Source organism: Wolffia australiana, chromosome 18 (genome assembly GCF_029677425.1).
Source record: "Wolffia australiana isolate 7733 chromosome 18, ASM2967742v1".
Classification (NCBI taxonomy): domain Eukaryota; kingdom Viridiplantae; phylum Streptophyta; class Magnoliopsida; order Alismatales; family Araceae; genus Wolffia; species Wolffia australiana.
Genome location: NC_135852.1, coordinates 1,648,090 through 1,717,551, shown reverse-complemented (window position 1 = coordinate 1,717,551; position 69,462 = coordinate 1,648,090). Strand labels below are relative to the sequence as shown.

The following is a 69,462-nucleotide window of genomic DNA, read 5'->3' as shown; positions in this document are numbered from 1 at the left end:
TCTGTAATGGAATATATTTCTCTCAGGCAGATTATTGGTAGTGTCAATGAGTTTCTTAGAAGGAATCTAAGACTCATTTATAAAATATAAATTATTTTATGTTTTGTAGTTGTGGCAGGACATCAATATTGTATCCTATGGCGTACTAAATAATGTTGTCTTAGATGATCATGTGTGTGAGATAGCTATTTGAAAACCTATGACTCTGCACATGAGATAAAAATAAATGTAAATCATATTTACCATTTCAAAAGGTAAATAATCGCTTCAACCAAACTCAGAAGAAATAGCTACGAAGTAAACAAAAAAATTCAGACCTTCTTATAATATTCTTATCTAACTTTATTTTAGCTTGATGCACCTTTTGATCAAGTAATGCAATGCTATTTCTTATTCTAACACTAAGATTATTCTTCATTTGTCTCTCTAAAAATGGTTCAAATCTTATATATATAGTCTAGTTTAAAATCTATGATTATTCAAATTATCTCTTCATCCATCCTAAGTTATGATGTACTAGGTATTGTTTTCTGTAATGGAATATATTTCTCTCAGGCAGATTATTGGTAGTATGAACATTTTTGAAAATCTAAGACTATAGACTACAGTGAGAAATCTCGATCCAAAAGCTGAACCACTCGTTGAAACTGGGTCAATAAATTGGGTCTGGTATCGGGCCACATAAATCCCACTACTTTTGCTTCCTCTTCTCTGAGTAGCCAATGAAAAATTGTGGACAAGACGTGATAGACAGATGGATGATGGTGATCGATGAAATTATGAAGTATAGCTCATCATGTCTCTTGTCCCATCACACATTCCTTTGGTTTTGAGAAAATCTGTAACGCTTGCAGCACACGTCATTGGCCCTCATGTCTCATCCTCGTGCTGCCACCGAACGACATCCCGTGATGGCGCACGCCATCGGGAACCGCCGAAGATGTCATCCGGGTCATCGTCTCCGTCGTCGACAGCCCGGGTGAAGCATGCTCATTTATCACATTTTGATTTCCATCGTCTTCCTTAGTCGTATTTGGTGTTTCTCGCACTCGTCAATTTGTTTTCGTCGCATCACGATGCACTAGTTGTCTGTTACACGAAATCTAAGGTTATACAAATAAATTGTTTTCTATGGCCCCTTGGTGTGTCTCTCTCCCTCTTTGCATCTCTTTTTCTCGATGGGGAACAAAAAACAACATCTATCACAACATTTTTTGGTGATGGAGATCCTACAGATGAAATGATGGCAACGGAAGATATGGCAAAAAAAATGGTGACAAGTGATGTGATGGTGACAGAGGGTATCAGATAGGTGGCGTGGTTGAACGGCTATCACAAATGCCGATTGTGATGGATTTATAAAGGCGAGAGAAAAAGATATCGTGTGCGAGAGAGAGATTGAGAGATTGAGAAAGAGGGACTGCTTTAGAGAATATGGAGAAAGGGAAAGAGGGATTGATAGAGAGACTGAGAGAGAGAAGAGGGAGAGATAGAGGCTGAGAGAGAGAGGGGAGAGACTGAGAGAGAGAAGAGGGAGAGATAGAGGCTGAGAGAGAGAGGGGAGAGACTGAGAGAGAGAAGAGGGAGAGATAGAGGCTGAGAGAGAGAGGGGAGAGACTGAAAGAGAGAAGAGGGAGAGATAGAGGCTGAGTGAGAGAGGGGAGAGACTGAGAGAGAGAAGAGGGAGAAATAGATACCGAGAGATAGAGGAGAGAAGGACAGAGAAGAGGGAGAGATAGGAGGGAAAGTGAAACCGAGAGAGAGAAGAGGGAGAGAAAGATTAGGAGAGAGGATATAAAGAGAAACCAAGAGAGAGAAGAGAGAGGGAGAGAGATAAGAGGGAGAGCGAGTGATAGAGAAAGTGGGGAGAAAGAGAGATAGAGAGGGAGAGAGAAGAGGGGGAGAGAGAGAGTGATAAGCCTAAATTTGGTGTGATTAAATGCAAGTTTAAATGTGTCGTTTAAATTTAAGCTTATGCAATAAATTTATAAAATTTCCTTTTTCAAAATATAGAAATTATATGATGAGAAAGGGGTTGAACCACAGGGAGGAACTTCTCAAGAATTTTTGTACTATTTTTTATGAATTAATTCAAGAATGAATTGATTTTTGTACTTAATGGGCCTTAGTTATGTTTAATTTTGTTTTGTGATTACTCAAAAGTACAATATTTATAGTGATCTTAATATTTTCGGTCGGAACACTATGGAGAGGATAATTTTCATTCTTTTCTCAAAGTAATTCGGATTACCAAGATTCAAATCAAGATGATTTGTCAAAACAATTTTTTACGTATTAAAATTGGGAATTAATGAGCAAGAAAGGGATTTTGAAATTGGGTTTGAAGATGGACGAATTTTTGGATGAAATTTTGGATTTAGGTATTTTAAATGTGGAATTGAATTTTCCAACAATGAATTTTAGATCTAGAGAGAGAAAGTAGGCGAGCTAACCTAGAGAGAGAAAGTGGAAAGAATTGGGGAGAAATGAATTATAGACAAAATATGACTTTAATCTAGGGATCTAAGATGCAATATGAGATGAGAACCAATGTATAACTAAGAATTTAAATTCAGATCTTGAATCAAATTCAAATTTCAATGTTAATCACCATTAAAATCATCTCCAAGGGCGTGTACATTTTGCCCATGCCTTGACGTTTTGAAATCGTTCAAAAAGAAGTTCAAATAGTGAAGAAGAAACTTACAACATTGATTCTTGAAGCAAGATCTGTCGACTTCAGAAGAAAATCATGTGTCCTTCCTGGCCAAACAACTTGGGGAAGAGCTTCCTTGATGGTTTCCCCTTCTTCCTGACCTTTGATTTATCATCCAACGATATAGATCGTAGAGGGTGAAAAGACAAACCTACCCTCAAAATTTGGGCGCAATCGGACGGTTAAATCTGAAGATATCACCATTTTACTAATGATTAATCCCAGCCGTTAGATCATTTCTCTCTCCTCCACGTAGGTAAAAAAATGATGTTTTCTGATTTGTCACCTTGTTTTCTCCGCACTTGGATCGCGCGCTGCCACATTTTGCGCACTTCCACAGGGCTCAATCATTTGTTGTTTGTGATGCTTTTTGAGTGGCTAGGAGGGCGCCACATCGCCTATTCACATTCCCATAAAAAAGTAAAAAAAAGTTCTCTTTTTCATTTTTTTAAACAAATGCACGTGGAATTGATTCGCCGTGTGCATTTATTGCACATGGATATCAATTCCCCGCATGTATTTATTACATGAAATATTCCAAAAGGACAAAAAGACAAGTTTACCTTTTCTCCTAGTCGTCCGCGCCAAGTATCATAGAGGTAATGATTTGCTCATTATGGTATCGTGCATTGCGATGCCATAATGAGCTAATAAAATGCTTATTTGGCGCATCCAATCATTCGTCCGAATTTCGGACGAATGATGTGGATGCCACGTGATTTAATTGAAAATTCCCTTTTTAAAATGCCAAATAAATTGTAAAATATATTCTTTAAATTCTAAAAATTATTTCTTGGCTATATAATGGTCAGAAAATTAAAAAAATATAGGGAAAAAGTCCATAAAAATTAGTAAAAGCATTAAAGACCTCTAGCCCAGTATTTTATGCCCTTCAAAAAAAAATTTCAATGCACTGAAGTCAAATATCATGTAAAAAATATTAAAAATTTTTAAAAATCACAAAACTATAGTACAAGACATTTATGTCCATTTAATTATGATAACATGCAAATTTGGCCACTAGAACACATATATGTATGTAATATTCATCAATTTTAGATTATAAATTGCAAGTTATCAGAGAATGAGAGATAAATCGAGAGATAGAGGAATAGAAAGCGAGGCCGAGAGTGATTGAGAGAGAGGAGGGAGCGAGATGAACCGAGAGAGGGAGAGACAATACAGAGATTGAGAGAGAGAGACTGAGAAATAGAGATATATATATAAGAGAGAGATTGAGAGATCGAGAGAGACAGAGAGAGAGAGAGGTAGAGAGAGAGAGAAAGAGATACACACAAAGAGACAAAGAGAGAGAGAGAGATGTGGGAAACGAAAATGAAATTCATGAAATTGATAAATTAAAACCAAAATAATATAGATTAAGTATTCCTTGAGGGTGATCCGAATTTGGTTTAATCCTATAGAACGGGACTAAGTCGATGGTGCATGGATTTAACAATGACACGTATGGAAATACTTATGGAAGTAGGAGAATCAAAATGATCAATCAAAGTTTAGAGCAAATCAACAATTATCATGAACCAACAATTATCTCAAAGTTAAGGTGTCACAAGGTACCTCAGATACGGGAGCCAATAGCTTGATTGTTCGGATGTTGAATGTCCTTGATTGAAGTTGATCTGTAGCTCCACGAGTGGGTGTGAATAAAGAGAGGAGAATGTGTGGGAAGCAGATAAAGTGGGAGTGTAAGATTTGGTCAGCATGAGAAGATGTTGATGTGCAATGTGAGAAGGGTGGATATGAAGTGAGGAAAATGAATTTACACAGTGGATGGGATAAGGCATGAGAATTGATGAAAAAAAAAGGGAGACAATGAGTAACAAGATGGAGATGATGGGGGTGAGAGGAAGGGGCGTGTTCAATAAGGTCAATGGTAAGATGATAAGAAATTGATGAAGATGATAAGGAACCCAAGATGAGTTGATCAATGTTGAAGAATAAAAGCCGATATAGGCATTCCATAGATGTTCTATTAACGCTCCATTGCCATTATCACCAAAAAATCTCTAGAGAATCACTCTTTTCACACAAACAACTTCACATTAATTCTCAAGCAAAAGTGTCCATACAAACAGGCTCATAGCCCTTTTAAAGGAAAAGAAACATAATGTTACAAAGAAAATAAACTATGGTCAAAGAAAAGTCAATTATAAGGGAAAGGTGAGGGAGAGAGGTTATGAGAAAAGTCAATTTGGAAGGTATAGGGAATAGAGAAATTAAGACAATTAGAGAGTGAAGAGAATGGTGGAATAGTCAATTATAGTGGGTCGTCAAGAGGATGAGAGAGCAGATAGAAAGAAAGATAACAAGTGGAGAAGAAAAGTCAAAGAAAGGGGCCGAGTGAGGAGAGAGAGAAAAAGAACATGAGGGAGAGAGGAGAAAAGACAAAGAAGGGGCTGAGTGAGGAGAGAGAGAAAAAGAACATGAGAGAGAGAGGAGAAAAGACAAAGAAGGGACTGAGTGAGGAGAGAGAGAAAAAGAACATGAGAGAGAGAGGAGAAAAGACAAAGAAGGGGCTGAGTGAGGAGAGAGAGGAGAAAAGTAGAAGAAATGGGCTGAGTGAGGAGGGAGAAAAAGACAATGAGACAAAGAGAGAGAGCTAAGCATTTTCCATAAAAGAGGGAGACATAGAGAGAGACAAAGAGAGAGAGAGAGGGAGAGAGAGACACAGAGAGAGCAACAAAGAGAAAGACACAGAGAGACGGAGAGAGAGAGAGACAAAGAGATAGAGACAGACAGAGAGACGGAGAGAGAGAGAGACAAAGAGAGGGAGACAAAGAGAGAGAGACAAATAGAGGGAGACAAAGAGAGAGAGACAAATAGAGGGAGACAAAGAGAGAGAGACAGAGAGAGAGAGAGACAAAGAGAGAGAGACAAAGAGAGAGAGACAAAGAGAGGAAGACAAAGAGAGAGAGAGAGACAGAGAGAGAAAGAGAGATGGAGAGAGAGAGACAGAGAGAGAAAAAGAGATGGAGAGAGAGAGACAGAGAGAGAAAAAGAGATGGAGAGAGAGAGACAGAGAGAGAAAGAGAGATGGAGAGAGAGATAGAGAGAGAGAGACAGAGAGAGAGAGACAAAGAGAGAGAGACAGAGAGAGAAAGAGAGACAGAGAGAGCGAGACAAAGAGAGAGATAGAGAGACAGAGAGAGAAAGAGACAAAGAGAGAGAGACAGACAAAGAGAGAGATAGAGAGAGAAAGATACAAAGAGAGAGACAGAGAGAGAAAGAGAGACAGAGAGAGAGAGACAAAGAGAGAGAGGGAGAGAGACAGAGACTGAGAGAGAAAGAGAGACGGAGAGCGAGAGATAGAGAGAGAGAGAGACAAAGAGAGAGAGGGGGAGAGAGAGAGAGACAGAGACAGAGAGAGAAAGAGAGACGGAGAGAGAGAGAGAGAGAGAGAGAGAGACAAAGAGAGAGAGAGAGAGAGAGAGAGACAAAGAGAGAGAAAGAGAGAGAGACAAAGAGAGAGCGAGAGAGAGAGAGAGAGAGAGAGAGAGAGAGAGAGAAAGAGAGAGAGAGACAGAGAGAGAAAGATAGAGAGAGAGAGAGAGAGAGACGCAGAGAGAGATACAAAGAGAGAGAGACGCAGAGAGAGAGAGATACAAAGAGAGAGAGAGAGAGAGAGAGAGAGAGAGAGAGAGAGAGAGAGAGAGAGAGAGAGAGAGAGAGAGAGACGGAGAGAGAGAGAGAGGCAAAGAGAGACAGAGACAGAGAGAGAAAGATAGAGAGAGAGAGAGACGCAGAGAGAGATACAAAGAGAGAGAGACGCAGAGAGAGAGAGAGATACAAAGAGAGAGAGAGAGAGAGAGAGAGAGAGAGAGAGAGAGAGAGAGAGAGAGAGAGAGAGAGAAAGAGAGAGAGGGATGGAGAGCGAGAGAGAGACACAAAGAGAGAGACAGAAAAAAGACACCTCATTGTAAAATAAAATTGTTCAAATGTCCTTTCATTTCTTGTGATGGGAATGCTGTCTGGTGATAATGACAAGGTTTATCAAAAACCTGGGTGTGTGAGGGGACGAAAAAACATGACTAACTTGATGTAACTCTCTCATCTGTCACCACCCATCATCTGTCCCTTCATATCCAAGACGTTCCATTCGGGGATGTTACGTTCCCTTTTATCTAGTTATCTCTCTCTTTGCCTCTCTCTCAGAGTCTCTCTTTCTCTCTCTGGGCCTCTTGTTCTCTCTCTATATCCGTCATCCTTCACCCATCTTCCATCATCCGTCATCCATCTTCCGTCATACATCATCCATCATTCGTCATCCCTTATCCATCATCTGTCATCCGTCATCCGTCATCCATCATCAGTCTTCCTTAGGGATGGTCCTTTGGTGCGACAGGTGCGATTTTAGGCCGATGTGCGGTCCTGTTTGAATTTTCAGAGCGCACATCAGACAGTGTTATATTAAATCACACTGCACATCGCCCAAGGTTCTGTGCCGTGCGATTGTGCGGTTTTGGTCCAGTTTTTTCTAAGGTTTTAAACAAGAGATTAAGGGTCTGCGAGGCTGCGAGCTGCGGCGGCCGTCGGGCACTCTGCCAGTCGGGCTGAAGTCGGGTTGAACGTGTCAGGATTAACGCGTATATGCTGGAATTTTGTTCGTTTGCTCACCAGGTTCTTTTGTTCTTGAATTTTGTTCGTTTGCTCTTGAATTTTGTTTGCTTGCTTTGAAAAATTTGAAAATTCTGGTTTTTTCCCCGGCAAAACAAAAGTTCCAACGGTAAAGTTCCGTCGGTAAATCTTTGTAAAAAAACACAGTTGCTCTCAATCTGGTTCTCTCAAGTACACCCTATTCTCTCTTATTATGTTTCTCTCAATTACACCCTCTCTCTCTCTCTTTCTCTCAATTACACCCACTCTCTCATTTTGTTTCTCTCAATTATTCTCTAATCTTTCTGACTCTATTTCTCTCAATTACTCTCTAATCTCTCTGACTCTATTTCTCTCAATTACTCTCTAATCTCTCTGACTTTATTTCTCTCAATTACACCCGCCCTATCGCTCTCTTTCTCCCAATTACACCCACTCTCTCATTTTGCTTCTCTCAATTACTCTCTACTCTCTCTAGCTTTATTTCTCTCAATTACACCCTCTCTCTCAATCTATCTCTCTCACTTACAGTGTCTCTCTCAATATGTTTCTCTCAATTACACCCTCTCTCTCTCTCTTTCTCTCAATTACACCCACTCTCTCATTTTGTTTCTCTCAATTATTCTCTAATCTTTCTGACTCTATTTCTCTCAATTACTCTCTAATCTCTCTGACTCTATTTCTCTCAATTACTCTCTAATCTCTCTGACTTTATTTCTCTCAATTACACCCGCCCTATCGCTCTCTTTCTCCCAATTACACCCACTCTCTCATTTTGCTTCTCTCAATTACTCTCTACTCTCTCTAGCTTTATTTCTCTCAATTACACCCTCTCTCTCAATCTATCTCTCTCACTTACAGTGTCTCTCTCAATATGTTTCTCTCAATTACACCCTCTCTCCCAATCTATCTCTCTCAGTTACACTGTCTCTCTCAAACTGTTTCTCTCAATTACACCCACTCTTTCATTCTGTTTCTCCCAATTACACCCACTCTTTCATTATGTTTCTCCCAATTACTCTCTACTCTCTTTGACTCTATTTCTCTCAATTACACCCGCTCTCTCGCTTTCTTTTTCTTAGTTACACCCACTCTCTCATTTTGTTTCTCTCAATTACTCTCTACTCTCTCTGGCTTTATTTCTCTCAATTACACCCTCTCTCTCAATGTGTCTCTCTCAGTTACACTGCCTCTCTCAATTAGTGTCCGCCCGTCTTGATACCGGTACCGGATGCCGGTATCGGGACGGATGCTGTATCGGATACCGGAAAGGGAATTTCTGGTATTTGTTTTTTTGATATCTGGATACCGGATATTGTTATCTGATAGCGGTTGCTACAGTGCTGATATCAAATACCGATATCCGTCTCGATGTCTTCATCTGCCTCCGTCTCAGGGGGGAGGATGACGACATCGGATATCGGGTGTGGATATCGGATTTTGATATCCACATCGAAAGGATACTTAAAAATATTATTAACTGATAAATGTTCAGCGATTAGAATGGATTTACGTGGGCATGAGTGTAGTAGGAGAACTTTCTGATTGATTACACATCTCGTTTAATACATACAGCCGAATATTTTCAATTTCTTCCATATGGGATAACAGGATTCGGGTTTGGTGTTAAACTCAGGATCCCTTTATTCTATATGGGAGAAAATAGAACTTTTCATTTCTATTTATTGGACGATGTGTTATTATGTTAAATGATAAACATATATAAGGGCCTTTAAATATAGCGAGTATAGATTAAAATATTATTTTACCATTCAATATATAGTCAGACTGATTTAATATATGCAGAGAAAATTTTCTAATATCTTCCATGTGGGATAACGGGATTCTGAGTTTACATTAAACTTCGAATCCTGTTATCCCATATGGAAGAAAATAAAAATTTTGCACTCTATATATTGACTGAGGTTAATAATATATCAAAAACTTACGACGCTAATGTACATAAGTCATTGAATGTTATGTAAAGCTTATTTTTTTATATCGATACCGGATATCGATATTCGGATACTGGTTCCGATATCCGGATATCGAAATCCAATATCCGGTATCCGATACCCGTTTCGTCCTCACCCCCCAATATCCGGTATCGATATCCATCTACACCTAAAGGACGGATATCGACCGATATCCGATATCAAACACTGTCCCGGTTTTCTCCTGGATATCAGATATCGGTTGTCCGATATCGGATATCAGACAGATATCAGTTGGGCGAACCCTACTCTCAATCTGTTTCTCCCAATTACACCCACTCTCTCATTCTATTTCTCCCAATTACTCTCTACTCTCTCCCTGACTCTATTTCTCTCAATTACACTCTCCCTCTCACTCTCTTTCTCTCAATGACACCCACTCTCTCATTATGTTTCTATCAATTACTCTCTAATCTCTTTGACTCTATTTCTCTCAATTACACCCTCTCTCTCAATCTGTCTCTCTCAGTTACACCGTCTCTCTCGATCTCTTTCTCTCAATTACACCTACTCTCTCATTCTGTTTCTCTCAATTACTCTCTACTCTCTCTGGCTCTATTTTCCTCAATTACACCCCCTCTCTCTCAATTTGTCTCTCTCAGTTACACCCTTTCTCTCAATCTCTTTCTCTCAATTACACCCACTCTCTCATTCTGTGTCTCCCAATTACTCTCTACTCTCTCTGTATATTTCTCTCAATTACACCCTCTCTCTCGCTCTCTTTCTCTCAACTACACCCTATTCTGTCTCAATCTGTTTCACTCAATTACACCCCCTCTCTGAATCTGGTTCTCTCAATTACAGCCTATTCTCTCTTACTCTGTTTTTCTAAATTACACCCGCCCTCTCTCTCACTCTATTTCTCACAATTACACCCTCTCTCTTAATCTCTTTCTCTCAATTACACCCACTCTCTCATTCTATTTCTCCCAATTACTCTCTAGACTCTCTGTATATTTCTCTCAATTACACCCTCTCTCTCGCTCTCTTTCTCTCAACTACACCCTATTCTGTCTCAATCTGTTTCACTCAATTACACCCTCTCTCTAAATCTGGTTCTCTCAATTAAAGCCTATTCTCTCTTACTCTGTTTTTCTAAATTACACCCCCTCTCTCTCACTCTATTTCTCACAATTACACCCTCTCTCTCAATCTCTTTCTCTCAATTACTCCCTCTTCTCTCTTACTCTGTTTCTCTCAATTACACCCTCTTGACAGTTTTTTATCCATGTCACCTTCCTTTTAAATATTAGTATGGAATATTGTGAATCATCACCCCCCTATAGTACACAGTTATGTCTGGGGAGGATGAGTCTTCAGACAATGGCGCAAATTGAGAACAGAAGAAGCCTTGCATTAATGGATACGATGCGTTGAGGTACTTCACATCTCAGGGACGACAAAAGTTTAGATGCAACATATGTAACGTAGTTGTGGATAGCATCAAATATCTGAGCAGCACTCCTATGTGGAGACATCTGGAAAAAATTCATCGAAAGGTTTTTGCATCATTGAAGGGCAAGGGGAACAATGTCGGAAGGGAGAGGTCGGTGGCTGAATATTTTGGCATAAGCGGTAGTAAGAAGCAATATTACATTGGTCGTACAATAGAGAATACGAAGGAAGAACTGGTGTGGTTCATATGTCTATCTGATTCACCGTGGGGGATCATTAGGAAGAAGTACTTCATAAGACTTCTCCGTTACATCGCACAAGAAGAGATATCTATCCCATTTGTACAGGCTATCAAAGCCAAAGCACAAGCTCTTTACAAAGATATGAAAAAAAATATACGACATAAACTGGCTAATGTTGCTCGTGTATCACTAACACTAGATGTGTGGACTTCTGAAAACAACATTGCATTTTTAGGGGTGACTGTGCATTGGGTGGACAAGGAGTGGAAACTGTGTGAGTGTGTGCTTGGGATACGCCAAATGAAAGGATCACACACTAGGGAAAACCTTAGCGCAACTGTCCTCCAACTATTGGTGGAGTTTGACTTAAAGTCAAAGGTATGCATATGAATGTAATCAATAATAGTTTATTCAACGACATTCTCACATTCCTGATGTATTTTTACGCAGGTGTGCGTTGTGACCACAGACAATGCATCAAATAACCAGAAGATGATGGCTATTTTAGAAGATGATTTGAAGCAAGAGAACCATCATTTCACTGCAAGTAGGCACGCATTATGTGTAGCACACGTAATCAACCTTGTAGTCCATGCCGGGCTCAGCTCGCTACGTGTTACAAAGGCACCATCTGAGCAAGTCATTCGGGATGATAGTTATATTATTGGCGCCAATGACAGTGACAAGTCAATGATGAATTCAGTTCATCCACTCTGGGTGACGGAGTGCTCTGATTGAGGGAAATTGTGACTGCAATAGGTGGGTCAACATAGCCCACCGAGCGCTATGTATCACTATGCAAGCAGTTTGGATTATCGAACCATAAGAAGATCCCCTTAGACTACACTATAAAGTGGAATTCAACATATGAGATGCTTGTCGCAAGCGTCGAAAAGAGGGATATTCCTGATGTAATGGCGGTAAATGTCTTGAAGAAGCATGTGCTAGTTGATGAAGAGTGGCAGATGATCAAAGATTTCGCAGGGATATTGTAGCCCCTTGTGATGGCCACGTCCTTCGTTTGTAAATCCAAGTCATCAACTACAAATGAAGCAATTGTCATCCTCAAAGCGATGAGAAAACATCTTGATAGTGTCATGAGAGGAATCCGAGAATCAACCTTGTTTCAAGTGAATAGTATTATATCATCACGGCAACAGACTTCCGTCTATAATGCTTGTCATGCCATGACTACCAATCTGAAAAAATATTCAACCCTCCTCAGTCGTAACCAGTCCTTCACCGTTGCTACGCTTATTGATCCATCCATGAAGGGACGGTTAATCGATCGTGACTATGGAGACGAAGTCATCAATTATGTAAGGAATTTATTAGCTACACCTGACGTCAGAAATGATCAAACTATGTCTGATTCAGCTCCCTCTGGGTGTTTTTGTCCCCCTTGGACAACAACCGCTTTTTTCAGTGAAGCACTTGATGAGTTGTTGCCAGATAATGATCACACTACAACTTATGATACACTGCACGAGCTAGATGCGTACATTACTTCACCTCCCAACAAGGGGACAGAACTGTTACACTGGTGGAAGGTCATAGGTGAGCACTCGTATCCTTGTTTAGCGGTAATTGCGAAGGAGTTCTTATCAGTCTCGGCGATAAGTGCACCCTTGGAGAAATTTTTCTCTGTCGGTCGTGCCGTCATCAACTACAAGCGGACAAGGTTGATAGCGGAAAGCATCGAGCTAGTCATGACACTGAAGTGATGGCAATGCCCTCAAGTTATCTAGGTTTTTTTTTAGGTTTAGTTAAAATTTCATGTTTTAGTCAGGGTTTCCCTTGTTTCTCATGGCAGCTAGGTTAAGAAGTGCCGCATAGGGCAGCTGCCCGCTGCCTGGGGCCGACGCCCGCCGCACGAGGCAGCCGCCAGACGGGCCGCGTCCGCGCGAGAGCGCCGCCCGTCGCACGGGGCAACTGCCGTCGCATAGGGCAGCCGCCCCTCGCACGGGGCCGCTGCCATCGCACGAGGCCTCCTCCGCTGCCCTCGACGACCGCCTCCAGCGGCCTCCAGCAACCCTCGATGGCCACCTCCGCTGCCCTCGACGGCCGCCTCCAGCGGCCTCCAGCCGCCCTCGACGACCACCTCCAGCCGCCCTCGACAGCCGCCTCCCGCCCTCGACAGCCGCCTCCCGCCGCCCTCAACGGCCGCCTCTAGCCGCCCTTGATGGCCGCCTCCGCCGTCATCGACGGCCGTCTTCAGCCGCCCTCGACGGCCGCCTCTAGCCGCCCTCGACGCCCGCCTCTCGCCGCCCTCGACGGCCGCCTCCAGCCGCCCTCGACAGCCACCTCCAGCCGCCCTCGACGGCCGCCTCTAGCCGCTCTAGACGACCGCCTCCCGCCGCCCTCGATGTCCGCCTCCAGCCGCCCTCGAAGGCCGCCTCCGCCACCCTCGACGGCTGCCTCCAGCCGCCCTTGACGGCCACCTCCCGGCCCCCGCAACAACAGCTTCCCGCCATCCTCGACGGTTGCCTCCAGCAGCCTTGGTACCGTGACGCCTGCCTCAGCCACGCGCCTGCCGCTATCGCCGGACGCGCCGACGCCGCCGCTTTGGCTGCCGCCGCGCCGCTTTAGTTGTCGCACGATGCCGCCCTCAGTCGCCGCACGCCGCTGCCCTCGGTCGCCGCACGACACCGCACCCTGTCACCGTATGCCGCTGCACAGTTCGCCGCCCTCCCATCGTCGGGGCCTGCCAACGCCTCGACGAAGATCGTGTGGAGATAGCGACACCCTCAGCTTCAATGAATTGAGGGCCCGCGCAGGACCTTTCCGGCACCCCCACGCGGGACGTGCGATCCCAGACGATCGTCCCCGAGTAGGACGAGCGGATCACGCGCCCGCCGTAGGACATCACCGACGTCGTCCTACATCATGAAGCGTTGGTGGCGAGTGAAGGAGGATGTCAACGATGGTAGCAACGGAGATGACGAAGATAACGAGGAGGATCCAAAGGTTGTTAGCATGATGATATATTGAAACATTTTGACTTCATTTTTTGGCGATGTGCAGTGGCATTTTGACTTCATTTTCATAAACAATTCATAATTTTCAACATAATGCCTTAAGATTTAGAGGCATTATTTTTCCTCATAACAGCAACGTAATCTCGAAATCATTTTCCTTTTCCTAATAGTAAGCCCACTTTACACCTAGTGACTTAATTTCTTAGATTTACGAGGACGATAACTGTTGTCTAGTTTGAGATAAAATTAAAATATTAACATAATGGATTAAGAATTACAAACATTATAATTATTATCTACTTTAAGATCCAATTGACTATTGATCAATTTAATCCCGAAATCATATTAATCGCAATTTAATCTCGAAATCATTATTTGAAGGGTCGTATCAATTCAGTGGGTGTAAAGCTGATAACTCCCTAAATTCAATGCTTAATTCAAGCAGTCAGCTCATTTTTAACCATTTTATATATTTTAGTTACATGTTACTCACCATTCCAAGTAAATTCAGATTTCAATATAACTTTTATGTTCTTTTATGATTTTTATATAAGTTATTAATGGTTAGAATAACTCTTTTTAAATCAAACGGCAGCTTTGAAAACAAAAAATATTTTTAAATAATGTGAGGATAAATTATTGAAAGTTTTCGACTTTTATAGGATTTTATTCTATTTTTTCCGAATTTATTCAGAGAAAATATGAATTTTAAGAAAATATTTAACCATTTTCGGTTTCCCTATGGTTTTACTTAGAGAAATATGTGCGGTTCGATTTCGTCGCACAAAATCGGACCGCACGTCGATCAGCGCTTTTGTGAGATCTAAAATATCGCTCACCGGCCGAAAAAATCGGACCGCACAACCTTCCCTAGTCTTCCTTCATCCACAGGCGATGTTCCGTCATCCATCCATAATCCATCATTAGTCTTCCAGAATCCGTCATCCGTCATCCATTTCCCGCAGCACCTCCACCGTCATCCTCTATGCATATGCCGTCATCAGTCATCCGTCATCCATCCGTCACTGTGACGAGCGACGCGACGGATGACGCTTGCCGTTAAGAGAGGCAAAAACCCTAGACCTAGAAGGAACGGCATAAACCTCCAGGATTTCAATTTCGTCGAGGAGAGGAGGAAGAAGCAAGCGAGCTCGCCATGGCCATGGCGGAGGCGGAGGGCACGGGGCAAGCTTATCGCGGCCTGAAGAAGAACTATCGTTGCGTGCAATCTCTTCAGCAGTTCTACAATGGTCGCCCTTTCGCCGTTTCCTCTGACGGTTCCTTCCTCGCCTGCGCCTGCGACGACAAGATCAAGCTCGTCAACGCCTGCGATGCCGCGGTTAGATCCGAGCTCGAGGGCGACACGGAGGCCGTCACCGCTCTGGCGCTCAGCCCGGACGATAAATTTCTCTTCTCCGCCAGCCACAGCAGGCTAATCAGGGTCTGGGATCTCTCTTCTTTCAAGTGCGTTCGATCCTGGAAGGTAATTCAACTCTAATTTGGGATTTTTTCTACGGATGAATGTCTAGATTCTCTGTGATTTGGCGGAAATCGAACTTCTTACTCTGAATTTGATTCAGGGTCATGACGGGCCGGTGATGGGTATGGCATGTCATTCGTCTGGAGGCTTGCTAGCCACTGCAGGGGCTGATAAGAAGGTCCTTGTGTGGGATGTTGACGGGGGCTTCTGCACTCACTTCTTCAAAGGTCATGGGGGTGTCGTTACCAGCATCGCGTTTCATCCTGATCCGAATTGCCTGCTTGTAAGGGGATTCTGATAACTTGGCTGATTTTTTTCCTTTTTGCTTATTGGGCACCGTTAATTTGGACAGTCTTCCTATAAATCCCTTCTCTTCTCTTCCCTTTCTCTATCTGTATCCATCTCTATCTCTATCTTTATCTCTTTCTCTATATCTATATCGATACCCATCTCCATCTCTTCTCTTTCTATCTCTCTTTTTATCTGTCTCACTTAAGGGATTTGCATAGGAAACGGTCGTTGCATAAATTTTGCTTCAATCATGTTGTGTTGACTGTGATTGTTTCCCATTTGTGTAGGTTTTCTCTGGAAGTGAAGATGCAACAATCCGCGTTTGGAATCTCAAAAGTAAAAAATGTATCGCAGTGCTAGAGAAACACTTCTCATCAGTGACCTCCTTGGCGATTTCAGAGCGTGATCATGTCTTGCTAAGTGGGGGAAGAGATAAGGCATGGCCCTCGGTTTTGCTATTTTGAGATGCTCTAGCCAAAATTAGCGTTGATGAACACTAACTTACTGTGGTCTGCCTTATTTATTCGGTTGTCTATTGCTATTATTATAAAGTCAGTAACTTGATGCCCGATGTTAAATAGTATTTAATACTTGTAAATAGTATTTAATATTTTTTTTGAACAATTAAATAGTATTTAGTATTATGAGCAGAAATCTCCTCGTTGGGTTTACAGCATGCCGTTTGACCCATGGGTCTTGCCTCAGGCATCCATTTCGCTGGGTGACATCATCAGGAAAAAAATGAGACAATTTTATTCATTATGTATGCTATCTAGTGTTTTTTTCCTTACCTTAATGTTTGAAACTGCTTTTTATTTGTATCTTTTTACAACTCTGAGTCCATTCCTTTCCCTAGACGTGCAATTATTTCATTAGTGCTCCGATCACTTTATTATGACAGAGAGGTTTTTATCTGACAATGGCGTACACTTTCATCATTGCCTAGGCCTGGCATCTTGATCTTCATTTACGTCACTGGATTAAAGGTTTTTTTTTTTTTTGGATCTGTCAGGTTGTGAACATATGGGATTTGCGTGATTATAGTTTCCAGAAGACAATGCCTACCTATGAGATGATTGAAGACGTCAGGATTATATTTCCTGGGACCCATCTAGCCTCGTTCATTAAGAAAAGTGAACATAAAAGAACCAAGCAAAAGGATGAGAGTCCACTGCCAATTCAGTTTTTAACTGTTGGCGAGTTAGGCATTGTTCGATTATGGAGCTCTGAAAGGTCCTGAAACTGACTTTTCTTTTCTCATACTTTGTACTCTGCTTACTTATCAGTGTTATCGTCTGAACAGTGCGCAGCCCTTGTATGAGCAGCAAGTTTCGGATACCACTCTGGTCTCAGAAGATAACACTAGGAGAGGATTCATATCAGCTGCCATACTAGCACAGGATCAAGGAGTGATCTGCGCTACCTCTGATCAGCAGTTTTTGTTTTATAACTTTAACCCTGCTTCTGAAAAGAAATTACAGCTTGATTTATATCGGCGTCTTGTTGGTTACAATGAGGAAATTATTGACCTGAAGTTTGTCGATGAAGATGAAAGGCATCTTGCCGTGGCAACAAACTTGGAAGAGGTATATTTGTGATTATTATTGCGCTTTTTCTCATTCACCCCCCTGGGATACATCTTTTGTTATGTGACAGAATGAATGATCTCTTCTGATTCCTCTTTCCACATTAAGTTCTGTTTTTTCTATACCTCTCTTAATCTTTGTCAGCACATGGAAAAATGATTATCCTTGCTCTTGTCTGATGATCGCAATACACTGACTGAAAGATGCTTTGAGTGCAGGTGAGGGTTTATGATGTCAAGAGCATGTCATGTTCATATGTACTGACGGGTCATACAGACATTGTACTATGTCTGGACACATGTACTTTACAGTCTGGAGAAGCATACATTGTAACCGGGAGCAAGGACAATAGTGTGAGTCGTCAGTTTCTTCCAGCAAAACATTGTTTCTGAATAATATGTTTAAATTTTAAAAAATAGTTCTTCAAGTGTTCGCTATTTTCCGCGTGATATTTAGTTTTTGTCTTTCAGGATTGGTCTTTTTTTAACGTATACCTTCTCAACAATGCCTTCTCTGTGGTGTTGAGCACCTTGATTCTTATAGATGTAGCTCCTACTGTTGTTTTATTGTTTTTTATGCAAAAATTGATGGTTCATCTTATTACATGTAGGGTGGAGTTGACAATTTTTATTGTCATTTGCCATGGCTTCTCATGGACGAAGTTCAAGTATCTTAATTGGTGCCTTTTTATTGTAGGCCAGATTGTGGAATGCTGCTTCCAAACAGTGTGTGGGTGTTGCTAGCAGTCATATGGGAGCTGTTGGTGCAGTCGCGTTCTCAAAGAAGCACAAAAACTTTTTTGTCAGCGGAAGCAGGTAACACTAATCCAATTTCTGGTCGGCGTCCCTTTTATCTTGTTTCGATGGTTTTGCTGTCTATTTGTAAAAAAAAATGGTGTAATTTTGGTGTCTATTGTTGAGATGATGGACTGTTTCTTGAAACAGGGTTTTGTGTTTAGGGCTAAAGGTTGTGAGTTTAAGGTGATAGGGTTTAGGGTTGAAGGTTTGTGATGATTTGAGATTCCGTTTTCAGTTAACATTTGTGGGTTCAGATTTCAAAATTTTGGGTTTTGGTTTATGGTTGCGGACATAAGATTTAGGTTTATGGTTTAACTATTTCGCTGTTTCTCATCATCCTTGCTTGTTCTTTCAATATGTTCAATCCTTCTTTTCGTCTTTCCCTGTGTTGTAGTGACCGTACTCTCAAGGTATGGGGGCTGGATTCTCTATCAGAAAACGTTGAACAAAAGTGCAAGTTAAAAGCAAAAGCTGTTGTGGCTGCACACGACAAAGACATTAACTGCATAGCTGTTTCCCCGAATGATGGTTTTGTTTGCAGTGGCTCTCAGGTTTGGAGATCTTGGAACCTTTTGTTTTACTTCAGTGGATGATCTCGAATGTTTTCAAATTTGAGAGTTTGGCCATCTTTCGTAATCCACTGCTCCATATCTTTCGGAGATATGTATTTTGTGTTTTTAATGCTTTCTGTCGGAAGCAGAATCTTTCATAAAATTTTCCTCTCTCCTATATTTGAATAGCAAACCTTAAATTTTCCTTACTTCTATAGTGTTCGAATTTATTTCTTCTCTCAAAGCCTGACTCCCAGGGCGGCAGGTTTCCTCCTGCCCTGCTCTCTTCCCAGATCTCTCTATCTCTTTCTCTGTTTCTTGCGTTACATCCACTCATTGACTCCTTTCTATGGAGATCAACATGGTAGATTATTCTTTCAGATTATTTCTCCTGGCCCAAACTGTGTTGTAATTTCTTTTGAGATGTTTAAACTTAATTTATGGATTCATTCCATTGTCGTAATCTTTCTTCAGTCCACAGACCACATTAAGTGTTAATATGATTTGTTAAATGGCGTATTTCAATAATAGGATCGAACTGCATGTGTGTGGCGACTTCCGGATCTGGTATCTGTTTCTGTACTTAAAGGCCACAAGAGGGGAATCTGGTCTGTCGAGTTTTCTCCGGTTGACCAATGCGTTCTTACGGCTTCCGGTGACAAGACCATTAAGTACTGGCTTATATCTGACGGAACATGTTTGAGAACATTCGAGGGTCACACGGCAGGCGTGTTGCGGGCTTCTTTTGTGACACGCGGGATGCAAATTGTTTCGTCTGGTAATTTTTCTCTCAGCCAATCTTGAGCGTTGGATTGTTCGATCAATTCTCTACTTTTACTTTCTTCAGTGTAGTTTCTTTTTGAAATCTTAAATGAGGGCGAACAAATTCAGGTGCCGATGGTTTGCTCAAGCTTTGGACTGTAAAAACTGGCGAATGCAAGGCTACATATGATCAACATGAATCAAAGGTTGTGATTTGGTCTTTAAGTACAATTCTATTTTCATCTTTTAAATTTGCGCTTACTTCCAATATTTTGATTTTATTGGAGATTTAATCTCTCCAGCTGGTCGAATTTTTGAGTTATGTTGTGGATTGTACCCAAGTTTAGTGGATCAAGTTATTGTCAATGATGAAGATTAATCTTTCTCACTCTCACTATATCCTTGCTCTTACTCTATTAATCTATTTCTCTCTCTACTTTCTCTATTTCTCTCTCTCATTACCTCTCTATATTTTCTCTGCTCTCTTTCTCTCTCTCTTTATCTCTCTATATTTTCTCCTCTCTCGTTTTCTCTCTCTATCATTACCTCTATATTTTCTCATCTCTCCTCTCTTCCTTATTCTCCTCTCTCTCATTACAATCATTTGCTTTCTCTCTCAGTTCTCTCTCCTCGTTCACTTTCTGGCTCTCTCTGGTGCGTGTCATTGTTCTCTCCTTGACGATGATGATTCCTCATCAGTCCTCTGTATTCATCATCGATGAGTAGCTATGAGGAATTCATCATCTCTTGTCATTGTCAACTTCGCGCAGACAAATTGATAGTGATGACTACTCGTCATCGTCAGGGAGGACGGCAACCCTATCTCATAAGCATTCCATTATTTTTGCCCTTTTGTGCAATGAATATTTTTATAGGTACTTGTTTTTAATCCCATGATCTGTGATTTCCCTAGGTCTGGGCATTAGCCGTCGGTAAAAAGACTGAAAAAATAGCCACTGGTGGCGGCGATGCAGTTATAAATCTGTGGCATGACTCAACAGCTGCAGACAAAGAGGAAGATCTGCGGAAAACTGTGGGTTCTCTTTGGCGAGTCAAAGAATTCAGCTTTTATCAGTTAAGAACTTGATAAAATTTGGCGTTTCTGCAGGAGGAGGCAGCACTGAAGAGTCAAGAGTTGGACAATGCTTTGTACGACAAGGACTTTGTCAGAACAATCCAATTGGCTTTTGAGCTCCGCATGCCGCACAAACTGCTCCATCTATTCTCGGAACTCTTCAGGTCAGTTGTTTTTCCTTTGAATTCACTTCTTCTTTCGTATGAGATTTCTCTAATTTCCATCATTAATTCCGAAAACAGCAATCTAATGGATGATATAGCTGTGACGCATATCAATATTAAGTTGTTTTTGTTCTTTCTGTCAAACCTTGGAAACTATCAGAGGAGAAAGGGGAGTCAGGGCGACGGGAGGAGCCTTCCACCTTGGGAGCAAGGGAGTAAAACCCTGAAATTTACTAGAAACACCCAATATCAATCTTCTATGTGCCTTAAATAGGTAGATAAACTATTGGACTTTTACATAAAACCCCCATATATATATCAGGGAGTGACACTTTAACCCTGCAGTTTAACAACCCCTCTCAAGCTGTGATTTAGTCCTCATGATATCATGGCCTGCCAGATGACACCACCCAAGTAGTTGTTCCCCCGAAGCAGATCTCAATGACATATCCTGTTCTCCACTGACACGGCTTCTGTGTATGAGGCTTCTCCCTTGATGCAGCCCTTCTGCCAATGCAGCTTCTTTGCTTACACGGCTTTGGATGGCAAGTTCTGCTGCTGTGGCAGCACTGCTGTTACTAACATGGATTCTCCACTGCTCAGCTATGATTTTCGTCTATGCTGTTCACACAACACTGCCCGCTGATTTGGAACTGTGGTGTTGCCTCCTTCGTCATCAAAACAGTCTTTTCATGATTTCCTACACAGTCTGCGCCATCACCTGCGCTGTCACAGGCCCCATTTGCACCACCCAGGATTACCACTGTTCTACCGCTGTCCATCTGCTGTCCTCCCACAGTCCTGTCACAGTCATGCTGCAGTCAGACTCACTGTCAACACTGGGGCAATGGGGAGTACTCCCCTGGTCAACAATTGGTCAATGTCAAGCCCTTCTGCCTTGGTCAACCTTGGCCAATGCTGTTCAAACCACAGTCAGTGCCAAGGTCCTCTGGCGCAGCGGACACACTGCCTATGCCACTCCTATGTGGCAGTCAAACCTTGGTCAACGCCGGGTTAGCCGTGGTCAACGCCAAGGTCAACGCGGGGGTCTTCTGCCATGGTCTACACTTGTAGTCTTCCTGTGGTCAACAATTGTGGCCAACTCAGATGTCACCGCCATGGAGTGTGCTGCAGTCAACTCTGAATGCCGAGTTGCCCAGCCATGGTCAATGCCATGGTCTTCTGATATGTGATGATACTTTGTCTTCAACAGTGACGATACTTTCAATAACCAAAATATCCAACATAGGACCGAGGAGAGAATTTGAGGGAGAGGAAGACAAGAGAGGTTTCTGGGGTACTGAGAGGAGAATAGGAATGTGCAGAGGATAGTGAAGGGTTGTCAGGCCTGCGAGCACCGGAGGAGAGGAATTAGGATCAGGCTGGTACTCAAGAGACTGCCGCAGGATGATACTTAAGTTGTAGCCAAAGTGGACTGCTGCAGGTCTCTGCAGGATGGTGACTGCTGCAGGAGAGAGAAGGATACTCAAGAGAGAACTCACTGTGCGACTTCCTGCCCTAAGCTCCATAGAGGCTTGGCTTAAGTAGTAGCCAAAGTGGACTGGGTCGGCTTGTCCGGATTGGGCTGCTGTCGGGCCCTCTTCCATTTGTAGCCCAATGGCTGATCATATCATATTCCTGCAGAGGTCCATGCTTCTGTCATACTAAGGACCATCTGAGGTCCTTCCCGGTTCTCTCCTGGGTCATCCCGAGTTGCTCAATTCTGCATCAGAGACTCCCATAATCTCCTGAGTTGCCTAGATCTGCATTAGGCTCTCCCAAGTCTTTGGTGTCTTCCGAGACTCTTCCTGTTTTCTCTTGGGTCGTCCTGAGTTGACTTCCATGCCATCAGTAGCGCCATGCAGTAAGCAGCGTCCTCCGCATCGTAAGTGGTGCCCTCCACACCTTCAGTGGTGCCCACTGTGCCATCCGCTGCGACACTCACTGCACCATCCAAACGCAAAGTTAGCACCACCCACTGCACATCCCAGAGCCTTCTTCACCATCACCTGCATCATGTGCTGGGAAACACCATGCGCTCAACCTCTGTTGGCATGGCATCAAACCGCGGCTAGGCATGAGTAATAGATCCGTCTGGTGCTACTGGGCTGCTGCACCGACTATTCACCAGTTGCTTCAACCGACAGAGGTTGCCCTGCACAAATAAGAAAATGCATACAAATCTCCTTCACCATCCTCAGCAGTATCCTCGGTAGTCCGTGTACTTGATCAGAGTCAAGAGATTGCCACTGTTGGAGCCGATGTGCTTGAAATTGCCATCAATGACATGGCCTTCTGCCGTGGTCTTCTCACATTCAATGCTGCAGTCACTGTTGGGCTGGCGCGCTTGAAATTGCCATCAATGCCAAGGTCTTCTGCGGCTGTCTTCTCAGATTCAATGCTGCAGTCATTGCCATGGTTGCCACAACAGTCAGCGTCTCTTCCATATGTGTCCCTCTGGTCTTCCCAGTCTTTCCAGTCTTCTCCCGGGTTTAGGGGTTCCTCCCGGAGCTCGGGGTCTGCTGCGGATCTCCCAGGTCTGCTGCTGATTCTCCTTGGTCTTCTGGTGTTATCCTGGTCTCCTAGGGCTCCCAAAGCCAGATTTCCTCCTGGTCTCCCAAAGCCATGAGAGATGCTCTCGGATGCTCTCAGATTGCCCCAATTTCCTCTTGGATCTCTGCAATTTCCTCTATGGTTTTCTGGATCTTCTGGTGCGCCGCAAGTCTCTGGGGTCACCTGGATTTCTTCCTTGGCCAACAAATGAGGTGGATGAACAAACCCACAAAAAGTCTGCCTTGGGCCTGATGTTGCAGCGTCCTTAGAGAGGTGCTGACACCTCGACCATTAAATGCCTTACCCTGTACTGCAGCCTCTGTCTTAAACTTGGCCATGCCTTAATTGCTTCTTGAGAGCGGTAGTCATGATTTCTTGGACACGAATTCTTAGCCAACTTCACACATAATATGGCTTCTTGGGCATCAGATATTGCCATGGTGGCGCTTACATGCCAATGATGATGCACCAACATGTCAATATTTGGTGCCAAATCCTCTGCCTTCCAATATGGCCGCCGGTTGCCAGCTTGATACGGCTGACGTTTTATACTTGCTGTGTGCTCGGCCACATTCAACATGGAGCCTTGATATGGGCATAGCCATAGCTTATGCATTTCGTCTGATATTTTGAGGGCGCCAACTTTTTGTACACAGTTCATTTGCCATGGTGCTATGCTGCAGCGCATGGTGATGAGTGCAGTACTGGCATACCTGCACTTACCGCACGAGTCTGGTTGTGCTCACTGTGCGTGCACTCGTACACATCCAAATCTTTGTGTGAATCACCTGTGAACCCTAATCCTAGGGTTAGAAGAACTCCATGAGAAGAAGAGGTCTCTTGTGTTTTCTGATATGACGGTGCCCTAGGGTTAAATACCATGGGCGATTACATAAAAGAGAGGGTCCAGGCTTTCGTGGACCTGAGAGCCTAGATCCGTTTATTTGTGTGCGATAAGGACATAACATAAGAAAAAAGGGGTTCCAGGCTATTGTGGACCTGATAGCCTGGATCTGTTTACTTATGTCTGAAAAGGACATAAAAAAAGAAAATTAATAAAATATTGGCCCAGCCCAATAACCAGGGTCCAGTATACAACACATCATCTTAAGTAACTACGGAGCATTGGCTGACACTTAGAACATTTGGAAGGTAGACCACAGTGTGCCCATTATGTTGGCCACGGCCATGTTGTAATCTGGTCACAGTGCTGATGTGGACACTCCACAATCTTGTCGCAGTCTGGACACGTCTGACCACCAACTTGTCATCAGCAGGACTCATCAGGAAGCTGTGCGTCAATTAAGCACAGCATGGATGTTGTCAGTCTCTATCTCAAAGGGAGGAGCTGGTTGCAGTTCCTCTCTTCCCGCATCTCAAATGGTCTGCCTGGGAAGGAGATCCATGAGTGCCCTCAGCCGTCAGACTCCCTCACCTCCTCCTTCACTTCTCCTTCCTCTTCCTCTAACCCGCTTTGATACGATGTCAAACCTTGGAAAATATTGGAGGAGAGAGAGGGATCAGAGTAGACATGGTTGTTTGGTTCCTTTTGTGCGAATTTGTTTGTTCTGTTCGGTTTTCCGAACAGAACAATATCAAATTGGAACAGATCATCGCACAGACCCGTGTGCGATTATACGGTTCGCTTGGTGCGAATTTTGTTCTAATTTTGTTGGAATGTGCGAATTTTGTTCAGATGTGCAAATTTTGTTCGTTTTTGCACAAAAAAAAGAACAGAACAAAGAACAAGGCCCTGTGCGGTTCTTTTGTGCGAATTTTTTGTTCGTTTCAAATGAACAGAACAGAACAACCATTCTAGATCAGAGCAAGGGAATAAAACCCTAAAATTTACTAGAAATACCCAATCTCATTTACTGATACTTTTTTACATAAATACCCTCTTATGTATCAGGGAATGACATTTTAACCCTGCAGTTTAACACTTTCAGAAAAAAATTTGTTTTTTGTTAGCCGTCTGAGACTTCTTGTCCTCTTGTACCATTCATTGGAACACTAGCTGCGAGAGAAAGGTAGATTAAGAATATCTTGATAATCGTTCATGAAAGAAACCCCAGCTTTTATACTAGGTTACAGGAGTGTTGGGTCTTAGCGACCCCTTATGGAATCGACAACTTCTCAGATCTTATTGTATTATATCGTCTACCAAAATTACGAAGGACTTGAGAGTGAACAAAAAAGTAAGAATACAAATGACGAAGTGATAAGTGGCCTCTTGCTGACAGTTAGAAATGGCCATTTATTTTTTAGTAAAGTGTTTAATGCTAATCTATAACCACTTATTGGCTTCTTTTATCACCTACCTTATCTCTCACCAAAACAAAAAGAATATTCCACTCATCAGGATAGGTTGGCTTAAAAGTCATACAACGTGAAAGAGGGGTGGGCCAATATAACTGAATTATTTCCCACGTGGGAAATAACTCATTTAAATAAGAAATGGGCCACTTCGTGAGCCCACTGAAAATAAAAACTAGCGATTATGGACCTCCTATAATAAGATAGGAGCCTATCTAATAAAAAACGTGAAGCTGTTTTTTTTTTAAAACGTAGAATAATTCATCCGGTGATCAAATAATTACTGCCATCTATGCGTTGCATCCATTGCTTTTTATTACTTATAAACCAGATGATTCTTCATTTCTTATATTGAAAAGAAAAACTCCCCGGTTTGGGTCACACATAGTCTCCATTATACCTTTCTTGTTATTATATTATCCAATAATTCATCGGAGCCCAAATTCCCCTGTTTGTATGAAAAGAGAAGAATCGGTCTTTTCAAAAGGACTATATTATTATTGTATACTAATCATCCTTCCAAACAGTTCTTGCTTATTACCTCCATGAAATAATTCATTTGATTCTAGGGAGAGGCTCGACGAAGATCCGATAGGGGAGGTGGTCCGAAACCTGGGTAAGGACGAGCTCCGGCAGCTTCTGGAGTTTGTTCGAGACTGGAACACGAGGTCCCAAAGCTGCCATGTGGCACAGTTCGTCCTCTTCAGGATCTTTAAAGCGTTCCCTCCCACTGATATAATTCAGGTGAAGGGTGTGCGGGAACTGCTGGAGGGGCTCATACCCTACTCTCAGAGGCACTTTAGCCGTGTCGACCGGCTTGCCAGGAGCGCCTTCTTGCTGGACTACACGCTAACCCGAATGGCTGTTTTGGAGCCTGATTCAGAAAGGGAAGCTGGAGTTGCGGTCACTGGGGCCGAGATCTGTACCCTGAAGAAGAAGAAACGTCGCGGGTCCTCAATTGCTGCAGCCGGTTAGTCTCCTGGACCATCTTTTTGTGCTTAAGTGATGCTTTAAAAAATGCCTGCTTTTTGGATCATCGGAGCTCTGAAATAAACCCTAGAATCGGATCACATTGTACTACACTATATCTTAGGCAATTAGAGATGATTTAATTTAATAGACTCAACTAAAATAGTAAACCTGCATTCTGAAAATTACCTTTCTTTATGCTCAACTTTGCGTCTTCTGATCTCATCGTCGCATGAGGTTTGGGCTTAATTATGAGAATATTACTTTGTTTGAGCATACTGCAAAAAATGGCGCATTCTGCTAATTAAATCAAACACTTATATTTTATTTATGGAAGATATTTTCTCCTGCTATTCTTGCTGGACTACACGTTGATCCAGTTAGCTGTGTTGGAGCCAGATCCGGAAACAGACGGTGGAGATGCAACCACGAGGCCTGAGACGCGAAGCCTGAAGAAGAGGAAGAACCGTGGGTCTTCAAAGGGTTATGGAAATAAGATCAAAGACGCCTTGGATGCAGATCCCTTAATTGCTGTGGCTGGTTAGTCTCTGCCAAATCTTTCTCTACCTGTGGCACTAATTAATCGTTACCCACAATTTTGCGTCCTGTCGATGGTAAACTTTGCTCTAGGATTGAGCCCTATTATGAAAATGTAGTATTATTTGAATATATATTGCATTGTTTCCCATTTTCTTTGTATATATTTCACTGTTGCGTTTTTTACCATTTGTTGTTGTCAATTTTGTTTTTACTAGGATCAAGCCGTCTTATGAATCTTTGGCTTTTGTTTTGAATATATTACATAATTTATCACCCAGTTTTATATTATTTTCTGAATAAATGATGCATTATTTACCCTTGTTTATTCACAAATGCGTGTCCTTTACCAACTTTGCTCTAGCTTTGGTTGAATCTTTTGCATTATTTCTCTACATCGTGGAATTTTATCTGCATAAGTTCTTCATTACTTACCATTCTGTGTACACAAATGTCTCTTCGCGACGTTAAATTTCTCTCTAGGATTGAGCCTTATGATAACAAATTAACATTGTTTGACTATATTGCATTGTTAAATGTTAACCATTAAATTGTGCAAAGTTCTCTTCATAAGTGGTACATTTTTTACCCTTCTTTATATTCAATTTGATGTCATCCCTACGTTAAACTTTGCTCTAGAACGAAAATGTAGCCTTGTTTGAATATGTAATCTTCTTTGAATGTATGGCATCTAATCACGCATTTTTATTTTACTTGCCGAGGAATTTTTTTATTTGACCATGTTGCCTTTGGATAAGTCTTCAACAAAGATATGTTGGAAATAAGATAATTAAAATGAGATAGATAGGTGTTAAACAGTTCATTAAGTTATGGTGTGAATGTAAACTCGGCCCATCATTCGATTGATAGATCTTCATGTTCTTAAATTCTGGGCCACAATTTTCATTTTAATTTACCTAGAATTTACCTAGAAGTACCAATCTAGGTATATTCAAGACTTTATATAGTGCCATAACCAAATGAGCACTGAAACAGCGTGCATACAGATTTTGGAATTGGTAAATAAAAATATATATCTTATTCTAAGGATACTTAAACCTAACTTCTTGATGATTCCCATAACCCTAACTTAGATGAATCATATTTTAGATTTAATCACATCTCCTAGGTCTTATTTCTTAGGGAATTTAGCACCCTGCAGGCTAGAACTTTCAAAGTTTGGCAGATACATGCCAAACTTTGAATTTGACATCCTACAGTCCAGATATTTTTAAACTGCCAGATCTAGGACGCCTACCCTTACGTGGACACTGCCTGCCTGCCAGGTGGAATCCGGAGAGTCCACGTAAGACGGGATTCCACCTGGAAGCCAGGCGGTGTCCACGTCAGATACCCGATTTCTTACGGGGATCGAAGGGAGAAGGGAGAAGGGAGAAGGGAAAGGGGAAGGGGAAAGGCCTCCGGCGGGGAAGATTTCTTAGGCTCGCCAGAGGCCTTCCCGGAGACGTCCCACACCAGGCCTCCGGAAAGGCCTCCGGCGACCTGGGAGGGCCTCCGGCACCAGGCCTCCGGGGGGCTGTAGGAGGCCTTCACGATTCCTCCGGCAGATCTTTCTCCGGAGAAGGCCGGCGCATGAAACCCGTCGTTGGCTGAGCCTCACTGTGAATAGGGAAGCAGTCGGTGTCTTTTACTTAGATTCTGTAGGTGTAGTCGGGAGTTGGCAATGGGCAAGGACCCTCTCTCGCCTTGCCCTCGATCTTTGAAGAGTGGAAGCGGCGGAGATTAGAGCGGATAGTTGCTCGTTGCAGTCTGTTACCTCGTTTTCTTTTTTTTCACTGGTTGGCGAGGAACCTACCAAAGGATGTAAAGAGCTCGTTGTCTTGATAAAAGATGAGTTTTTTTTGTGCATTAGCATGAACTGCCCGACACTCTCTCTTCTCCGGAGAAAGATCTGCCGGAGGAATCGTGAAGGCCTCCTACGGCCCCCCGGAGGCCTGGTGCCGGAGGCCCTCCCAGGTCGCCGGAGGCCTTTCCGGAGGCCTGGTGTGGGACGTCTCCGGGAAGGCCTCCGGCAAGCCTCAGAAATCTTCCCCGCCGGAGGCCTTTCCCCTTCCCCTTTCCCCTTCCCCTTTCCCTTCTCCCTTCTCCCTTCGATCCCCGTAAGAAATCGGGTATCTGACGTGGACACCGCCTGGCTTCCAGGTGGAATACCGTCTTACGTGGACTCTCTGGATTCCACCTGGCAGGCAGGCGGTGTCCACGTAAGGGTAGGCGTCCTAGATCTGGCAGTTTAAAAAAATCTGGACTGTAGGATGGCAAATTCAAAGTTTGTCATGGATCTGCCAATTTTTGAAAGTTCTAGCCTGCAGGGTGTTAAATTCCCTATTTCTTAAGTAGATGCATGTTCTGTTATGATTGGTGAGTAATGTGTGTTCTTATTGGTTAATGAGTTCTATGATGAGAGCATGAAAGATATCGTGCTTAATCAGTTCTTATTGGTTAATGAGTTATATTTCAGCTTTATTTTCCTTTCATGTAAGTCCCATGATGACAAACAAAGCCTCTAGTAACAAGAGGATGATATTTCTGGTTGAGAGGAGGCAAAAATCTGTCAACATGTGAATCAGAATGAGGCCATACAAACCATGTTGCCCACATTCTAGACCTCTTTGACCAAGCCACACTCAAGAAGAAGAAAGAAGAAAGAACTGTTATGAAGATGGCAGAATTATACCAAATTGACTCTGATGTTTAGGACAATGAGGGTCAAAACATTGGGGCCCTGCCAGTGTAATAAGCCATCTTGGTTGGACAAGTAGAGACAGAATTCATAACAGTGGTTTGGATTATTCCAAGATACATATACACAAGGAAAAGCTTAGCAAGAGGCACAGATATAGTCAAGCTGGACTGTTCGACATGATGCTACAACACGCATATGATGCTTATAGTGGTCATCGCAAAGTGCAGCTGCACAAAAGGTATACACTAAAAAAATCAGGCCATAAGTGGGAGTGGTTGATAACAGGGGTAATTTCGTCACGTTAGCCCACAGGGGCGTTTTAGTAATTTGCTATTATGTATTTCCCTTTAAATAGGGATGCCCTCCCTTTAGGAGGGCAGCCAAGAAGTTAGAAGAAAGAAGTTCTTGTCTCTCCTCTCCACGTCTAAGTCTGTTTCCCTCTCTCCCTCTACGATCCCCGTCTTCATGATCGTCTCTACTTCACCGCGTCTTCAGGCAGCTCGTCCCCGGCCGATCCCTACCCCCTCTGCTTGGCCTCCTCTCCGATCCTTCATGTTTCAAATCTCCGATCCTTCATGTTTCACATCTCTCCTTTCGATACGAGCCTAGATCCAGATTCATAACATGGCGATCCAGGAGTTGATCGCCATGTTGGGCCAATTCTTATAGTACAAACCATTTGATCCAGTTAGAGAATCTGATAATCAGGGGTTTCTATTCCTCATGCATATGTTGATGGATGACAAGGATAAGGTAGTACTAAGGTTTGCCGACTTGACTCTACTCACTATCGTGAGGATGTTAGCTGATGACATGTGTACCCCCTTGTGCCCATGTGCTCTGCTATGAAGGAGAATATGGCACATTACAAGTGATTTCTATGAGATAACAAGATCATTGATAGGTCCATTTTGGGATTTATTATGGACATCAATGTAAATTAGACATGCAATACAAATTAGTGGTACCAACTTCACAAAAGCTAGTGTCCATGTGTGAAATTTGTTTCTTGTTAAGTTGATTTTCTCCGTTTATCTGGGAGGCATCATGTATAACCAGTAATGTCTCATAAGAATGAGCATTGAGCTTCATGTGACTGTAAAGTGTTAGCTGTGATGGAGAGTGCAAATGTTTATGATGATACCATTGAATATAATGACATAAAGGGGGGATTCACATGCTTATGAGTTATTCCTTTGAATTACTTTGAATTACTTCCAATTAAAAGTTTCCCTTTCATATAATTGACACGCGATCTCACACATTTTTTCTTTCGTCCAACCTGGTGCTTGTACCAATATAGAAGCCCATAGAGTGTTTAGTCCTACAAAGGCCCAAATTTCATTACCCTCCTCACGTTAAAAGATGTACAGAACTCGGATTAAAGTTTTAATCTATTCATGCTTAACTCCTTATAATTAAAAATCTCATTTTTATGACTTCATAAATCCATGTCATATATTAATAATTAAAATTCTTAGGATTATTAAAATTCTTAAATTCAACATAAATTCCTCATCCTTTTATTTATAAGTTTAACTTACTATAAATTAGGTATTAATGTTTATGTCTTAACAATCATAAATATTTCATGTTGTCCTCTTAAAATTCTGGAGAAATCACCGCTAAATGGTTATTGCATCACAATCATGAAGAATAATTTTGAATTACAAACTTAAAATGTTTTAAAATCCCATTTTAATATTAATTAGATCTTGTAAAATCATATTAATATAAAAGGTCTTTCTAATTCGCTTACTAAAACTCCGACATATTTCCTTTATTATCAATTGATTTCATTTATGAACGAATCATGCTTAAAAATAAATCCTTATCATAAAATACTACTTTCATGATTTTATAAACTTCAAATTTATCATCACAAAAAAAACATACCATCTTAGGATTATGAGAATTTTATAAATCCAAAATGACACTTCTCATAACATAATTTATTTATTTCCAGGCTAGTTTGAATTTCCCATAAATTAATTTTTTATATAAAATTGTCACCTGAACGTTCTGGGATTTATCATACTTTTTAATTTTCTTTAACTTGTAGAAATGATACATGCCACAAAATATTTGTTAAAGAATAAAATACTAGGGTGAAATTTCATGACTGATAGTCTAAGGTGAAATTTCATGAATGAGAATTCTTATTTTCTGTTTACTCATAGATTAACTATTACTATACATCTAAATTTAACATCCATTAAATTAAATTATGATTAATAAATTAAAATTAGTAAATTATGATAAGAGAGATGACGTCTCTATTCGTATTGTTGTCATTATCTGGATAAAGGTATCACTGTGTGAAGATTTTATCATCTCAAAGTTATCTGGTTTTGTTTCAATCATTGGATCAGCAAATGATGTCCGAATTTTTATTTTTCATTGTTATCCAACATCATCTATTACTTCCCAGAGACAAATATAGGATAAACGTCTATATCGTTAATTAATCCCTACAGCTTGTATGGATACGTCTGCATCCACTATTTTTTGGATTGTCTATTGAGCTCTAACAAAGCTACACTTCAGGCAGGCATCCTAATACTGGACCCCAATCCTCCACAGTTACCCCAGATTGTCCTCTCCATGACACTCTTGCACAAAATGAATAAGACTAGGCCTTCAATTTTCATTGTTTCACTAAGATAGGGAGAGAATACAAAAGTAGTTTGTATAGGGAGGATGTGGAATACACTAATTTATATAATTTCCATCTTAACCCTAGATATGATGCCCCATTAAGCGGAAGTATAATATTGAGTGAGGGGGCTCCTGAAAATGTTAGTCTTGGGCTTAGAAATTTGAGCTGAGGGTAAGATACAAAATTTGTGGTGCCATTTGACCAAGTCTTTGGTACCCAAATAAGCTTGATTTTGGGGTTTGGGTTTCCTCCTGTTTTGGTCGTGGCATGTGTTAGTAATAACTGGCCAACAAGTTGATCATGCTATATATATCTTGTTCATCTTACTTTGTACAATATTTGCGATTCTGGATACATCGTGTTTATACCAAAGTCCAAAGATATTTGGAATGGAGTGCGAATTATAGATCATTTATTTATTTTTACAACCCAATAACTTTGACATATCTTTTTTCCCCTTTGATTCCAAGATTCATTATCAAATTGTTAAGATACCGAGTATCGATACTCGTTCCTTTGGAATAACCGTTGAAAATCGTGGAATGTAGCGCGAGGCGAGATAACGGAGGAAATGTAACGATGTATAAAATGGCGAAGATACCAATAATACTCCAATGAGAGATTAAACTCTCTAGAACAGAAGTAGAGCAACGTTCGGGAACTAGTTACACCGACGTTACCAATGTGGTAGACCAGAAAGATAGAGACCAGACAGGAAGAAGGATACATGAAAAATTAGTTAATAAACTCTGAAAGTTATAAAATATATAAGAGATGGAAATATATACTTCCAAAAATAATAATGTATCGTTCATATGAATCATTAATACCATTTCCTCAAAAATCAATGTCACACAATATAGAGAACACTAGTTGGTGACTAAATCTGGGAAATTTACTCATTACAGAATGATTTTATTACCATGGAATCAGCCCATATTCATGGTCTTCCAAATTTGCGGACAGCTATGTTTTTTTTATTGGATATTATTAACTGAGCTGGGTGGATACTGTTTTTGGGTAAGTTATTTTCTTCATTTATCAACTCAGATTCTAAACTAGGTACCAGAGCTAATTTTCTAAATATTTTTTCAATAAAATGTTCCTGAAACCTGATATTTGTTACAACCATCAGGTGTAAATCATAAACTTTTCCTGAAATATTTGTTCCTTAAAACCTAAACCCGGTGAGCTTGTGAAAAATAACCCTATTTTTTAAAATAAAAACAAGTCTGAGCTCCAAATATCTTCAACCATTGGGGTAAAGATATTTGGAGGATGTGTGGGAGGTTTGCCCAAAAGAGTGGCTGCAATTAATTGCAAGACTGGGAATTTTGAGTAGGCATAGAGTTAAGTGGAGGCATATTCCCCCATTCCCATTCCTATTCCCTGTGGAAGGGTCTTTGATTCTTCTGATGGGACGAATATTTTCAGACTTGGAAAAGGACATGCATTGTGGACCCGAAGGCCAACAAACTTAAAAGGGTTCTCCAAGGAACACAAACAAAGACTGAGAGAGACAAGTGAAGAGAGAAACTAGGAAGAGAGAGACTTGGGGAGAGGTTAAGGAAGAGAGAGGTAGAGAGAGAATCTAGGGGAGAGGCTAAGGAAGAGAGAGGTGGAGAGAGAGAGTAGGGGGAGAATAACGATGAGAGAGATAGAGAGAGAGAGAGAGACTAGGGAAGAGAGAGCCTAGGGGAGAGGTTAAGGAAGAGAGAGGTGGAGAGAGAGATTAGGGAGAGAATAAGGAAGAGAGAGAGATAGAGAGAGAGAGAGAGTAGGGAAGAGAGAGACTTGGGGAGAGGCAAAGGAAGAGAGAGGTAGAGAGAGAGATTAGGGGAGAGACTAAGGAATAGGGTGGTAGAGAGAGACTAGGGGGGACAGAGAGAGAGTAGAGGAGAGACTAAGGAAGAGAGAGATAGAGAAAGACTAGGGGGGGACAGAGAGAGAGTAGAGGAGAGACTAAGGAAGAGAGAGGGACTAGGCGGACAGAGAGAGAGGGAGAGCCAAGGGGAGGGAGAGAGAGAGAGAGACTAAAGAGGAGCGAGAGAGAGACTAGGGAAGAGAGAGAGACTAAAGAGGAGCGAGAGAGAGACTAGGGAAGAGAGAGAGACGCTAAGGAGAGAAAGAGAGACTAGGGAAGAGAGAGAGACGCTAATGAGAGAAAGAGAGACTAGGGAAGAGAGAGAGACGCTTGGAAGAGAAAGAGACACAAGAGGAGAGAGAGACGCTAGGGAGATAAAGAGACCCTGGGAGAGAGAGAGACGTTAGGGAGAGAAAGAGAGACACGATAGAGAAAGAAAGAGAGAATAGGAGAGAGAGAGAGAGAGAGAGACACGCTAGAGAGAGAAAGAGAGAATAGGAGAGAGACACACTAGAGAGAGAAAGAGAGAATAAGAGAGAGACACTCTAGAGAGAGAAAGAGAGAATAGGAGAGAGACACTCTAGAGAGAGAAAGAGAGAATAGGAGAGAGAGACTCTAGAGAGAGAAAGAGAGAATAGGAGAGAGACACTCTAGAGAGAGAAAGAGAGAATAGGAGAGAGACACTCTAGAGAGAGAAAGAGAAACTACGAGAGAGAGACGCGAGGGAGAGAAAGTGACTAAGGTAGAGAGAGAGACGCTAGGGAGAGAGAGAGAGACGCTAGGGAGAGAGAGAGACTAGTGGGGACAGAGAGAGTGAAAGAAAGCGACTAGGAGACAGACTGAGAGAGGGTAAGAAAGAGAGTAGGGGACAAAGAGAGAGTAAGAAAGAGAGTACGGGTGATATAGAGAGAGAGAGAGAGAGTAAATAAGAAGGACACAGAGAGAGAGAGAGAGAAAAGAAAGAAACTAGGGGAGAGAGAGTACGAAAGAAACTTGGGGTGACATAGATTAGGGTAAGAAAGAGATTAGGGTTGACATAGAGAGAGAGTAAGAAAGAGACAAGGGGCGACATAGAGAGAGTAAGAAAGAGACTAGGGGTGACATAGAGAGAGAGAGAGAAAGAAAGAAAGAAAGAAAGAAAGAAAGAAACTAAGGGTGACAAAGAGAGAGAGTAAGAAAGAGACTAGGGGTGACACAGAGAGAGAGAGAAACAAAGAAGGAGACTAAGGGTGACAAAGAGAGAGAGAGAAAGAAATAGACTAGGTGGACAGAGAGAAAGAAATAGACTAGGTGACTAGGGGGGACGGAGAGAGAGAAAAAAGAAAGAAACTAGGGGGGAGAGAGTAAGAAAGAGACTAGGGATGACATAGAGAGAGAGAGTAAGAAAGAGACAAGGAGTGACATGGAGAGAGAGTAAGAAAGAGACAAGGGGTGACATAGAGAGAGTAAGAAAGAGACTAGGGGCGACATAGAGAGAGAGAGAGAGAGAGAGAGAAAGAAAGAAGGATACCAAGGGTGACAAAGAAAGAGAGAAAGAAAGAGACTAGGGGGACAGAGGTAAAGAGAGAAAGAAACTAGGGGAGAGAGAGCAAGAAAGAGACTAGGGGTGACATAGAGAGAGAGAGTAAGAAATAGACTAGGGGTGACATAGAGAGAGAGTAAGAAAGATACTAGGGGTCACATGGAGAGAGAGTAAGAAAGAGACAAGGGGTGACATAGAGAGAGAGAGAGAGTAAGAGAGAGACTGGGGGTGACATAGTGAGAGAGAGAAAAAGAAAGAAGGATACTAAGGGTGGCAAAGAGAGAGAGAAAGAAATAGACTAGGGGACAGAGAGAAAGAGAGAAAGAAAGAGACTAGGGGGTACAGAAAGAGAGAAAATGACTAGGGGGCAGAGAGAGAGAGAGAAAGGGACTAGGGGGGACAGAGAGAGAGACCAGGGAGAGAGAAACTTGGGGAGAGAGTGAGGGAAGAGGGACTTTGGAGAGAGGGAGAGATATATATAAAGAGAGAGTAGGGAGACATGGAGAGGGGTAATATATATATATAGAGAGAGAGAGAGAGAGAGAGAGAAAGAGAGAGAGAGAGAGAGAGAGAGAGAGAGAGAGAGAGAGAAACAGCACATCACAGTAGTACAGAGACTATCACAGAGACGGAGTAAGCGGTAAAGAAGAACCTCTCCCTATTCTCGGTCATCAAAATAAATATTTTGCCGGGCTCCCTTCCAAAAACTCTGAAAACACATGTCCACCTCAAGATTCCTTAATATCTACCCAAGTACCATATGATAAATGATAATTTTTAGAGATTTTTCAGAGAATTTTTATTTCAAGGCCCATTGGACCACTAATGGGCCTTTGGGGACAGATTACGCAGTCGAGAGCCCACTACGGAAGCGCCACGTGTACGACTAACAGCTGTCAAGATGAAAATCCACGGCTTATTTCACACAGGTCCGGACCCTCACTCACAAGAACAACGCTAGCTCCCGGCGCGCCACGTGCCGGGCCGCAACAAGTCAACGGACAAGATTCAGAGGGGACTCGCTTTGTACTGTGCCTCAAAGAGAGACACATAGAGAGAGAGAGAGAGAGAGAGAGAGAGAGAGAGTGGCGGCGCCGCCATTGACCGGCCATCTTTTCTCAGCCGCTGTACTTCTGGTCGGCGGCGCTGGCGGCGGCAGTAGCCTGCAGAATGTCACCAAACCCCTCAAAATTACTGTCTTTTGCAAAACAACCCCAGAAAAAGTCAACGGAAGCTCACCCCGACCGTCGTCACGTAGCTACAAACGGCGCACTTGACGGACCGTGCTCCGTACTGGTACATGAGTAGCATCCGGCAGTTGCCGCAGTTCACGTGCGCCATCTGATTGGCTGTCACAGTCAACCCCCAAAAGTCAACCACCACCTCTTCCCATCTTTCATAAGACAACCTAAAGTCAACCCCCAGAAAAAACTGTGGCCACACAGTGGAGATTATGTTCAATCCTAAGAGTCAACTTAGTATTATGGAAATAATAAAGAAACTCTACTAGCTGCAATGATCCACTGAGATCCAGCCCCGCGTCGCACGAATTAGTTCTCCCCCTCTCCCTCCATCCATCAAACAAGAAAAGGTATATTTGTGCTGTGATTTGCTCTACGAGTGCGCAGACCGAAACGGAACGAAACTGCACTCTGTGACTGATAGGAAACGACACGTCTGGGACCTGACGCCCCGGACGTGACGGGACGGATAACGATCCGTGACGGACGCTGACGCGACGAAACATTCATCACGTCATTGACCCATCACATGTACGAGGATTTTAGAAACATCCGTCACGGTTGTATCACCGTCACCATTTGCGGTGTCCTGTCACGTCCCCGTCGCCAGGGAGCGTCGCCGTCACATGTGACGGGATAAACAACCCTATGGAGGAGACAAAATTGGAGGGGTATATCTCCAATTATTTTTGGGCGTCCTTTTCTGCCCACGAATTAATGCAGGAACTTTTCTGCAAAATGCCAAGAAATCTAGTTAGCAACGCCACATGGCAGAATCTAGACCGTTGGAAAGCTCAAATCTAATGATTCTTAAGCGATTTTTGTCATTTATAAGGTTTGAAAAATCCGTCACGGCCGTCCCATCGCGTCATCCACCCGAGGCCCCCCCTCACTATCACTCCCAGTTCGTCATCCGTCACAGTCACGGCTCCTAATTTCGTCACTGTCACGTCATCCGTCATGTTGTGATGTGTGACGTGACGGATGACGTGGACGAGGAGATTAGGGGGGAATTAAGGTTAATGAGGGAAATTATGAGAGAGAGGTTACCTTCGACGGCGAGGTTGATGGTGTGGCAGCAGGAGCATTGGACACTTGTCGCGCCGCGGAGGTACATGAGGAGAGTGTGGCAGCCGCCGCAGAGGAGCTGAGCCATCTCCGAGCCTGAAATGACGGCGGTCAAAAGGCGGCGGAACGGTCAACGGCGGCGCCGCCGTCCGTACCTGGCGGCGGGGAGGCGGTGACGGCGCTGCAGACGGCGCAGCAAACGGAGGCGGCGCCGACGGGGTACATGAGGAGGCTGCGGCAGCCGGAGCAGACCAGCTGGCTCTGTGCACCTGCCACGTACCCCTGGTCAACGCTAGAGAGAGAAAGGCGGCGACGGGTTTCCTCTCTCTCTAGAAGAAGTCAAACCTTGCGGCGGCGGCGGCAGCGGCGGCGGCGCAGCCGGATACGGCGCGAGGGGAACTGGCATTGCCGATATCTCTTCCTAGAGAGAGAAAGCCTTTAGAGATAGAGAGAGAAAGCGCGGAAGCTTAGAGAGAGAGGGGAAATGCAGAGCCGCCGGAGCTCGGCGGACGGATAATGTTCGGATTTCCGGAGAGAGAAAGAAGAGATAGAGAGAGAGAGAGGGAGAGCAGGAAGAGAGAGAAAGAGAGGACGCCGGCGATGGCCCTCTGAACTGACCTTGGAGAAGCGCAGCCCCCCGCCTTCCGCTTCTCTCTCTACCCCTCTCCTCTATTTGAACAGAGACAACTAGAGAGAGAGAGAGAGAGAAGCTGAGAGTCTGAGACTACTTTAGACGTTTAGAGAGAGAAAGGGGTAGAGAGAGAATCAGAAAGGGATGTGGACTGGACGGCTTAATTCAGGGTAGAGATAAAAAAACTTTGAGGTTAGCTTAGAGATAGAAGATCTAGAGAGAGAAACAGCTTATTCATAAACCCAGGTTAGACAGAGAGAGAAAGAGAGTTTAGACATTAGAGAGAGAAAGAGAGTTTAGACATTAGAGAGAGAAAGACGACGGTTGGGTTTGGTAGATTAACCCATTATTAACTTACCTTGATTACAGTGCTTTGGCGTTTAGTGTTGAGAGAGAGAGGACTGATGCTCGCACGTGATTCCGGAATCCTTCAGAAACTGGTGGCTGAGAAACGGCCACGTGGGCACGACGTAATCACCCTGGCCAACCGACCTAGGTTGCCGCACGTGCGAGCTCCGCCACGTAATCGCTCTTCTAGATCCGGGTCTTTCAGACCCGATACGGCCGTATCCGATTGTTATCCAAAAAAAAAAAATCCGCTAGGACCCACATGGTTCTCCGACGTGGAAATTGCACGTCAGAGAAATCGCCAAGAATGTGCGCTTCCTTGGCTTGGCCTATGATACTTCTCCACGTCAGCAACCATACAAAGTCCAGGTAGGATACAGGCCAATACTAATTTAAAATGATCAATAAAGAGAAAATGTCAGTCTGTGTCAGAAAATTAAACAAAAAAATTACCAGCGAGGAGATATATGCAAGTAGGGAAGGACACGGTTCGGTTTTACCGAAAACCTAGACATGAAGTTCGGTCCACTCTCAGTCTCAGTCTTGGTCTTCGGTCGGTCAAGTTGACTAGTCAATGTGCAAGTACATATTAAGTTGACTTGGCTGTCTCGCTGCATCGAATGTTGTCTCCGGAGTGGAAGTAGAGTTGGATAATGAGAGAGAGAGGGAGAGAGAAAGAGAGGAATATAATTGGAGAGTAAAAGAGCGTGAGAATGTGAGAGGGAGAGAGTGAGACTGAGATAGTGCGAGACAGAGAATATCAGAGGGAGAGAGTAAGACAGTGAGAGAATGAGAGGGCGAGACTGAAAGAGAGAGAGAGTGGGGGAGTTATGGAGGGAGAGAGGGAGTGGTTAAGGAGAGTACAAGAGGTAGAGAGCGAGAGAGTGAGAGAGGGAGAGAGGAAGAGAGTGAGAGGGAGAGAGGGAGCAGGATAGAGTTTCGTCTAAATAGTCACGTCCCGTCCTACGTCCCAATCTTTAGAGTTTCATCTAAATAATCCCATCCAGGGTCTGTCCCGTTCCATTTTTTTCATCCACGTCCCATTCTGTCCAAGAAATTCTCGTCCCGTCCAACATCCCAGGACGAAACAGGGCATGCGTCAGCATTAGACCACTCAGAAATTGACACGTGGCATAACACATGTGTCAGGCTGGTGGACCTGTCCCACAGGACGAAATAACCGTCCCCTCCCCCGTCAAAAGCCCCAGACGGGACGGTTATTTTGTCCACGGACAAAGCAATCATTCGTCTAGGGACCGGCGGACGTTTCTTAGTCCCGTCAATCGTCTGAAATCATGGACGTGACGATTTTTTCGTCCGCAAATGAAATTACCATCCGTCCGCGTCCCTGCACTATATGGTTTGGTCTGACTGAATTTTGGTCAGACTGTGGCCGTCCATATACGCAAGATCGTCCGCTACGTGGATGCTGGACGGTTGTGGACGGTTTTCGTCCATTCTCATGAACCAATTTTTTTGGGGGTAGTCCCAAACCGTCCCGTCCCGTCCAGTTCCATGTGACATCCGTAATAGAAAACATAGAAAACCGTCAAGCGTCTCCGTCCCAGATGATCTTACACTTTTTTCCTCACGGTTAATTTTCTTGTTATTTTACAAGGATATAAAGAAAATTTATTTTGACGTAAAATAAAGCTTCAAATTTTCATGAAAAATCGTAAAATACAATTTTAGTACATTCGTCCTTCGTCCGGTGTACGAATTTCCGTCTCGTCCAACGTCCTACCGGCCCAGGACGGGACGAGACGGAAATCCCGTACCGTACGCGTCCCTGCACTGCGAGTATAAATACCGCACCGGAAGCTTCACGATTTGAATTTGAGCGGGAAATCGGAGGAGATGGAGATCAATTTCCAAGGGAGAGACGAAGCTCCTGGCAATGTCGGAGAAGAAGAAGACGAGGAAGACGATGAAGAAGAAGATGGGGAATCGGAAGGCGCTTCGGATTACTGGACGGAAGAGAAGATGGAGAAGCTCCTGATCAAGAATCTGAAGCAGATCTACAAGGACGCGATCGACAGGTTAATCTCCCTCGGCTATCATGAAAACCTCGCGTTTTCCGCTGTTATTCGATCCGGCGATTGCTTCGGCCGCACCGGAGAAATCTTCTCCGACATTATCGAAAACGCCGTCTCCGAAATCGACAGCGTTTCTGGATTCAATTCTTCGTTTGATCTCCGGCATCTGGTGAAATCCTCTTTGGACGGACTGATCCGATCTCTACGGCAAGCGCGCCCCGATCTAACGCGCGGAGACGCGATGTGGTGTCTACTGATGTGCGAACTCGGCTTGCGACGCGCTTCTGCCATTGATCTCACTGTTGACGTTCCTACTGACGCCGGCGGAGGCGATCTAGATGAAGATATCGAGGCGGAGATCGCCAGGAGATTTGGTCTAACACCGGCTGCGGAGTCGAGAATGAGGCGGCAAGTTGCGATGTTCGAAGCTGATTTTGGATCTCGATCTGGGACACCTCCGATCTCTACTGTTTCCGACGGCGGTTCTTCTTCCCTGTCGCAATTCATTCGTGATCACGCCGGTCCTGATGCTGTCGCCGAGCTGCTCGATGATTTCAAGAAACTCACCGTGGGGGGCGATTCGGTTAGCGAAGATCCGGAAGAACGTAAGCGAGACATGATCGAAGCTCTCGTTGGGGACCTCAACAGGCTGGAAGAGAGTTTGAAGGAGAGGATAGAGTGGGCACAACGCAAGGTACTAGAAGCGGCGGAGAAGCTGAACAAGGAACTTTCGGAGGAAAGAAATTTACGGCAAGATTGGTTGGAGAAACTGCACGGGGGGAACGACAGGAAGATGATGGATGATTCTCTGATCAAGAAAGTCGAAGACATGGATGATCATCTGAAGAAGGCGGAGGATGAGGTTGATGAAGCGATCAGGGCGGTCCGTAAGCTGAACAAGGAGTACAAGGATTTGTTTGCGGAGATGGAGGGTTTGGGATGGAGTCCGAAGGAGATGACACCGGAAGAATTGAAGCTGGAGAAGCTGATGATGAAGAAGATTGATGCTTGGGATAAGCAGAGGGAGGATATGAAGAACGAAATCCAGCGGCTGACGGCCTCAAACGAGAAGTCGCAACAAGAATCAGAGAATTTGACGAAGAAGAAAAAAGAATTGGAGGTGAGTGTTCATCCTTTTAACTCCTCAACTTCTCATTTCTCGTCCGATTTCATGAAATTGGCATCATAGATTACAAGCCAAGTGCGCATAGAGTTTTAAGGAAACGCCAGGATTTTTTTCCATCCTGAAATTCTTCTTCTGATATTACAGGTCTGCTAGAATAACCGATTGAGATCTAGAAACAACCGTCTAAGAATTTTTTTAAAATCTTAGCATCTTCTTTAAATGGCACGATGATTTGGTTTATCCATGAGACTAGTACGATTCTAGGTACTATATATATTCCATGATTGCTGATAGTGTGTTAGAGTCCTGACAAAGACTCAACACAGAGAACCCGGTCAACAACTGATTCTTGAAAATCCTAAGCTTACAAATACCCTTTTTTAAGATCATTAGAGGGACTTTTGATGAATGATCACCTTGTGGTTTCTTAGCACGAGCTGTATCCGGCTTTCGTGAGGGCAAGAACTCCCGATTTGGAAGTTCTCGAGGGTTTGTTCACCTATCTCCCTTTACATGAATCCAATTTCATGTTCTAATTCCAAGGCTCTGTCCAAAGTTCTGTAAAGCATCTTTGGCAAAATTTTTGCATGACATGGCATGCTTTTCCATCTATGTTTCGCAATGATACTAGAATACTCCTGGATGCATCTACATGCATAAATTTCAATTTCACGCTCTTAGTCCAAAGTTCTGCAAAACATCCTTGAGAAAATTCAATTCTGCACTATTTTTGCATGCTCCTCTCATCTGCATATCCTTTCACTCACATCTATATTTGTGTCTAAGCAGATGAGTCTAAGTCAGGCAGTAACAGCCAGAGAGATGGCCGTGACACGAGCCGAAAAGGCGCGCAGGGCCAAGGAGTTCTGCAAGTCTTCCATAAAGACGAGGCGCAAGGAGCTCAGAAAAACGTTTGATAACGATGCTCAACGCCATAGGAATCAGATACAAGCGCTTAAAGAAGAACTCGCTCGTCTGAAGGGCTCACCAATGCCCAGGTCACCCATACATCATGCGGGGCCGTCCTCGCCGAGTCGAGGAACGTTGGAATTGAGGACGAGGCAGCCGGCAGCTCCGGCAGGCAACACGAGGGAGTGCTTGACATGCAATTCAGAGGTCTCCGTGGTGTTCCTGCCGTGTGCGCACCAAGTCTTCTGCACCAGCTGCAGTGACCACCACGAGCACAAGGCGACGATGGTCGTCTGTCCCATCTGCAGCTGCCGAATCCGGGAGAGAATCAAGGTGCTTAACACAATTCAGTGAGACTGATTCCCATCTCTGGCGGAAGACGAGGCAAAGATTGAATAAAGGTATGCATATCTTGCTTGCATGATTTAGGATTACTAATAATAAAGTTTGAATCTAAGAACAGTATGATGAGAATCAAGGTGCTTAACACAATTCAGTGAGACTGATTCCCATCTCTGGCGGAAGACGAGGCAAAGATTGAATAAAGGTATGCATATCTTGCTTGCATGATTTAGGATTACTGATAATAAAGTTTGAATCTAAGAACAGTATGAAGAGAATCAAGGTGCTTAACACAATTCAGTGAGACTGTTCCCATCTCTGGCGGAAGACGAGGCAAAGATTGAATAAAGGTATGCATATATTGCTTGCATGACTTAGGATTACTGATAATAAAGTTTGAATCTAAGAATAGTATGAAGAGATGAAGATTGAGCATGGATATGGCAAAATAAATGGGGTGGAGTGTAGTGATTAGAACTTTAACATTCATACTTCATGTGATGCTTTTTAGGTGGGGAATATTTGATGATGTTTTAAAGTTGAGAGTATGTTAACAGCTATGAAATCGTTTATACTGCATGAAATATTTGAGAAGTTTGGGATTGTATGCAGATAAGTTTGATCCAAGAAAGAGTAGATTTAAGTGTTTGCAACTTCTATAAGCTTATAAAAAAATGCTGGTGTTTTATATTTAAATTTTTTTATAAAACCCTTTCACTTTAATTATATCCTCTAACATCAAGAAAACCTTACACATGTGACCCCTATTAACTCTTAATAGGCCCATTGTCCTATTAACTCTTTATTGGTTAACCTAATTAATCAACTGTATGAAATACATATATTAAATAATTCTGAGTGAATATGAGCCATAGTGGCAATTCTATAATTCTGGATTCTCTATTCTCCCCTCTAAGCTACATATATGTCTCTCTTATAACCTTACAATTTTAAGCTATTTGATTTTCTCTTTCCACATTTCCATAATGGCTATAGATGGATTTAACTTGACCAATAGGTTGATTTGTCAAACATGTGGAGCACCAAGACACACCATTTATTCCAGAAGCTACAAATGAGTTCATCAATTCTTTCACAGAATCAATACACATAATCCCTCATATGTGTGATAGAAATGGAACAAATCAGGGCATGACCAACTACCATAATCCAATTAGTCATCTTAGTTAAGATAGATGCATTTTTCAAGTCACCTAAGAATTATTTCTGCAATAGGTCCATTTTTGTATTTTGTACGCAAATAGATAAAAAAATATCATGAGATCTAATCTTATCACCATGAGCCATTCATGTGTCCACCCTCTAGACGTACCCACACAATCTTCAAAGCATTGTATTTCATCATTGTTCTATCAAAGAGAACTACTTAAATCCTAAAGGAACCCCTCGCCATCTAGTTTCACTAAAAGGCAGGCTTTTGAAAAAAGTCATGAGAAAGAAAGGATAGGGCACCTAGTTATTGCTTATATATTTCACCTTGAAATGGGTCCCCTCCCCTATTTTTACTGTCCCAGACATTTTCTATAAAGTCCTTAAATTATATTCACCAAAGTTCCAAATTCTTATGTGTGGCCATATAGGTCCAAATAACCTTCATTGGCTAACCTTATTACTTAACTATATCAACATATAGATTGATTTATCAATGATTACGTTATCACAAATGACAGGTTGAGTTGTCAAGCCTTGGGCAGCCAAGATACACCTCATGCTCTATGGCACATTTACCATCATCAATTGCCATGCATGTACTATCTCTCATCAACATGACACTCCAGATGACTAACTCTCAAACCTTAATTGGTCATTATGTTTATCACTAATGCATAGTAGAAATTATCAAAAAGCATATTATATAGTATTTAGATACTGCAGCCGGGGATTTAACTCAATCATCTTCTTGGAGCCAACTCCTGTTATATCGAGGAAAATTGATTCAGTCTTGACCAAATAATCTTAAGTCATAATCAAAGTACAAGATGTCTTTGGTGTCTAAGGCTAAGAACCACTTAGACAGGCGTGACATAAATCAACTCCATTAATACCATTCAGGAATATGTAAGCATCAATTTTTTGAAGTGTTTTTCCTAAAGAGAACCCACAATATATCCTTCGTCTTTTCACTAATGTCATAGGATCAGCCATAATGATTGTAGGAGTGGTATTCAACAATGTTATTCAATCTAAATATTTTGATGTCCATCTTGACCATCATTGAAATAGAAATATTCAGAACACATTTTTAAAGACTAGTGAACATTGTTCTATGATATCATCCTGATTCCCTTATTCATTGCATGTATTTAATGACTTCATAAACATCACATAACAATTATGATGAATAAAAATTTATTTTTATGAACATAAACAGAGAGAGATTAAGAGCAAAATACAGAGAGATTAAGAGAGAAATAGTGAGAGAGCGTGAGAGTGAGGATGAGAGAGAAGCAGAGAGAGAGAAAGAGATTAATAGCAAAACTGAGAGAGATTAAGAGCAAAATAGAGAGAGATTAAGAGAGAAAGAGAGAGAGAGAGAGCGTGAGAGTGAGGATGCGAGAGAAGCAGAGAGAGAGAGATTAAGAGCAAAATTGAGAGAGATTAAGAGCGAAATAGAGAGAGATTAAGAGAGAAATAGAGAGAGAAAGAGAGCGCGAGAGTGAGGATGAGAGAGAGATTAAGAGCAAACTAGACAGAGATTAAGAGAGAAATAGAGAGAGAAAGAGAGCGTGAGAGCGAGGATGAGAGAGAGATTAAGAGCAAAATAGAGAGAGATTAAGAGAGAAATAGAGAGAAAGAGAGAGTGAGGGTGAGAGTGAGGACGAGAGAGATAGAGATTAAGAGAGAAATACGGAGAGAGAGAGAGCGTGAGAGTGAGGATGAGAGAGATAGAGATTAAGAGAGAAATACGGAGAGAGAGAGAGCGTGAGAGTGAGGATGAGAGAGATTAAGAGCAAAATAGAGAGAGATTAAGAGAGAAATAGAGAGATTCAAGAGCGAGACAGAGAGAAGCGTGAGACTGAGACTGAGACAGAATAAGAGATGAATAGAAAGAGGGATGGAGTGCGGTTAAAAGTGTGGTTAAAATAGGACCGTTGGGGTTGTTTAGTCAACCAGGGTTCAGGGGTCTCCTGTTAATCATTTCTCTCTAAATAATCCTAGCCGTTCAGGTATTTCTACTTCTATACGTGGGGTACGTGTTCCAATCCCGTTAACCAATCCCGTTAACCAATCCGGTTAACACTGGTTTAACCAGAGTTTGAGCCACTCGATTTATTTCTTGCGGAGGGGGCTACGATTTGTTTCCTTGCACAGCGATCATCTGATGGAATTAAGCTTCTGTGAGAGAGCCATGGCGGTCTTCCTTGGTTGCCTCGTTTGCTCGCCGGAGGTCTTCCTGCCACTGTCCAGGGTCTGCCTTCTGATTCCTCTTTCCGTTTGATTTTCTTTGAGTTTGTTCGATTTTCTATGACTGTGGAGTTTGTTCCGGAGAGATTGTCGATTTTTCTTTTTTCTCGTGTTTATGAACAATCCTCCGTCCAGAGACGAAATTTAGCTACTTTTTCCACAGTCGTATCAAGCCAGACTTATTAGGTTGTAAAAGTACTGTTCAGTACCCTTGGTGTTCTACTTGATGAGTGGACGAGAAAGAGAATGAATTCATTGACGGAAAAGATTAATCGGGTTGATATCATGTGCTGGGTTATTTTGAGCACGAAAATATAGATGAGAAAGATTACGTTATATCTTTATTAGCTTGGTTTTTATTGGTATAATAAAGAATGTAATCATTTTGATGATCTCGTATTGCTTTTGTCTATGTTCTTATTATGTTTTCCCTTTTTTTCTCAGCAAAACGAGGAACGTGCAGTTATGATAAACTCTAATGCTGATGAAGATAGAATATCAAACGTGAAGGCAGCTTTAACTTTCATAGCCAAGGCTACTCTTAAGGTCAAGCTCGCTTTTATTCTGTATTTTCATCGTCATAACTTCTTTTCATAAAAAATCGTGACTTCCTTTCATCAAGACCTTTTTCTGTGAGATTCATGATTTATTAATTGTTCGTCGCTTGGTTTTAGTGACATTCGAGTTTACTATCATAGTTTTGAGTTCCGATTGTGAATAGTTCTCTATCTCATTCGAGAGATGGAAGGAAAATAGATGTCGGCTTGTCATCATCATTGTCTTCAAGAAAACAGATGAATTTACCTGGCGTGGAAGAATCACGAGGACATAAATTTACCTGAGGGAAAATAGATGTTTGATGACAACTCGTCATCAAACATGCCAACTATGTTTCGAGCTCTCATGAACTCAACTTTAAGATCATGTCTTCATCAAAGTGTTTTCATATTTTTCAATAATATCTTAGTTTATGGTAAGAACTAGACCGAGCACCATCAACACCTTCAAGTAGTTTTCAAAGTCCCGTTTTCTAACAAATTACGGATCAATGCGAGGAAATTTAACTTTCCCCAAGATACGATTGGCTATTTAAGACATTAGATTTTGCTGGAGTCCATGTGGCAGCCGGTAGCAAGATAATGTACAACTAAATGTCAACCACGTTCATTGTATTCTGAGGGACAAGGAAGGAAAGGGGCTTGTGGCCACTCAGAGCAGCAGCGAGTTTGTCCTCGTGCGACTTGATCACTGAAGGTTGATCGACCTGGTTAGAGAAGGGCTAGAGAGTGAGGGAGAGACACAGAGAGAGGAGGGAGGGAGCAGTTCTTAGGATGGCCATGGCCTGTCTTACGGTAGACCCAGAGGGAGGGAGGGACTTGTCTGCGGGCTGGAAGTGAGGGAGGGAGGGAGGGAGGGAGAGAGAGGGACTTGTCTGCGAGCTGGAAGTGAGGGAAGCGTTTTCCAATCTGTATAGCATCCTTTCATGTTGCCTCAAAATCAGCTAGATGAGGCCACTTGTCAGTTAGATTAGTTTATTGAGGAGCAGCACCTTGGGTTTGACCTGCCATAGCAGATCTTTAGACAGTACAAAGGGGCACTTTTTGAGACGTCCGATCCAGCTCGATCGCTTTGCAAAGCTGAGAGGCATGGGCCAGAAATTCAAGCTTTTATCACAGGCCCTCTGCTAAAAAATGCAATACGGACTAAACTATTGAGGCCTCAATTTCTTGTTCAATCGTCAGCCACTGAGTACTTCCGATTAGGGCGCAGCTTATATAATACTGAACAACTTTCTTCTCTATACATGTATATAGCACAGAACATCCACCTCAAAGGCGATGTCCCATCAATGCTTGTCTGCAGAATTTTTCATTTGAGGTTGGGTGTGGTCAGTTTCAGCTTTTAGGACGTCAAGCATCTGGTCTCTAATTGCCAGAAGTTGGTCCAACTTTGGGACTGGAAAGGGTGGTGAGCCATAATGGATGAGCTTCAAGGTCTCCCTGACGTAGCCCATCCAAAATGGAGAAGTTTTTAGTATTGAGTGATGGGATGTGAGTGATTGAACTCTGGTAGGGTTGACATGGAAGGGAGGATGAGGCAGCATTGAAAACCAAAAACTCCTCTTTGATGCCGTACCCATCAATCCTTGATCTCTTTGCTGATTTGTGTCATTATTTTTTGAAGAATTATGTCGCTCTCCAGCTCCCTCCAAATGGTGATGTCGTCCTACCTGACAGGCATGGATATCTAGCACATGGTGACTTCTTTCAAGGCTGGACAAAGGTCCACAAAAATAAGGATAACCAATGCTTCCAATTCATACTCTTGGTGCTCGTCCAAGGACTGAGGCCTGTAATGGACTTTGGCTTGAATTCACGTTGCAGTGCTGAAAGAAAAGTTTTCCTGAGCATGTTTTATTTTATGGGAAAAGTACATCTGAGGGCTGCTCAATTTCTGCTATGCTCTTGTTTGAATAGGCAGTGGTAAGCTTCCTCTGTCGAATACCCAAAGCTCTTATAGATTCACTATCAATAATTCTCCCTGTCCAAAAACCAGAAGAGTTTGTTCTGATAACCAAATCAATCCTGCCCTTTCCCATCTAGATGCATGCCAAATAGCTGTATCTTCGAAATGTTCAAGCATAGGGGAAGATGGAAATACTGATTGACAAGCTGGAGTCACCCTTTCATGTCCTACCCCAAAAAATAAATGGTCTCCCTTGCCATATGTATGTTGATGATCCCCTTGACGTCCCTGACCCAAACAAAGGTTTTCTTCTAGCAGATTACCGAGTAGAGTGGGTGTCCACACAGTATATCAGTGTGTGGGTAGGATTGGTGGCGGCCGTCAGGAATGGTTCCCGTCACTGGTCCTGTGATGGTTGCAAATGTGCTATTAGAATGCATGACCAACTGCTAAACCTGTCAAATATTTTCCATATGCACTAGTTTAAGGTCCTTTGACGTGCACTGGAGTTTCTCTCTAATACCAAAATGGTAAGACTCATTTCCTACTAATGAACTTGCACTTAATAAAAGACCTACTTTTCAAATTATCCTGTCAAGACGACGTAAGAAATCACCAGTCGGGATAAAAGGAGAGAATGAGGGGATCAGGATCACCTAGCCACTAGGGCGCTCCAGTTCTGTGAACTCCCTCTCTCAACCAGTTGGTGAAGAATCCTCAACAAAAAGGAGCGGGCGAGGGTTCAAGATTAAGGTTTAGAGTGAGACAGTAAGAGAGATGCTCACGGGTTATTTGCCTGCCATCTGCACTGTGGGCCCTGAGGTTATCAGCTTCTTGGCAGACAATATAGGAGTCTATGCAAATCGCTAGAGTCTAAACACATGGCCTTGTTCTTAGCCCACATATCTCTGAAATCTGCTGTGGGCCTCACCACCTTTGGCATTCTTAAAATCCAAGGCAAGCTGAATGACAGAACACTTTTGTCCTCATTAATGGCAACGCAACACATAATTTATTTGCAGCAAATTGACACACCAACTAGAAATTCTCATGGAGCCCACACCACCCTCAGTGTCATTCTGGACAACGGTATGAAGATGCGAGGAAATCTATCATGCAGAAATCTCACCATTACAGTCCACGGTTTCATTGTGACCCAAGACTTCCTTGATTGACCCTATCCTAGTCTTGCAGTGGCATAAGACATTGTGGGAGTTATCTTAGACTATGATATTGTGCAATCATCCATATTTCACCAAAGACATCGCCTTGGCTTTACGCTAGGGAATTCATCCACCTACATAGAGTACTAAGAAAACATAGAGTACTAAGATGCACCATATTCATATCCTTCAATCGGATGAGTATGATTCTATTCTAGTCAATATTGAAGGACTGTCCAAGTACAGTCTCTTCATTTCCCTCAAACATCTATATTCTTCCAAAGACATCACCTTGGCTCTCACCAGGGAAGTCATCTATATTCTTCCACTGTTTCTTCTGAGACCTTACCTTCGCTAGAAAATTCTAGCAAGGTTTGCTACTATGATCTTATTTTTATCTTTTTGATTGCCTTTTTTAATAACCAGGATATCACGGGAAAACGAGCAGAAGAAGCACAAGCATTCAAGGAGAAATCATTATCATTTCGTAAGCTGAACGACCAGAAGGAATTGTGGTTTGCCATTTATTTCATTTTCTTGCACGAGGTACAATGCATGTTTTATGTTGGGGATGAGAAAACACCATTAAATGAGCTCCAATTTTTTTATTCCGTGCATCAATTCAAAATTGGGTGGGGAAGTAATTTGTTTAAAATATTGAATTGTTTCAAAATTTTCCTTCATGAATTTAATCAAACCACACCTTGAAGAGTTCATTTACTTTACACCTTAGAAGCATGTGTATAAAAGTTAAGCTCTTGTAGCGGATCAAGTGCACCTTTTGATGGTATGAGCCATGGGTCTAGAATCACGTGTTAAGCTTCTAAGTTGTTAGGATATCTGGTATGGTGAGGAACAGACATGAAAATCAAGGGGTTGAAGTACTATTTTCCTAGGTTGAGTGCTGAGTGAAAAACTTCATCATACCACCTTCTGTTAGCAGAACCTACTTGGTTGTTTTGGATCTCCATTAAATGGAATCTTACTTGGGTTAAGGGTAGTCATTTCTTCAGGTCTTGAGCACAGAATCACTTTTCCTTGAGCCACCTAAAAGAAAAATTTGAAACGCATCATCACCATCTCCATCTCACCTTTGACTACCCACATGTACCATCATATCTTTTATAGGAACCCAACTTGAACCCATTTCCGTATTACTTAAGATATGCCCAACTCCCAAGTCTTTCTTTCCTCCCTCTCTGTTATTATATTTTTCCTTCTTTCCCTCCTCTTTGCTTCTCTCCTTCTCGACTTAAGATATCACCAGCTATTCTCACTTTGAATGGGAGTGAGCTATTATCACTTTTAGTTATCTATCATCCATTATTATTTTGTGTGAAGGTTTCTTTGTTTAAGTTGGATTGATTGTTTTCTTATATTTTATTCTACCCCTTTTGAAAAAAAACAAAAAAAGCAAAAAGGCGAGCAAGAAAAAAAAGCAAGTGAGCAAAAAAAACAAGCAAGCAAAAAAGGGGAAAAAAGCAAGAAAGCAGAAAAGTAAGAAATAAAAAAAAGAAACCAAAAAATGGAAGTCCTCAATAGCAAGAAAAATCCGAGGAGCAAAAGAAAAAATTTGTGGGGGCTTGTAGGTTTTATTTCATTTTTGCATGGATATCACCATGATTTGTTCGTCGTCATCTTCCCTCCAATGTTGTACATGTGTTCATTGCTTACTTTGAAAAGATTTCTTCGTCCTTGAGGATGAAAAATCATCTTCACCTCATTCTATACCTTTTCTGTGCGTTCTTCAATCTTGGGAGTAGGCTATCTTAAGTAATATGTGCCCTTTGTTCATCTTTCATTTCTTGTTATCCACCTATTACCCTTCTCTTGTGCCATTCCACCTTTCTGTTCCCTCTTTACCCATAGAGACCCTCTTCTATTATATCCTCCCCACCTCATTTCGTTGGCACACTGTTAGTTTAGGAGAAATAGAGAGATGTTGAGGAGAGGAGAAGCTCCAGCCAAGGGCGGCGCCTGAGACACAGTCCTGTAGACTAAAAAGAACAAAAACTCAGAAGCTTAGTTTGACGGCTAGGGCTTGGGGCCTTTTAAGAGGCCCCATTACAAGGTCCCACGTGTGAGTCACTTAAAGGCTCACACGTGGGATTTTCCTTAAGTGAAAGTCGAAATAAAAAAGAAAAAAGGACTCCCACGTGGGCCACTTATAGAACGTGGCCCACTCACAATGGAGAAAGAAATAAAGTGAAAAGAGAGAAAGAGAAAGAGAGAGAGAGAGAGAGTGAGAGAAAGAGAGAGAGAGAGGGAGAGAGAAAGTGGCCCAGAGAGAGACTCGATTCAACACCCCCCCGCAAGCTAGGTGTGGATGTTGACCATGCCTAGCTTGGACACTAACTGTTGAAATCTCGGACCAGGCAGAGGCTTGGTGAAGATGTCTGCTTTTTGGTTGACGGATGGAATGTACTCTGGTCGAATGATTCCCCGATCAATGTTCTCCGAAAGATAATGCCGATTAATGGCCATATGCTTGGTCCTGTCATGTTGAACCGGATTTCTGGCAATTGCAAGGGCAGACTGATTGTCACAGTAGAGTTTGATTCCTTCACCATCATATAATCCAATATCCTCCAACAAATGCTTCAACCAGCGACATTCTGAGACACCCCGCTTAAGTGCTCGAAGTTCAGCTTCCGCACTAGACAGAGAGACTTCCTTCTGCTTCTTACTCCTCCAAGTGACCAAACTACCACCCAAGAGTGTACAATAACCGGATGTAGAGCGACGATCAGTCACCGACCGGCCCAATCAGAGTCAGTATAGGCTTCCAACGTCAGACCTCCTTCACGAGTGAATAGAAGTCCTTGTCCAACAGTGAATTTCAAATATGCCAGAATCCTGTAAGCTGCTCGCAAATGAATTTCATATGGCTCACTCATGAACTGACTCAATAGGCTGACAGCATACGAGATATCTGGTCTTGTATGGTTGAGGTAAATCAGTTTCCCAATCAACCTTTGATAAAGATGTTTGTCTACCGCCGCTCCATCATCTCCTTTTCCAATCTTTACATTAATATCAAGGGGGGTTGTCGCTGGCTTACACCCCAATTGCCCAGTTTCCTGCAGTAGATCCAACGTATACTTATGTTGGCTGAGAGAAATAATACCTTCGTTGGAGTATGCAACCTCAATACCCAAAAAATACTTCAATGGTCCAAGTTCCTTCATATCAAATTGTTTGGACAGTGCCTTGGTCAACCGATCAATTTCTTCTATATCTCCACCAGTAACAAGTATATCGTCCACATAGACTAGTAGAACAGTAATTGCTCCACCTGCTCCTTCTTGATAAAGAGAGCATGATCTCCTCTAGCTTGGTAGTAATTCAATTCTACCATGGCCTTAGTGAAGCGTCCAAACCATGCCCTCGGTGATTGTTTCAACCATACAGAGCCTTCTTCAGTCGACATACTTGATTTGGTTTTTCTGTCAATCGATATCCCGGGAAGCTGCATATAGACTTCTTCCTCCAACTCTCCATGGAGAAATGCGTTCTTCACATCAAACTGAAAAATTTCCCAATCACACTTAGCTGCAAGTGCAATCAAGACTCGGACGGTGTTAAACTTTGCTACTGGCGCGAATGTCTCACCATAATCAATTCCCTCTCTTTGTGTGTAACCCTTTGCCACTAGTCTGGCCTTGAGCCTTTCCAACATTCTATCTGCCAGAAATTTTGGTGTGAACACCCATCGACATCCCACTGCCTTCTTTCCCTTGGGCAGGGAAGTAATCTCCCAAGTGTCATTCTTCATGAGAGCATACATTTCATCATCCATAGCTGCTTTCCAACCCGGATCTCGGAGGGCATCCTCGACTCTGTCTGGAACAACAATTTCACCCAGCAGAGTGAGAAAACTCCGATACTGACTGCTCAGTCTTTCATATTTCACGTAATGGCTGATCGGGTACTTCGCCTTAGCTCGGCACGACCTTACTCCCTTCCTCAATGCTATAGGCCAACCTGAGTCATCATCCGGTGCTTCTACATTCGTATCTGCAACTACATCTTCTAGTGAGTGTTCCGGAACTTCTTGGGTCAATTCTTCCTCAGGATTAATTTGATTGTCCATAGCTCCCGCTGGTTCACCCTGCTCATCCGAAGGCTGAATCAATTCATCTTCGGCCTCATCAACTATCTGCCCGCTTGTGTTGACCTCGATCTCCCCAGCTGGAGTGTCAGTAGAACAATGGGTTTGATCAGGAGTCAAATGACGTAGAAATTCAAATACGTGTGAGCCTTGTTCAGTCTGGGTTGTCGCAGACACATTGTCAGCAGTGGAGTACAGTTCTGTCTCGTTAAACACCACATCTGCCGACACAAAGAATCTTCTTGAAGGAGGGTGAAAGCACCTATATCCCTTTTGAGTCCCAGAGTATCCAACAAATATGCAACGGATTGCTCGTGGGTCAAGTTTGCCTAAATTCTGATGCACATACACCACACATCCGAATACTCGAGCAGGAAGTCCAGAGAACAGGCGAACTTTGGAAAAGATTCGTAGTCGATCCAGGGACTGTTAAGATCAATGACTTTCATAGGAATTCTGTTTATCAGATAGGCTGCTGTCTGTACCGCCTCCCCAGTATTTCTTGGACAACTTTGCTTGAAATAATAGTGACCTGGCAGTGGCCAATGTAACCAACGCCTCTCAGCTAGCCCATTTTGCTGAGGGTGTTGACACATGACGTCTCATGTATAATCCCCTGGCTCATAAAGTACGACTTAACTTCGACATTGAGGAACTCAGTTCCATTATCAGATCGAAAACGTTTGATCTTCTTCCCAAACTGATTCTGAATTAAACTGCAGAATTCGATAATTACTGTTGGCACTTCTGCATTAGATTTCAGCAAGTATAGCCACATCGCCCGACTGCAGTCGTCAACAAACACAATGAAATAACGGCTGCCCGTTAAACTCTCCACTGGGCAGGGCCCCCAAACATCACTGTGTATACAATCAAACGGGGAAGAGCAGCGATCATCCATAAATTTAAAAGTAGTTCTTCGAAGTTTGGCCATACAACAGGCCTCACAAAACAATTTTTCAGCTAAAATCCCATTAAACATAGAGGGATAACAAGTCTTAAGTAAGTCAAAAGGAGGGTGTCCCATCCGTTGATGTAGACGGATCACCCTTTCCTCCTTGGTGATCGTATGTTGTGACACCATGCACTGTCGAGGCAAGCCATCAAGGATGAGTAAGCCACCTTCCCTCCTAAAGGACGAAATCTTCCTCCCGGAGACCTTGTCATACAAAAAACAGTCATCACTGTCCAGAATAAATTGGCAACCCAAATCATCAACTACTTTTTGTATAGATATCAAGTTTGTCCTTAGGCCCTCTACATGTAAGACTTCTTTGAGAGTGACCATCTTGGACCACTCAAACATATTTCCCCCATCAAACTTGACTTCTGGTGGGGGAAAAATAAAGTTAGGACGACCAGCATCTTGAACTTGAGGAGAGTCAGACTCTCCTTGTCTAACTCCACTCAGTCCTTCATCAACAGTAGCCAAAATTTCATCGCCATTGTTTGGCATTGCAGACAGAGCTTGAAGAAATCTGAGACGAGCTAACAGCAACAGGGAACACCTCCAACAACGACTTGATCTGCTCCAGTAGATGAGCCCTTCAAGGATCAGAGATGCTCTGATACCATGTTAGTTTAGGAGAAATAGAGAGATGTTGAGGAGAGGAGAAGCTCCAGCCAAGGGCGGCGCCTGAGACACAGTCCTGTAGACTAAAAAGAACAAAAACTCAGAAGCTTAGTTTGACGGCTAGGGCTTGGGGCCTTTTAAGAGGCCCCATTACAAGGTCCCACGTGTGAGTCACTTAAAGGCTCACACGTGGGATTTTCCTTAAGTGAAAGTCGAAATAAAAAAGAAAAAAGGACTCCCACGTGGGCCACTTATAGAACGTGGCCCACTCACAATGGAGAAAGAAATAAAGTGAAAAGAGAGAAAGAGAAAGAGAGAGAGAGAGAGAGTGAGAGAAAGAGAGAGAGAGAGGGAGAGAGAACGTGGCCCAGAGAGAGACTCGATTCAACACACACATTTGATATTCTGCGCTCAAACAAGAGGAGAAGAATGGTCATCCTTCACTTTCAGGTAGGAGGAAGGTTAGTGGGGAATCCCAAGCACTAATTAGCCACCATATTTGAGAGAGTGACCTAGAGAGAGAGAAATGTTTGATCACCTCCTGGATTATAGTATCATACCCTGCGAGAAGTAAGCTTCACTCCTCATGACCACCAGCTCTTTCCAAAACCTCAAGGGAGTTGATCATGGGGTTCTAGTATTTCATGGGGATATTCATACTTAGAGGTGTAATTGATACTTCCAACACTTTATACTCATGCGCTTAGGTTTGTAAGGTAAGTGGATTATCCAAGGAAAATTCAAGGGTGGGACTAGCAATGAATTTAGTTGAGGGGTCTGACAACACATTAATTGTTACATTTATGTCATGATTTTCATATTTTGAATAAAGAACATGAAACTCAAAATCGTCTGTAGGCTGCAGCCTCTCAATGTTAGGAAACATTAATAATCGCATATCATGTTCAAAAAAAGATTCGTATTTCTTTATTATATTTTTATAAAGAAAGAATCTGACACCATCAGCAGTTCAGTTTTTAAAATCTCAGATATTGGGCCAACAATGCGACACAAAGGAAGACATTGAGAGGTATCATTCTAGTTCAAAAGTGCTTACTTTCCAAAATATTTTTCTGTGTAATACAGTATGTCGTTGAATGTGATGTGGAGTATGATATCATACCTAAAGTACAGAAGCATGACATTATACTCATGTAGCAAGATTAATGAATCTGATTGAAGTTAATGAAGAATATGATGTTTTACTTTGATATGACATGGCATGGCTCAACGTACTGATAGATTTTAGTATGGTTTGGTATGATAGAGATTTACAACTCAGAGGATCCATAGAGATGAGATGGAGAATTATAATCATATAATAATTCTGAATATCAGAAGGCCTATTTTTTATTTAAAAATTAGAAGGTTAATGTAAGGGTGGGATGTGCCTACATTCTTTGCTGAATCTGTCGGTCTATTTTAAGTTTCTCAGAATATCATTCGTTTTCAGGCTTTGTACAGGAATAATTTTTTTTACTTATGAGGGTGTGGTAAAAGAGGAATCACCTTCCGGAATATGAGACTTCTGTGAATAAGAGTCCCGAAGTACTCAACGATTATTATTTTACTTTACAGTTTATATCATATTTTTGAGCTCAATACTTCATGTTTCAAAATTGTGTATTTTACTCCATTTGTCTTTTTACCATAGGAACTGTCTGTGATGTTTCCTATCGTTTGTTTTCAGGTCATGTTAGAGAAGCTGAAACTTTGTTTGTTGGGAGGATGAAAGTAAAAAGACGAACATAATGTTTAGAAGTAGAAAATACTTCTCAGTATGTAAGCCATGAAACTCTCAGTGGTGCTTATTTCCTTTTTATTTAGGTACATCACACTTTCATTTTACTCTGGACGTTTTTCAAAAGGTTTATAATTATTCTGTTATTGTCTGATTACCAATACAAGGGACAGAAATAGAGCCCAAAAAACCTGCGCAAAGACCATAGATAAATTATACCAAATGTTATAGTCAATAGGTCCATTTGGTTTCAGATCCCTAAAGATGAAAGAAAGGATAGGCTTTGGCTACATGCAAAAACAAGTCTTAAAGTATTACTTGTTTTCTAGTATTACTTGTTTTCAGGCTATATAGAAGGAGCAGAGAGTTATTTTGGCCTAGAACTCAATATCCGGTGAACTTTTATTTATCTTCATTATTTCCCTTTTATTTTCTACAGCGTGCTTTGATTTTACCATGCAGTATATTTCAAAAATATAGTTTCATTCAGTCTGTTCTTTGCTGGTAATCTTCAAGTAGGTTGAATATTGCTTCATGTCAATGTAAATGATGGAGGTATAATTACAACTTGAAGATGACATGGTATCACCCCACAACTCGCCTAACTTGTTTTTTATACTTTCTTTTGTTCTTACACATCTAGAGCATTCATTGAGATAATCTAGGGAACCCGTTGAGATAATCTAGAGAATCATGACCCCTTTGGTCAATGGTGTATTTACTATTTCAAGGGAAAAAATGTTAATACTAATTAATCAAGGATCACTAACTTCTGTTGACCTTCCTCCCTCTTTATTAAAAAAGAGAATCATGGTTGCATCTTCATTATGAGACTAAGGCCAGGCTTTGGCTAGGGGTTTCATCGTTTCTCTTGGCCCATTATCTTTTTTATGACAACATTTTTCAGGATCTATATGTGAAGCTGAACGTTCACTTGTCTATGAGGATGTGATCAAAGGTGACAACCATATTAAGCACGAAGATGAGATTCCTCGGCATGTAAGGCATGAAATGCGCATTAATTCTTATTTTTATTTTATTTTTTAGGTTAAGCTTTGTCATCAGAAAAGCATGTTTAGTACTCTGGTCTTTACTAAGCTTTTTGCTGATCCAAGAGGTGAGGACATCACTGGAGGTTTAATAATGCAGAGCCTACCGAATCTGTTTCTGGAACCGAAGTGATGAGATGGGATGTCAAAATATTTGATTACAAATGAATAAGAGTTTAAGTATTTAAAAAGGATATTTGTCCATCTATAAATCTACCCGTTTTGACAAAGCACGAGCTCACTTTTCTTGTTCTGATACAATGCATAAAAAATTCCTTTTTCTCCCAAAATTTTTTTATTCACTTGTTATCCGCCATTACCCTTATTTCCAACATCCCCCAAGGTCCCTAGCTGCAAAGGCATATCACACCTGAAATTTCATATACAATTTCAGACACTCGCAAGCACGAGGCAAGAACAAACATTTCATTATAAACTTGAAAGAGAGTACATTACCTGGTAGCAAGAATTTGGTGAAGTGACCCACGGATTGGATTTGGTGAAGAGTACAGGCATATCCCACCCTAACATTAACCTTCTGCTTTCTTTAAAGAAATTGACCTTCTAATGTTCCGCATTATTATTAATTCTTTTTTTAAAGAATAATTAATTCTCAATTCCATCTAAATACTAAAAATATAGCAATGCATAGTGTCGTGCCATGTCATATCCAAGTATAATATCATATTACTCATTAATTTCAATCAAAATTATTGATCTTACTACACGAGTATAATATCATGCTTCTGTACTGTAGGTATGATATCATACTCCACATCATTTTGAATAACATCCAACATTACTTAGAAAAATATTTTGGAAAGTAAGAGCTTTTGACCTTGAATGATACCTCTCAAAGGCTTCCATTTCTTATCATTTTTTGCCCAACATCTGAGACTTCACAAATTGAACTGCAGATGATGTCAATTTCTTTTCTTCATAAAAATATAACAAGTGAAGGTAAATATTTTTTGAACATGATATGCAATCCTTAAATGTTTCCCAACATTGAGAGGCTGCGACCTGAAGATGATTTTTGGCTTCGTGTTCCTTATTCAATGCATAAAAATCATGAGATAAATGCAATATTTAGTGTGTTCTCAGACCAATCAGCTTAATTCATTGATATTCCCTTAGTAGGGCCCTTAAATTTCCTTGGATCATCCACTTACCTTTGGAACCTAAACGTATGAAGTGTTAGTAGTATTAATTACGCTTCTATGACAATCCCCATGAAATACTATCACTCATGATCAACTCCTTTGATGTTTTGGAAAGAGTTGGTGGTCATGAGGATTGAAGCTTACTTCTCACAGGGTATGATACTATAATCCAGGAGGTGATAAAAAATTTCTCCCTCTCTAGGTCACACTATTCGGGTTTAATTAGTGCTTGGGGTTCCCCACCAACCTTCCTCCTACCTGAAAGTAAAGGATGTTTATTCTTCTCCTCTTGTCCAAGCAAAAAATATCAAATGTGTGTCAATAAAATAAGGTGGTGAGGATATAATAAAAGATGGAATGGCGCAAGAGAGGGGCAATAGGTGGATAACAAGAAATGAAAGATCAACAAAGGGCACATATTACTTAAGATAGCCTACTCCCAAGATAGAAGAATGTGCAGAAGAAGTATAGAATGATGTGAAGATGATGTGCATCATCAATGATGCAGAAATATTTTCTAAGCAAGCGATGAACATGTGCATAGCATCAGACATGGGAAGATGATGACGAACAAATCATGCTGATGTCCTTGGAACAATAACTAAAAACCTACAACAAGCCCCCATTATTTTTTTATTTTGTTCCTCGGATTTTTCATGCTATTGAGGACTTCCATAATTTATTTTTTGTTTCTTTTTTCTTTCTTACTTTTTTGATTATCAGCTTTCTTGCTTTTTTTTCTCGTTTTGCTTGCTTGATTTTTTTGCTTGCTTTCTTTTTTTGCCTTTTGCTTTTGTTTGCTTTTATCAAAAAGGGGTAGAATGAAAAATAAAAATAATTCATCCAGCTAAAACAAAGTAAACGTCATACAAATGATATCTGTAACATAAAGGACATGTCTCACAAAATAATAAGGGATCATAGATAACTAAAAAGTGATAACAGCTCATCCCAATTTTGCGAATCGAACGGCATCGACAAAAACCACTAAAACGAAGTACCTTTGCACGAATCTCATTCCTGATTTCTTCAATCCCGGAGCGAGACGAGTCGAGCTGCTCAAGTGTGCAGCCTCTAGACGTATCCACGTGGTCATCGGCACGTCGGATCTCCTCCTTCTCGTTGACGAGCCCCGTTCTATCTCTGTCGGCGTCGTTACGTCGTCCCGATCACATCAAGGATGGAGAGGGGGTGTGGGGAGAGTGGAGAAGAAGGGGAAAGGCCCCTGAACAATTCTGGCCTGGGTGAATTTCGTTCAGGGCCTTTCCCTATTTATACTAAGAGGGTATTTTTCATAAAAACCCTCAAAACTTAAGTATATCTTCCAATGTCCAAAAGACCATTTGCGTGTGACCCTCTAGGCCCATGTATCAGTCTAGTTAACGACTCCAACAGCCCAATAACCTTTATTGGCCTTCCAAATTAATTAACTATATCATCATATAGATTAATTAACGTCGGATCGATTTAACCCAATTGATAGGTCGAGACTCCGACACGTGGGGTGCCAAGCTACACCTCGTGTCCTAGAAGATACAAATGAGCATGTATCGACTCACTCATGGAACCTGTTCATCATCGGTTACCGTGTATGTATAATCCCTCATCCACTTGACGCTCCTTGGACGACTTAGGGTATGGTCAACTGTCAAACCCTAATCGATCATCAGAGTTAGTACTGATGCATTCGGAAATCATCAGAGAACTCTTCTCCGATATTTCACTGCCTTGGCCAAGGACTTTGTTGCATCATCTTCCTTGAGCTGTCACCTCTTATACTGAGGGTGGACGATTCCATCTTGACTACTCAATCGCCTTCGTGTACTTCTTGATGCACCCGAACTAAGACTGTTTAGAATCCCATGATTCGAGACTCGTTGGCATAGCCAAAGTACAACCGTTCGTCCACAAGATGTCTTTGGTGTCTGATAACTTGCAAATTAACATCATTACTTGATGAATTTTATATTATATTTATGTGTTTTAATGACTATATTTGCATGTTATCATATAGAAATAAAGATAAATGATTTATACTTTGATTTTTATTATTTCTAATTTTTTATCAATTTTTACATGGAATTTAACCTCATTTCAGTGAAGAAATATTTTTTACAGGGCTTTAAATACTTGGCTAAAGGTTGGTAAGTGTTCTCATAATTTTTCTGGAATTTTCCATATTTTTATATAATTTTTTGACCAATATTTAGCCAAGAAATAATTTTTTATCATTTATTTGGCATTTATATATATATAATCAAGGGGCATCCACGTCATTTGCCTAAAATTCGGGCAAATACGTGGATGCATTTTTCTAGATATATAAATAATAATAATAAATAAAACAGAAAGTCGGCGAAATAATATTTTAATAAAAATGTCGGTTAGCCGCGTGCATTAAATGCAAGCGGCAACCAACGCGCTTGACCTTTTGCACGTGGGTTGGTTAGCCGCGTGCATTTAATGCACGCGCTAACCGACGCACGTGCAATATATATATATATATATATATATATATATATATATATATATATATATATATATATATAAATTTATGGTCGTTAGCGCGTGCATTTAGTGCACGCACTAACCGACACATTTTTTTAAAATGTCGACGGTTATGGCGTCGATTCGCCGTGTGCATTAAATGCACGCGGAAATCAACGCCGTAAAACGTAAATAAAGGTGGTAAGCTCACCACCTATTTTTTATTATTTTTTTTAAAAGAACGATGCGGTCAAAAATTGCGGCTGAAAGAATAAAAAATTATGTAAAAAGAAACCTTTTGTCCTTTTCTTTTTTTTTATTATTTAAGGGTGACATGGAGCGTTTCTAGCCCTTCAAATTTCGAAATCATATGCCAATGATTGCGCGCTTTGGATGCGCACAACGACGTGTCAGGACGTGATCCGAGAAGGCGGAAAATGAAAAATAATCATGCAGGCCAATCAAAAAGCGCCATTTCCAAGCTTCTTGGAGGAGAGATAAATAAATCCAACGGCCTAGATTAATGCTCACTAAAACCTTGATATCTTGAGATCTAGACATTCGATTGGGCTGAAATTTTGAGGGTAGGTTTGTCTTTTCTCCCTCTACAATACAGATGGTTGGATCTTTAAATGGAGGTCTGAAAATGGGTGAAATTCACTTTTGGAGGCTCTCCCCAATCGTTTGGCCAGGAAGGACACAGGAGGGGTTCTGACTTGTATTTCAATCCACTTCTGCACTCCAATTTGTAAGTTTCTGACTTGTATTTCAATCATCTTCTTGAACGATTCTAAAACGCCAAGGCATGGGCGAAATGTACATGCCCTAGAAGTTTGTTTTTAATGAAATTAGCACTTCATTTTGATTCTGATTCAAGATATGAATTTTGATCCCTAATTCTACATCAATTTAAAACATTTCTGCTTCATTAGATTTTTAATTTAGGGTCAGATTTCATCTTTTCCCCAAATTCTTCACTTTCTCTCTCTAGATCAATTTGTCTAGTTTCTCTCACTAGATTTCGAGTTTTATTGTTTAAGAATTTAATTTAATACATAAAAAACCTAAAAATAAAATTGTATTCGAAAATTCATCCATCTTGAAGTCCAATTTAAAAATCCCTTTCTTGATTATTAAATTCCCAATTTTAATTCATAAAAATTGTCTTAAAATTTTATAATAATTGGGAAATTAATAATCTGAATTAATCTGATTTTAAAATTGAAATATTCCTATCTTGAGCTTTCTGACCAAAATATTTAAAATCAAAATTAAGTCTTACTTGATTTTGATTAATTAAAAACATTATTAAGCATAATTAAGATTTATTCGTTGGAAAATTCATCTTTGAATTAATTCATTGAAATTGGATAAAATACTCACTTGCTGCCTCCATATGGTTCGACCCCTTGCTCTATATTCCATATTTAGTGATTAAGGGAAATTATAAATTTTATTGTATAAGTCTAAATCCAAAATCAACGACATATTTACGTGCATTTTAGGCTTATTAGTGTCTCAGGTCTAAGGACCACTTACACCACCGTGACGTGAATCAACCTGATTGACAGTTCGGTATAATACCATTCAGGGATTCGTACAGATCAATTCAGTGAACTCTTTCCACTAAAGAGCACCCACTATCTATCCTTAGTGTCGCCAGACTAATGGCTACGGGACCGGCCATACTCATCATATGAGTGAGGCTAGATAGTGCTATTCTATCCGGATACTTTGATGTCCTTCTCGTGTATCCTTTGAATAGGAATGTTTAGAACACATGCTTAAAGACTAGTGATCTTCGTATTACAATCTCATCATAGTTCACTAAGTCCGATCATGTATTCATGGACTTCATTATACGCATCACACGTGGACTATAATGAATATGTTATACTAATGAATATGGAACGAGATGTGGAATGTGTGATTGGCATGCCGGCCACATATATTTCCATCATACGTTAAAAAATGATAATAGTTTCTCCTTGAATAATTGTGCTTGTTTTGCTTGTTTCCCTTTGATATCCCGATAACTTATAGAAACACAATAAAAAACAAAAAGATAACATCACAATATTAGATGCTTGGAAGAATTTTCTAGTGAAGCTAAGGCCCCCGTAAGAATTAGTGGACCTTTGTACTTTCTGTAGGCAGATGACTTCCTTGGTGAAAACCAAGCTGATGTCTTTGGAAGAATATATACATTTGAGGAAAATGGTGGGGCTATACTCTGACAATCACCCAACAATGACAATAATAGAATCGTACCGTTTTGAAAATGAATTCTGATTAAAAAAATCCAGCATAAAATAAATCTTGAAATTAAGAATAGGCTTGGCTATACAAGTTAAAAATGCCTCCCCATTTAGTATTTTATCATTGTAAGCATTAGAGCTAATCATAATTGAAACTTCTTTGCGTCGTTGCTAAGAAAAAGCAAAAACAGAAATATGAACATATCCCCAAGAGAAAACATAGCCCCAAGATCATCACAATGATAAAATGTGTTAGTAGACCTATATATACTATGGTATTGTTACTACATCACTTATTAGAATCGCGCTATCTCGGTGCTCTTGAGAAGAAGGGAAAACAGAAATAAAAAGAGACCCCTAAGGCAACATTTTCTTTTAATGGCAAAAAATACGGTGACGGGTACAACCAACCCTGCGGTTGTGCTGGTAGACCGATCCATTTGTGCCCTAGATACCACCCAGGGGGATTTTATTTATAAAGTGAAGTGTTTATCAATGTTTATAGGTGTGGAGCGAGTATAAATATCGCGATGACACTCGGATCCCACTTGTCCACGCCCATGTGCAGAAAATGAAAAGATACATAAGTGATACCTTGCAGGTGCTCAGAGAAGTGCTCGCGTCGACGTCTCACCGGAGCCCCCATGTTGAGGATGATGGAGCAGTATTGGGGTTGTCCTCGCCTCCGAGAATTGGCAACGATGGAGTATGTGGCCAGGATCCATTTGAGGTGGGGGTAGTCCACCCCGCTAGCTTGAGATGGTACGGCTTCGGATTAGGCGATAGGATGAGCACTGCCACCCCGAGTGTTCCACGGAATCCGCCAATCCCGCGGGCCTGCCGGCGAGAGTATGCGACGCGTGCGGAGGGTCAGCAAGCCGAGACGGTCAACGCGGTAGCAGCCCCTAGCTGCCAAGGGAGCGCCTGCCAAGAAAGAAAAAGAGAAGAAGAGGTTCGTGTGTGTACCGCGTGGTTGGCGAGGGCATCTGTTGTCTGGTGCCTTCGCGCAACTGATGATGAATGCTAATTGTGCGAGGTTGGCACCGCATGATGTCCTGCCATACACGGTGTAGTCTCCACTGGGAGCATGTACCTGCACGGAACATGTCAACTAACACTTGTGAGTCTGATTCTACAATGATATTATGAAGGTTTCGTTCCTCGCAGAGGAGTAAACCATCACGTATCGCCGTAGCTTTGGCTACTGTGTTAGTTTCTACACCATAGAAAGAGGAAAAAGCAAAAAGAATATTCCGTGTATGATCACGAAGGATGCCACCTCCCCCTGATGGGCCTGGGTTCCCTTTGGACACACCATCCACATTTAATTTAAGGATGCCAATTGGTGGTGGGAGCCAATAGATAACCTGTAGTTGAATGCGGATGGGAGCAAGGGTCGCCGAAATGCCCTAGGAGCAAAGGAAGTCGCATGCAAGTGGTGAGCTGTAGGTTCGAGGGGGAATGAGTTGATGGGTACGTCTTAGCCACATCTTGACCCGATGCATGATATCCACTGCTCGCATGGGTGTACCTGCAAAAAGAGAAGAATTTCGCCCCTTCCATATCTCCCATAGTAAGTAAGCTATGGTGATGTGTAGGATGAGGCTCCATTTGGAGCATGTTGGCGAGAGGAATAGCTTGCCAAACCCCCAAGGCAACATAGCCATGAGATCATCAGCAATATTAAAATTGTTATGATAAAAATATTAACTACATAATCACACCTTCTCGGTGCTGCTGAGGAAAAGGAAAAATAGAAATAAGAACATATCCCAAAGAGCAACATAACCACAAAACCATCACAATTATTTAAATTATTACTACACCAATAAATACTAAGGTATTGTTACTACATCACTTATCATAATCGCGCCTTCTTTGCGCTGCGGGGAAAAGGGAAAACAGAAATAAGAAGAAACCCCCAAGAGCAACATAGCCACGAGATCATCAGAAATATGAAAATTGTTGTGACAAAAATATTAACTACATCACTTATCATAATCACACCTTCTCGGTGCTGCTGAGGAAAAGGGAAAACAGAGATAAGAAGAAACCCCCAAGAGCAACATAGCCACGAGATCATCAGAAATATGAAAATTTTTATGACAAAAATATTAACTTCATCGCTTTGCATAATCACAACTTCTTAGCGCTATTGAGAAAGAGGGAAAACAGATATAAGAACAAACCCCCAAGAGCAACATAGGCATGAGATCATCTGCAATTTTAAAATTGTTATGAAAAGAATATTAACTACATCACTTATCATAATCACATGTTTTGCTGCTGAGGAAACGGGAAAACAGAAATAAGAACATACCCTCAAGAGAAATATAGCCACGAGAGCATGAGAAATATAACAAATTTTTATGACTAAATAAATAATACGCTACTAACTACATAACTTAGCATAATCGCACGTTCTCGGTGCTGCTGAGGAAAGGGGAAAACAGAAATAAGAACATAACCTTATCTCTGATCCTGATTCCTCCCATACCTCCGATAGCAATAGGGTTCACCCGTCCCGATACCAACCTCGAATTTTGATATCCAATTTTTTGGATATCTGGATACCGGATAACAATATCCGGATACCAGATAACGATATCCATATATCTGTTGCTGCAGTACCATTTTCCAATATCGGTATCCGTCTCGATGTCGTCATCCGCCTCGGTCTCTCGGGGAGGATGACAAAATTGGATATCGGAGTTGGATATTGGATTTTGATATCCAACATAGAGGGGTTGTTAAAAATATATTTTAATCATCATAGTCATCATCATGCAACAGTTTAGAGAGGGTTAACGTGGGCTAGCAGGTAAGCAGAGATCTTTTCTTGTTATTATTTTTCTTGTTTAATATATACAGGCCAATATTTTTCTTTTGTTCCATAGGGCATAAGAGGATCCGGAGCTTAATGTTAAACTCCGAATCCTGTTATCTCATATGGAAGAAAACAGAAATATTGAGTTGTATTTATTAAACGAGCCAGTAATATTAGATATATACATTTATTAAATATATTATGTATTTAACGAGGTAATAATATAATAAGTATATGTTAAATATATTATTAAATCAATTAACATATGTTCTACCTTGTTTAATATATACAGCTCAAGATTTCTGTTTTTTTTCATATGGGACAACAGGATTCGAAGTTTAATGTTAAACTCTCTCTCTTTGTTCCTCTCTGGCCATTACTTACTCTCACTGAAACTGCTCTCTATTTCTCTATTTTCTCTCTCTATTTTGCTCTTATGCTCTCCATTTCTCTCTTAATCACGCTCTCTCTCCATTCCTCTCTTAATCGCGCTCTCTCTATATATTTCTCTCTTAATCATGCTCTCTCTCTCACTCCATTTCTCTCTTAATCACTCTCTCTATCTACATATTTCTCTCTTTATCACATTCTCTCTCTCACTCCATTTCTCTCTTAATCATGCTCTCTCTCACTCCACTTCCCTCTTAATCACACACTCTCTTTCACTCCATTTCTCTTTGAATCACGCTCTCTCTCTCTATTTCTCTCTTAATCATGCTCTTTTTCTCTCTCTATTCCTCTCTTAATCACACTCTCTTTCTCTCTCTATTTCTCTCTTAGTCATGCTCTCTTTCTCTCTCTTTTTCTCGCTTAATCACGCTCTGTTTCTCTCTCTTTTTCTCGCTTAATCACGCTCTCTTTCTCTCTCTATTTCTCTATTAATCACGCTCTCTTTCTCTCTCTATTTCTCTCTTAATCACGCTCTCTTTCTCTCTCTATTTGTCTCTTAATCACGCTCTCTTTCTCTCTATTTGTCTCTTAATCACGCTCTCTTTCTCTCTCTATTTCTCTCTTAATCATGCTCTCTTTCTCTCTCTATTTGTCTCTTAATCTTTCACTCTATTTCTGTTTTAATATCTCTCTCTATTCCTCTTTTAATCTCTCACTCAAACTCTCTCTCTAATTCTCTTTTAAGCTTTTACTCGAGCTCTCTCGCTCTCTATTCCTCTTTTTGATCTCTCACTCAATCTCTCTCTCTCTTCCTCTTTTAATTTCTCACTCAAGCTCTCACACACTCTCTCTCTCTTCACTTCTCCTCTAATCTCTCTCACGCTCTCTCTCTCTATTCCTCCTTTAATACAGAGAATGAGGAACAAAAGAACAATATTATGAAAAAGAATATGGCAAAAGATAAGAACAATATTTAAGCCTAACTGTAAATTAACATCTTAATCTGTACTATCGATTTAAACTTATGGGGATATCAATACAAAGATATATTGTTGCAGATGAATGAACTAAAACTAGGATACAAAACCAAGAGAGAACGAGAGAGACAGAGACAGGAAACAGAGAGAGATAGAGAGAGAGGCCTAGAGAGAGAATGCAAAATCGAGAGACACTGAGAGAGAAAGAGAGAGAGAGAGTTAGAGAGAGAGACCTGGAGAGAGATATAGAGAAAGTGAGACTGAGAGAGAGAGACCTGGAGAGAGATACAGAGAAAATGAGACCTATTATTGATAATATTCCGTGTCCCGTGCTATTTTAAATGGTTTGTAAATTGGAATT

At 41.6% G+C, this 69,462-nt stretch overlaps 4 protein-coding genes across 22 annotated transcripts; 3 read left to right on the top strand and 1 right to left on the bottom strand.

Moving 5' to 3' along the window:
- Positions 1–15,041: 15,041 nt before the first annotated feature.
- TOZ (Transducin family protein / WD-40 repeat family protein) lies at positions 15,042–27,184 on the top strand. The gene is made up of 14 exons (XM_078589878.1): positions 15,042–15,422; positions 15,520–15,702; positions 15,998–16,147; positions 16,723–16,943; positions 17,014–17,296; positions 17,515–17,649; positions 17,993–18,111; positions 18,488–18,644; positions 19,176–19,422; positions 19,536–19,612; positions 20,320–20,439; positions 20,515–20,645; positions 26,084–26,484; positions 26,883–27,184. The coding sequence occupies exons 1-14, from the start codon at positions 15,096–15,098 to the stop codon at positions 27,026–27,028; spliced, it is 2,697 nt and encodes an 898-aa protein (XP_078446004.1). The 5' UTR covers positions 15,042–15,095; the 3' UTR covers positions 27,029–27,184.
- A 9,484-nt stretch (positions 27,185–36,668) lies between these two features.
- On the bottom strand, positions 36,669–38,846 carry LOL1 (lsd one like 1). Its single transcript, XM_078590178.1, has 6 exons — positions 38,697–38,846; positions 38,424–38,499; positions 38,234–38,347; positions 38,061–38,174; positions 37,009–37,118; positions 36,669–36,932 (listed from the first exon to the last, which is right to left on the bottom strand). The coding sequence occupies exons 2-6, from the start codon at positions 38,482–38,484 to the stop codon at positions 36,888–36,890; spliced, it is 444 nt and encodes a 147-aa protein (XP_078446304.1). The 5' UTR covers positions 38,485–38,499; positions 38,697–38,846; the 3' UTR covers positions 36,669–36,887.
- Positions 38,847–40,906: 2,060 nt separating this feature from the next.
- LOC144714981 (MND1-interacting protein 1-like) lies at positions 40,907–43,937 on the top strand. Of its 2 annotated transcripts, XM_078589814.1 has the most exons (3): positions 40,907–42,213; positions 43,009–43,529; positions 43,592–43,937. In XM_078589814.1, exons 1-2 carry the CDS (start codon positions 40,915–40,917, stop codon positions 43,480–43,482), a joined length of 1,773 nt encoding a protein of 590 aa, XP_078445940.1. In that variant the 5' UTR covers positions 40,907–40,914; the 3' UTR covers positions 43,483–43,529; positions 43,592–43,937. The 2 variants fall into 2 exon arrangements, with proteins under 2 accessions (XP_078445940.1, XP_078445939.1); XM_078589813.1 differs by having other exon boundaries at positions 43,009–43,937.
- A 2,807-nt stretch (positions 43,938–46,744) lies between these two features.
- Positions 46,745–59,229, top strand: LOC144714749 (uncharacterized). Of its 18 annotated transcripts, none has more exons than XR_013584463.1 (7): positions 46,745–46,900; positions 47,341–47,442; positions 50,952–51,071; positions 57,184–57,239; positions 57,900–57,987; positions 58,858–58,949; positions 59,066–59,229. XR_013584463.1 is itself a non-coding variant. In XM_078589509.1 (5 exons), the coding sequence occupies exons 1-4, from the start codon at positions 46,814–46,816 to the stop codon at positions 57,234–57,236; spliced, it is 303 nt and encodes a 100-aa protein (XP_078445635.1). In that variant the 5' UTR covers positions 46,745–46,813; the 3' UTR covers positions 57,237–57,239; positions 57,900–59,123. The 18 variants fall into 18 exon arrangements, 4 of the variants coding, with proteins under 4 accessions (XP_078445635.1, XP_078445634.1, XP_078445631.1 ...); XR_013584459.1 differs by having other exon boundaries at positions 57,900–57,991; XR_013584462.1 differs by having other exon boundaries at positions 58,858–58,908; positions 58,998–59,123.
- Positions 59,230–69,462: the final 10,233 nt, after the last annotated feature.

What these genes read in the sequence shown, in the direction of transcription:
- TOZ (XM_078589878.1), top strand. Translation starts at nt 15,096, where the DNA reads ATGGCCATGGCGGAGGCGGAGGGCACGGGGCAAGCTTATCGCGGCCTG. An exon ending in CTGATCCGAATTGCCTGCTT is followed by an intron (nt 15,703 to 15,997) that starts GTAAGGGGATTC and finishes CCATTTGTGTAG; the next exon opens with GTTTTCTCTGGAAGTGAAGA. An exon ending in TTGTTTGCAGTGGCTCTCAG is followed by an intron (nt 18,645 to 19,175) that starts GTTTGGAGATCT and finishes TTTCAATAATAG; the next exon opens with GATCGAACTGCATGTGTGTG.
- LOC144714749 (XM_078589505.1), top strand. Translation starts at nt 46,814, where the DNA reads ATGGAATTAAGCTTCTGTGAGAGAGCCATGGCGGTCTTCCTTGGTTGC. An exon ending in TCTTCCTGCCACTGTCCAGG is followed by an intron (nt 46,901 to 47,340) that starts GTCTGCCTTCTG and finishes TTTTTTTCTCAG; the next exon opens with CAAAACGAGGAACGTGCAGT. An exon ending in ATTTCATTTTCTTGCACGAG is followed by an intron (nt 51,072 to 57,183) that starts GTACAATGCATG and finishes TCAGCAGTTCAG; the next exon opens with TTTTTAAAATCTCAGATATT.
- LOC144714981 (XM_078589814.1), top strand. Translation starts at nt 40,915, where the DNA reads ATGGAGATCAATTTCCAAGGGAGAGACGAAGCTCCTGGCAATGTCGGA. An exon ending in AGAAGAAAAAAGAATTGGAG is followed by an intron (nt 42,214 to 43,008) that starts GTGAGTGTTCAT and finishes GTGTCTAAGCAG; the next exon opens with ATGAGTCTAAGTCAGGCAGT.
- LOL1 (XM_078590178.1), bottom strand. Translation starts at nt 38,484, where the DNA reads ATGCCAGTTCCCCTCGCGCCGTATCCGGCTGCGCCGCCGCCGCTGCCG. An exon ending in GCTGCCGCCGCCGCCGCAAG is followed by an intron (nt 38,348 to 38,423) that starts GTTTGACTTCTT and finishes GGTACGTGGCAG; the next exon opens with GTGCACAGAGCCAGCTGGTC. An exon ending in CATCAACCTCGCCGTCGAAG is followed by an intron (nt 37,119 to 38,060) that starts GTAACCTCTCTC and finishes TGACTGTGACAG; the next exon opens with CCAATCAGATGGCGCACGTG.